This window comes from Globicephala melas, chromosome 14, assembly GCF_963455315.2.
Source record: "Globicephala melas chromosome 14, mGloMel1.2, whole genome shotgun sequence".
NCBI classification, from domain to species: domain Eukaryota; kingdom Metazoa; phylum Chordata; class Mammalia; order Artiodactyla; family Delphinidae; genus Globicephala; species Globicephala melas.
The window spans coordinates 8,072,518-8,144,606 of NC_083327.1; the positions used below are offsets into that span (position 1 = coordinate 8,072,518).

Sequence of the window (72,089 nt, forward strand, 5' to 3'; positions counted from 1 at the left end):
AACGGGCACCTTCAAGAATTCAGCAGAGTGGGGGCCAAATGTGGATAAGGGTGAAGGGAGGTGAGGCCAGGGGCTGGGGCAGAAGGAGGATGCCACGGGTCCCCAAACGCCCGGCGAAGACGTTTGGGCATCATCTCCAAACTAGGGAGGCAAGTGGCACGGCCACGCCTGCCCTTGGGAGGGGACTTCAGCTGCAAGGCTGCGGGGAAAGAAGACGAGGGAAAGGATGCCTGCAGCCAGGTGCAGGAGCGCTTGGGAGCCTAACTCAGGGGGGCAGCGGTGAGGACACGTAGCAAGCAGATCTGAGAGCTGAGAAAGAGGGCAAGAGCAGAGCTCCCAGAGGGGCTGGCTGAGTGGAGGCGGGAGTCGTGGGCCACAAGGCCCCGGGGGACAAGGCTTCTCCTCGGGGAGAGGAGGAACACGAAGCAGGTGAAGCGAGGCGTGAAGGAAAGGGCTGGGAAGCCTTCCAACCAGCGCCTTCGTGGATCTGGTCTGGGAGGTTAGGAAGCCACGTCCAAGGTCTGTTTAATTCCATCCTGACCGAAGGGATGGAGGCATTTTGAAGGTCTAACCCAGACAGGCTGTTCTTTATTCTGTGGGTTCTGCACTTTGCCGACAGACCCTCTAGCTGGCGAGGGTCCGCGCCCTCGGCAGCCTCCGGGTCACGGCCACCCCGAAGGGCTGCCCCGGCACCCCCAGCCTGGGGAGCAAGGTCCGCTCCCCTCCGACCACCCGGGGACCCTGCATAAGCCTCTACCACAGAGCTTACACTTTATCGCAAGTACTGTAGTTGCTTACCTGTCCATCTCTGGATTAAACACCATGTTTCATGCCACTTCATTAAAAAATTTCAAAACCATGTAGCCAGAGTTTGGCACGATGGGAGGTTCCCAGGAAATGTTTGGTGAATGAAGCACTGCGTGAATGTATAATGCCATGTGCCATCTGTCAATTCGTTAATACTTTGGGGATAATTATTTAGGTTTTAAGTATTTAAATAAGCATTTACCAGTTTCTGAAATTTTGTTTTGAAGCTCCCAAATGGTCCCCCGGGATTGGTTCCAGGACCCCCTCAAGTACCAAAATCTACGGGTGCTCAAGTCTCTTATAAAAATGGTGAAGTAGTCTGCCCTCTGTGTCGGCGGGTTCCACATCTGCGGATTCAACCAACAGCGGTTTGGAATCCGCGCATGGGGAACCCGCAGATACCGAGGGCCGACTGTAATTCAAGGTTAGGCTGTTTTACTTTTCCAAGGAACTCATGGCTAAGAACAGAAGTTACTGCATCACAAGCAGTCTTTCCTTAAATGACAGTGAAATCTTTTAGAAAGTTAACTTTTCAGGAGGAATGCGTGATTTACTTGTTTTTTTGTGCTGGATTCCAAATGAAGGAAAATCAGGGTACAAAATAAGTGCAGAGCAGAAGTGCATGTAAACAGTTTATAAATGGACGAGTAAGAAAGGAAATGGCCCTAATAGTTGAGTCTAGCTATTGAATAATCACTTCAGAGTTTAAAATGTTCTAACTGGAAAGAACCACACCCTGGCTAAATACAGTGATTAAAGTAATTTTAGTTACATAAAATGATGATTTTTTAGTTACATAAAATGATTTTAACCATTCAAAGACAAGTCCAAGAAGTTCCTGTTATAACATGAAATCTACTTTTTTTGTTCAAGTAGGCTTTCTGATTTAATATGCATTTTAGTTACATAAAACCAATCTCTGATAACGTAGTCATTTGCTTAAAGTGACCAAAAGTAAATATTTATTAAAAATATATGTAAGAATATAGTTATTTCAAGTGTACATTAGATCTGATGGTATTTGGCACATTTTGTATTAAAAATATTTTCATCTGTTATCTGATTAAAAAAATAAATCCTGCCATAGTACATACATCTTTTAGGATACACAGTAGCTTTCTCCAAGTCTCATTTTTAAGTTAAAATATAGCAGCTTTATAGTAGCCACGACTGACTGACTGGAGAAGAACCACCGGTACCACTTTGGAAGCTTCACGTGTCTGTTGTAGGCAGGCTTTTCTTGCCCCATCATGGGTGTTACTACTGTTTAGTCAGGCTCCAGATCTCCCGCCGTGGCTGCATCGCGAAGCTGCTACAGATTCCCTGGTGAGCGTGCCAGCTTTTCATCTTACTCTACAGGCATGTCTCCATAAGCTGCTTGCCACCCACTGCCTTCTCTCTCCTGGGCCACACATTTGCCATGTAACCCGCCATTCATTCGCTTTCATTTTGCCCATCGTGTGAGATGAACATTTAACAGGCACTGTCACACCCTTCCCCCACAGTTGAAAACAAAATCCAAACCTCCCACGATCTGACAAACATACTCTCAAAAAATAATGAGCTATATGGAAATTTCCAGAGAACAACTCTGCAAAAATCACAATGCAAATGTGACAGTACGCACTCCTTCATTTATAGGAGTAACTTGAAAGGTTCTTACCTTAGTTTGTATTTACCCCAGATCCTAAAGGAAAACTGTAAGCATAGAATGCCTCATTACAGGGTTACAATACATGGATAATCAACAACAATGTGACTTTGAAATAGATACAAGTACAGAATATGTTCACAAAATTCATGGAGATTTATCCAACTCAAACATTCCACATTTTCAAATCATTTGTTCTGAGAAGTCCACTCGCTGTTTAATTAACGTTCTTATGTTTATCCTGTGGAAATAGCTCTCCTCCTTGGCCCCAAAGTGCTGTACTTCGAATCTGGGTGATTCTGTCTCAAGTTCTCATTGTAGCTCAAATCACCTGTTTAAACCTAAAATCTAGTAAATTCCACAGTGTGAGGGGATAGCCAGAAGTTCACGTCATCTTTGCGTAGAATACTGACTAAACTCAGAGAGTTAGGAGCTCGGTCAGGGGGATGTAACCTACTCAGTCAGGCTTTCCTGACAAATTCTTTGGGCTCTTGACTCCTCTAATTTTTTTTTTTTCATTTACACTTACTATTTCATTTAAGTTATTGTGCCTGGAAGGGGAAAAAAGAGAATGTGGATGGATTAATACTTTTACTGCCTATCATTCTAATTAGTTTCTTTTTAATTATTCAAATTTCAAGGTTTTTTTAAATTAGAAAACATTGTCAAAATAAAAAAAAAAACCTTTAAAAAGTATACATGTAGATTTTCAATGAGAGTGGTAAAAAAGCTGGATTCAAACAACAAAAATTAAAGACAATTATGGGAGTCCTCTCTCCATATATTCTGTGAGCAAGGGTACAAACGACAGATCATTCTGACGATCTTGGCCTCAATAAACAATCATGGGTTCAATTAAATAACACAGAAATAAATGTTTGTTCATTTTGGGTCCAGCCATGGTGGCGGGAGTGTCACACTGACAACCGCATTCAGGCAGTGTCGCCACACTGGGACATTCGTTAGGAGACTCGATGGTGCTCCAGCCAATATTCTAGTTAAATCTTGACTATTTACTAGAGACATCTGAGATAACTTCAGAAATAACTATCAATGCTACAGAGGTTCAACTTATAATAATACTTAGTGGCACAAGTTCATATTTTGATGAGGCTGGTCCCTTCACTTTGGCCAAATACTCTCTTTTATGTACCAAACACACAAGAAAGTAACCATCTATCTCTATATTAAATATAAAGTGTGTGTGTGTGTGTGTGTGTGTGTGTGTGTGTGTGTGTGATGGTTCTGGAAAGCTACACACCAAACTGAGAGTGGTAGTTATTTCTGGGGAAAGAAGGAGGGGACTTGGGCTGGGTAGCAAAGACTTCAACCTTATCGGAAATAATTTAATTTCTTAAAAACAGAAGGTACTCATGTAATATATATACTTTTAAAATTACAATTAAAATTCTTTCTCAAAATTAGAACTAGTATTCAGTCAAAACTGAAGCTCTGGCTTCTCCAGAGACTTAATCAAGCTGGTTAACTTTGTGACCTTGGGTATTCTGCAGAATCCCCTCTATAAAATGATACAGTAATATGGTATGTACTGCATGGGTATGCCAGGTGCATTCTCAGTACCTACACATCCTCAGAAGCATTTCATAACATGTTGTTAGTCATACTATTCCCAGTTTTAGCATTAACAGTGTCTATTCATTCCACCGTAATGAGATCTCTTTCTCAAGCCCAAGGTAGAAACGTGAAGGCCGCTGGCAGCGCTTACCAGTAGGGTTTCTGGCCCAAGGACCATGCCATGGAAAGGGATGTGGGTCAGGAAGGGAAGGGCCTCTTAAGGCACATCCTAGCTGATAAAACGATTACTTAATAAAAATTCTAGACAGATCAAATCAGAAAATGTTCTTAAAGAAAAAAAAACAGTACCACCAGGTGTCACTATAACCTAAAGTTCTGCTGGTCGTTTCTCTTCATTTGGAAAGAAATGTATACATTACAAACCAACAGATACCATCTTACAAGGCTTTCCATGTCCATAATTTATATTGTCATAGTTACTAAACTACAGTTACTGAACTCTAAATAAATGGATTACCGCAAGCTTCAAGTTCTAAAAAATTATAAATAGCGACGATGAATGCTAAATGATTTAAAATGCAGTAAGTAGACCTTTGGAGGTCAAGGATTTAATATTTTCAGTTTTTCCTTTTGAGAGGCAATCTTGAAGTCATGACTGTGGTGATCTGTCATTTGACTGAGACAGATTTATTCAGGGAGCAATGAGTCCAGCTGACTGCCCAGCACTTTTTTTGTTCTCAGCTCGATATTGGATACACATCTCAAAAGTAGTAAAAACAATTGGAAATTCTCATAACTAATAAAATTAAAATGATGAATTATAATATTTATTTTAGAGACATAATTTATTTTAACGACTACCCAGGGATTTAAACATCATTGTTATATTTTTCATCTCTTCTTAAAGATATATGACCGCTTAACACAAAACTAATTACACTGTATTTTGGGTTTTAAAGTACAGGCATTTTGTTTCATTGTACTTCACTATATGGTGCTTTGCAGATACTGCTTTTATTTATTTTTTTACACTGATTGAAGGTTTGTGCACTCCTTTGTGGAGCAAGTCTATTGGTGCCATTTTTCAACAGCATTGGCTCACTTCTTGTCTCCCTGTCACATTTTGGCAATTCTCTCAATATTTCAAACTTTTTCATTATTATTATATTTGTTATGGTGATCTGTGATCAGTGATCTTTGATGTTACTATTGCAAAAAGATTACAACTCGCTGAGGGCTCAGATGATGGTTAGCACTTTTTAGCAATAAAATATTTTTAAATGAAGTTATGTGCATTGTTTTTAGACATAATGCTGTTGCACACTTAACAGACTATAGTGTAAACGTAACTTTTATATGCACTGCGAAACCAAAATATTCATCATGTGACTTGCTTTATTGCAACATTTGCTTTATTGCAGTGGTCTGGAACCGAAGCTGCAATATCTTCGAGGTGTGCCTGTTTATAGATGTAATACGTATATTGCAGTAATAGCACCAAGGTTGGAGGGAAGGTAAATGGAGCTATAGAGTTGCAAGATATCTATATCTATATCTCTATATCTAATCTCCATATATATGTCTCCAAAGTTAATCAATAATAATTTTAAGTTGATTGTGATAAATTAAAGAAGCATATGGTAATCCCTGTAGTAATCATTAGAAGAATGATGCAAAGGAATATAGCTATAAAAAGCCAACAGAATTAAAATATACTAGACTATGAAATAGTTAACACAAAGAAGGCAGAAAAGGAACATGAAATACATGAGACAAACAGAAAGCAAACAGCAAAGGGCAGACCTAAATTCGACTACATCACTAATTAGATTAAATGTAAATGGACTAAATACTCTAACCAAAGGGCAGATGTTTTGGGGCCAAGCTGTTATAAAAAAGCTAGACTCAACCATATGCTACCTGTAACACTTTAAATATAAAAATACAAATAGGTTGAAAGTAAAAGGTTGGAAAAGGTATACAATATGCATAAGCAAGCTTCAGTGGCTATATTAGGGTCAGACAAAATAAAATTTAAGGCAAGAAGTATTACCAAAGTCAAAGACATTTCAGAATGATAAAAAAGTCAATACAGCAGGGATTTGTAACAATGATAAACACATATGTGTCCAATAATAGAACTCAAAATACATGAAGCAAAAAACTGTCAGACTTCAAAGGAGAGAGAGAAAATTACAAATATAGTTAAGTTGATGACTTAAATATTCTTCTTTCAGTAACTGAATGAGTAGACAGAAGTTCAATAATGACAGAGTTGTACAACAGTCTGAACCAAATTGGTTTAATACGTATTTATAGAGCACTCCACCAAACAACAGCAGCTCTCACATTCTTTGCAAGTACACACAGAACATCAATCAAAACAGACTATATGTTGAACCACAGAACAAGTCTCAATATAGTTAAAAGGACTGAATTTATATAGGACATGTTCTCTGACGACAAATAAACTAAATTAAAAATAGTAACCAAGATATCTACAAAATTCTCAAAAATTGTATTACATTAAACAACATATGTGTAAATAACCCTCAAGTCATAAAAGTAGTGATAAGGGATATAAAGTATTTTGAACTGAATGAAAATGAAAATGCAACATCACAATTTGTGGGATGCAGTGAAGACATGCTTAGAGGGAAATTATAGCTTTAAATGCTCATATTAAAAAAGAAGTCATTTCTCTTAAACGAGCTTCCAAATTTCATAACTCCAGTTCTCTTATATTCTGCTAGATGATGATGTTGAAGGAGTTACTGCCAGTTTTCAACTGTTTTATGGTCGGTATGTATTTCGTTTACTTTTGTGAATAATAGAGGGAGATAAGAAGCAAAGAAGTATGTACTAAGTGCCTACTGAGTAACAAATCGTGAACTTAAATGAAACACCTTTTTTTCTTTTTTTTTTTTCCTTCTGAGATTCAGTGAGGTTTTGCAGAGTCACAGAGCTAGTGAGGGATGGAGAAGTTCAGACCTGGGTCTGTGTGACTTCACAGCTCACGCTCCCACTCGACAGTAGGATGCCTGAGCTCCTGATAGCTATTCAACCTGTGGTCCACGGTGGATCCTACATTTCCTCTTGAGTAAGCTTTAATCTGTTCGTTTACCTTCCATTATGACGGATTGTTTCTTATTAAGTAGAGTCTCCTACAATTTATCCATTGTCAATTTATGAAGGATACAGCGACCGTCTCTGTCTTTGTCACTGTGTTGCCTTTTAGGTTATAAAGTCTTCATGGGCAGCTCTCATATTTACTGCACTACACTCCTCCAGGTTTCACATGCACTGCACAATCACAACACGCTTTTTTTCACTTGGATTTGCTTTAGGAGACAGATCTGGTACAACATGTTTCCAGCTATAACGCTGTCAGTTACTGTTAACACTGACTACTATAAATTCCCCAAATAGGTCAAACAAGAAAATGCATTTATTAAAATTAATTCCGTTAAATTACCTGAATAAGCCACATGTTATAACGGTTCTGAGTTAACATGATTGATCAGACTTTAATAATGATAGCTAATATGTTTGAATGCTTTCCATGTTCCAAGCCCTGTGCTACATGTTAATTACATTACTGCTGTAAATAAACCCAGATGGATGAGGAAATTGAGGATTAAACTTGCTCAAAATCACACAGGAGTTCAGATTTATGCTCAGATTTACTTCTTTCAGCATCTATGTAAACATGCACAACATAAACAGAGAAAGTGTGAAAGAACGGAAGTACACTCTGGTTCTAAAAGCTTTATATGAATATCTTTTGATATTAGAAAAGTACCAGAGACTCAGATATATCTGGAGGCTTTATAGTCTCTTACAACTACATGGGGTGCTATATAACATTTCGAGTTAATTATCTGGGGATTATGCAATGTCTTTATCATTCCTTGCCTATCGGTGTTCCATTATGCAATAATGAACTTATTGATGAGCATATAACTCCCCAAAGAATAAATACAAATAATAAAATAGAGAGATCACTACTTTTTGTGATTAAAAAATTCAAGTAAATTAATTTTCTGAGTTAGCATTTTGCAACTACTAAATTAGCAACATTCAAACATACACAGTATAGGCATGGCTGCAGCAAATCTGTTACACTCACATGTAGCTAAAAAAAAAAGGGCTTTTACTTGGTGCTGTTGCTTAAGGGAATTTATCATGAGAAAATACAGTGATAGAACCAAAAAGTGTATGAGAATATTAGTTGTCAAAATGAAAACAATTCAAACAGTAATTTGCTACAATGTGATATCAACATAGTACAGTCATGTAAGTGATTAAATATCTCAGTACAATATAATATTTTTTAAAAGCCACATGATTTTCATCTGCATAAAAATGGGCAGGCAAGCAATACTTGTCTTTGTTTTTATCTATCTATCTATCTATCTATCTATCTGTCTATCCACATTGCTAGCCATTTTGTTAAGCCATTTACTGTACAAGTAATTACAAGTGGCTACCATGAACTAGGCACTGTGCTAGGTGCCAGGGCCATGGATGTAAAAAGCCAGCTCGTGATGTAAGAAGGGAAAAGACATAGAAAGATATCTTTATTGTTCTGTTTGTTAAGTATTGAGATACCAGAAAGCAAAAGGTGCTATGGTGGTTGGCTTAGAGACTCCGGAACACAGTTAGGAACAGCTGTTATTACACTACTCTGTAATAAAGCGATGCCTCATGGCTTATTGAGAAAAAAAAGAAAAAAAAAAAGGTCAGGCACTACAAGGTAATAACTAAAGGCAAAACCTAAAATATTTGGGTGTGAATAGTAGGATTATGAATCCTTTTTCTTCGAGGACTTTTTGGTTACTGTTTTCTCAATGCTTCAACAATTTTTAAGGAGACAGAGAAGGACACGAGAGCACCTTTGCCTCCCAATGGTGAAACTTGGGTAAATAATGTAATGCTCTTTTTAGGTACTTCAAATAAAAGATGTTTGTTCACCACACAATAATTGACTGTACTTTTAAAATAGTGGGCAAAATATAAGAACTTTTCGGGTGGCTGATTACATTCAGTAAAATCTGAAAAAGGGACTCCTTATATTTTAAGAAAACTTTTGAAAATTATTTCTTTTCAGCAGCACTGAGGGTGGTACCCTTGTGCAGCTTTTTGCTGCTATTGTATATTAACATGACAGAATGTTTTCTTTTGATAGAAAACAGAACCCAGTAGAATTGAGCGCAAAGGAAAATGTGCTGAAAATTTTAAGGCTAATTAGTATTAAGATATTTGGGGGCTTTGTCACAGTGAGTACTTAATCTTTATGTACTTCTAATTGTGTTTATACACAAAGATTAAATCTATCATAGCTTTTTTCCCCATTATATTAAAATTGAAAGTACGTTTCAGATAAAAAAAATAAACTTAGGATAAAAAGTCTTATGATAAAAGAATATGTTATCTTGTTACCTTTGCAAAATCAAAACTACCAACCTCGTGCACCCTATTTCCTCCCCATCAAGAAAATCTTTGAACAAAGATGAAATCCCGTTACCCGAAAATTCATCTGAGAACTGTACGTTTCCTTTCCAACTCAGCTGAAGCCTGAGGAGTTTGCAAGGGAAGCAAGAATGCGTTCAAATGCCTCAACAGAAGTCTGACTTGGCCCCAAATCTATTTGCTTAACCACCAATGCCCGAGTGTCTCTGGGGCAAGCAAGAGCCATCTGTGGGGATGAAAGGAGGCTAATTTATAAACTTGAAAGATGTGTTTCCCCACCATCTCTCCTCTCTCCAAAAGGGAGGAAAATAAAGCAACACCAGGTTAATCTTGAGGAATGAGCGGTCACTTTAGAATTGGGCAAAAGAAATGAAAAGGAAAATCGAATGGGCCATGTCTTTTTCCTCAACATTCCATGTTAAAACATCATGGAGAAAAACTGGGGCCCTTGATTGATATGCAACCTTCAGATGAACTGTCACTGATATACTGGCCTCATTCATTCTGATAAGCCGTTGCTTGTCATAAAGTTTAATGCACGGCCCTTTATGTTCATTATGCCTTCTCTATAAAGACGTACCAATAAATATTTATAAAATTAATTTACCTCTATTTGGAGGCATTTTATAGAGTCACCTGAATAAACAGAGTCAGCAGATGCGGGTGTGGATCTTGGTTCCACTTACCACTTATGCGACCTTGGGCAAGCTCTGAGCTTCAATAGCCTAAGCTTTAAAACAAAGACGATGATCACAGAAGCTCCCTCATTAAGATAAACCTCAAGGTTCTGAATTGTCAAAATAGGCACTTCATTCTCAAAACTGGAAGGGTTTTACTATGTACCAGGCAATTTTCTATACCATAGGGATGAATCATCAGTGAGTCCCTGATCTCACAGTGTGCACGAAGAGACAAATAAAACCAATTAAGAAATTAACCTGTAATTTGACAGGCGTGATAGATGCTTCAAGGGAATGCATAGCAGCTTAAGTGACCAGTTGCGCGGGATAACTATTTTTGGCGGAGGTAGGGGTCAGGTAAGGCCCTTCTTACTAAAGTGACATTTGAACAGGAAACTCAATGAAGCAAGGGAGTGAGTCACGTGTATCTCTGGCGCCACCTGTCTGCCTAATTTCATTTAGGCAAGTTTCCACATCTGCGTGTGACACACATTTGTACAGGAAGCTGCTGTACAGAGACACAGGGGTGTGAAAGAAGCCTGGGAAGTGAAGGGGCTCGCAGGAAAATATTTAAAGAAAGAGGGAAGAAAACAGCGATAGTGAGAAAAGGAAATCTTTTGCTCTTTGGCCAACTGGAAAGGTCTCGCATGCAGCTTCTGGTGTGGATCACAAACACCCTGGCCTAGAGGATCCCAGGTGGAAGGATAGCCGGGCATCTGGGTGGGCTCCTGTGAGAAGTGGACTGCAAAGGAGGAATGGATGTTGTTTTTTTCTCAGCCTTTTATAGTGAGGCTACTGAACTTTAGACCCAGGGATAAGCTGCCCTGGAAAAGGGGAAAAGGAACCGAGTTAGGGTTAAATAGGGGTCTTGGGCTGACTATCTCTTGTTTCTCCACCTACAGTCCTTTTGAGGTGGGTGCATGGGGTATGGTTAACTTAGAAGTCTGTGTAAGAGTCAGCCCAGGTGTAGTGCACACCTAAACAAAGGACGACTTTCAGAAAACGATGACACTGAGCCCTCGGGACCAACGGCGGGAGAGATGGGTATTGCATAAGTAATTCTCTGAAAACTCTCCGAAGAACATTAGACTTAGGCAATGTAGTAAAAAATTGATTCATTGTTCTGCTAGGGCTTCACCGCCCCCCTGCCCCACCCTGCCCCATGGTAAAAGAATCAAAATTCTTATATGGCAGTTTTAAGTTCAAAGACACTGGCTTCAGGTGACAGTGCCATTTGTATAGCATGTTAACCAGTGTGTGTGAGTGCCATCGCTCGTATGCACTTGAATTACCTGCATGAAAAATCTGTTAACCCCAGATGCTTTAGAAAACAAGTTGCTCCACACTTCAGCTCCTTAGGGTTTATGTGTTGCACGGTTCAACTAGTTTCCCAGTCCATCTAGATATTTTATGTTACAATATCAGTAACTTGAAAAGCTTCTGCTTCTGCACACGTTGGTGCCTGGCTCTGGTCTGTCGACCACTTACCACAGATGTTCTGCACTCCAGCTCCACCCTTCAGCCTCTCTGAGGGCAGCCGGGCAGTAATGGACATTTCTGGGGAGACAGGACGATGTCTGGCTTGTTCACAGCTGTATCCTAATCTCTTAGCACAGGGTTCGGTTCAGAGTAGCTGCTTAATAAATATTTATTAAATGAATAAACTGACATCTGAAATCCTCTGTCTTAGACAAAGTTATCTTTCATCCTCTCCGAGAAGGATCTGGGAGGGAGAGAAGGCAGGCAGGTATTTACATGAAACGGGTGTTGATTTTTATTTCCTCCCTTTTTGATAGGATTACTGGATGGGCAGACAGAGAAAACAAAACAAAACAAAAAATTGGAGGCTTGAGGTCACTTGAAAGGCATAGTCCATTGCTATTTAGAACCATGGCCCAAAGTCATCCTGAACCTGCTGCAAATAAGGTCCATTACTCTCTGTAGAGACCAAGTCATAGGAATACACCATAGAAATTGCCTTTTTTGTTTAGTTTTAAATGGGATGTAATTCACTTATCTGGAAACTTCAGTTAGGAGGATCAGCTCGCTCCTGAATGGGGTTAAATAAATCAGATACTACTGTATATAGTTAAGCGCTGAAGTACACAGGTCAATCCACGATGCTGGAGAAGAGAGGGGAATATGCACGAGAAATCAGGGAAACAACGACTCCCACCCCAAACTCTCTACGAGCCAGGCCAGATCCGTGGGCTCTGAGGACTTTGAGGTCAAGGCCTAACCAAAGACTCTGGAGTGCTCATAGGAGGAGAGGGAGAAACGGCGGCTTTTCGATAAGTCAAGCATGTAATTCACCAAAATACCCCCTACTGCACATACTCTTCACAGCGACAGCGCACCACACACCCAGTGGCGTCGCAGCGCACAATATTCTCCCTCCTTGGTGCCTACGTGTAGACTTTTCACTTAAGGCTGGAAAACGTCACACCCCCAAGCGGGTTCCTGCCTCTCCAGGGAGCGTATGGCCTCTGCTCTCAGCTGGCCCCTCAGTGGCACACAGAGCATCAGCTTTTTCTGCTCAGGAAGAGCAGCTGGTGGGTCGGGCTGAGAGGCTCTGCTCTCTACACCTCCATCCTCTGCACAAGCTCTTTACCTTTCTGGTGTGTCTGCTCCACGGGTCCACTTGCCCAGGGTCCATTTGTCCTTCAATATGTTCAATTTTCTTTGAACTGTTTCCTGATTCTCACCCTAAGCTAAATAGAACTTCTCTGTACACGCCGTCTCCTAAAACTCTCAACAGGCCTTTTACCATAGGTTCTCTCATGCAATCACTGCTTTCCATGTTTTTATCTTCTTTTAAATAGCCAACTCCTTGAAATAAGAGGCTGCATCGTTCCCTGCCATATCTCTGTGTGGGAAGGGCTCAATATACATCTATCGAGGGGATGGATAAACTTTATGTGTGCAAAGGAGGATGCCAGTAATGAGGTCCTTGACTCAGGCTGCCACTGGTAGGGATGTGGGCCAACGGACTTAATGCCCCTGCCAAGAGGAAGAGTCTGTGATGTTATGATGCTTCTGTACCAAGCAAATCTTCTTCAACTTGCTTTCTTTTAAAAGACTAGAAATTAACAGAGTCTAAATAGACCATACAATAAATTAAAAAGTACATCGGTGGTATTGTTTTGCCCTTCCTTTTCTCAGTAGACATAAACACTCCTGGGTAGGTATTGTTCTGTGTTAGGGTGGCAAGGGTCACTGGCTGATGAAGACCTAAGCCATCCTTGTATCCTAGACCTGTACACATGGCAGGTCTTTCTTCCTCAGCGGACGGCCTCTAACTTTCTACTGTGGCTGCTAACCCACCACTGGAGCTCATCTGAATCCAGCAAGCTCCCCTGGAGACTTCACGTGGTTAGAAGCAAACAGGGAACGATGACAAGAACATCTTTTCCTCTGCTTTGTGCAATTTTTATTTTTAGCATAAAGCTCTTTGTGTCTAAGGCTTTAAAAAACACCAGGTCTTGTGGCGAGTGTGTGAAAGAAAATCACTTCACAGTTTCTGGCATATCGTTGGAGACATTCAAAGAGCACTGGATGTTGAACGAAATCACAGTTTTAAACCTTCTGAGAAACTGTTATTTCCTCACTAATTCCCCTTAAGCAAAATGTTTAAGATCAGTATGGAGGTAAGAGACTACAGCTTTTTCTTCTGAGGATTACCTTTCATGGAAATGATAACATGGAAAAATTATCATTCTACAAAGTCCAATAAAAGAGCCAAATCCTCCCAGCAAATCCAGAGATACCGTTACCCTTAAATACCCTCCACTTATCAGGGGGAAAGAAAGAACACATCCTTAGATCCATTCAAATCTAAAACCGTTCTTTACTACATTGAATTTTATAAAATCCCATTGTTAAATACTTCCTCTCGGACTCCTGCCAAATGGGAGGATTACTGCTGAAACAGACAAGGAATCTGTGACCTCCCCCGCCCCCCCCATGAACATCAGGGTTCCACTCTGGCACACGTACAGATCTATTTTCTACAAAGGATGCAGCTTTTCAGAGATGTGAAGGATCTGGAATGAGAACACTGGCCCTCATCAGCCCACTTCCTCTATTGGAAGGGAGTGTCCCAGATAGGCCTCCAAAGGAAATGCTGGGCTGAAGTCACCCATGTGTAGTCAAGTAACAGTAGCCCGATGGCGGGATCGTCTCAGAAGGGATCCAGGGCGCAACAGTGGGACCCAGAGTTCACTAGGACTTTTCATAATGCAATTTTAGATAAATATTTGCACAGATGCACACACATATTTATTTGTTCTACTTCAGCGGGACTCATCCAAGTGCTGGTTTTAAAATATAAACAGTGGGAAACTGCTGTAGCAATGACTAGCAAGAGATAGCAATTATTTGCAAGAGCTGAAAAGGGTTCATCTAATAAAAAGTAGGAAGCTGTGTGGGAGAAAGAGGAGAGAAATTCTCTAGCAAGTGAGGCCGGTTGGAATTTAATAATTCACTTTGGCAATCATATTTGTTTAGTCAGCGGGCCAGCATTCTTGCTGGGCTGCACAATGCCAGGGACGGTCTTCATGTAAAACACCCAGCATGTTAAGAGAGCGACTGTTTCTAGCCAAGCTGCATAAACACTCTCACGGCAGCTGTCTTCGATATATACCATTTATTATGTATCTCTGAGACTATATGTAAATCCAGAAAGGACTCCTGTTAGTCAGAGATTAATTTGGCTGAGACGGCATCAGATTATTTGAAAGTGGGTGTGAAGCAGTATTTCAGAAGTGGCCTGTGTGTCAGCAGATAGCTATGCTCCAGTTATAGACTATAAGATAGTCTCTCCAGACTATATTTTTAACATCTCCTTAGTAATATAAACAGAGACCAGGACTTGGAAAGCCCTCTTTTTATTAAACATTGTTTTTACTCTTCAAGAATATTTTCCTCAGCACTGTTCATTGAGATTGACTTTCTTTTTCAAAGGTGAAGAGATGCAAAAGCGAAGAGGTTACAGAGTGTGTATATACTGCTATAGTACTAGGAGCAGATGAATGTAACTGGTGATCAGAATAGTATAATTAGATTACTGCAACTCCTATTATGCAAACAGCTCAAATTTATGAATAACAACTGGCCACCAGTGGAAGGTCCATAAGGGAGGAGGGGATGGAAAGAAATGGAGAGTCTAAGAACACGCAGCTACCCACGTGTCTGCGTTCATCTACCGGCACAAATATCTCTGTTTCTTTCCCGTGCTTATTTGTGAGCTCTCTCTTATGTTTGACTCTTAAACGTCATTTGATTGGTTAACACTTCACCAGGATGAACTGTGCATTCATTATCTGTGGTAACCCAGAAACCACGGACCTGGTTTTTCATGTGGCAGGTAGTCAGATACTGCCCAGATTTTTTTTTTTCCTACGGCAAATACATGATGGAAATGTTTGGAAAGAAATCCACGTATTCTTTCGGTGGAGGAGCAGAGAGGATTAGGCCTTTGGGAAGAGGGCCGTTCATGAAGAAGCACAGGTTTTCATAACTCCCTGGTCATGAGAGACTCTGGCCCTCAGTCCCAAGCTGAGTTACTTCCTCTGCACCGAAGTGCCAGGCTGTAAGCAGTCCCACCCCCGCCGGGGCAGGTCCCCGCTGAGCAGAGCCCAGGAGCGGCAGCAGTCTGCACCTCAGAGCCAGAGGGAGCCTGGCGGCCCCAGGACGAGGAGTGCCTTCCTGGTGGCACCAGGGGAGCTGGTATTTTTGGGGAGTGCACAGGAGGCAAGGGATCACCGCGGGGAAACAGCTGAGGGACACTGGCAGTGAAGGTCTGAATTTAGAGCAACAGGAGACTGAGAGATTCAAAAATCTTCCAAGTTCTACTGAACAGACCGGACCAGGGAGCTCCGGCGCTGACAGGCGTGGAGGAGGCGAGGAACTGGGTGGACGCGGCTCCCTCAGCCTTGGCCGGCTGCGGACATGCTCAACGGCCGCACCTGGAGGACTGAAAGTTAGTGTCTAGGTAGAATCGGTCGGATAATAATTTTTCTTTAATAGAAGACCCTTTTTAGAAAACGGTGGCCGGTTCTCCTCTAGCATTCCTCAGTCCTTGCTGAAGAGGGCAGCTGTGATGTAGAAAAACAGCGCCCTTCTCCGGCCCCCTGTGCCCAAGCAGCCTCTCCTCCTGCAGGCCCGCCTGACCCCAGACCTCAGAGCCTCCTGGACCAAGACCAGCTCGGGCCGCTGTGCCGTCCAAGCATCCCGGGGCCGGAGCACACACCGAGCCCCCCCGAGACAATGGCCGCACGACGGCCTCGTGGAACAGAATGTATAATTGCATTCAACAGCTGCGGAAGCTCGTTAGCCACGCCGGCAGGAATGATTCTTCCCAACGACAAAAAGAAAGAGAAACAGCAGCCTATTTAGAGATGCAGCGGGAGCCGGCCCTTGTTTTCTCGCTTTCAAGGGAAACAAAACATTTCTGCATAATAACTTCATCCTATAATTCAGCACTATTTACAAGCGGAGCTTGCCATACGCTTACAGAGATATCCTTGGTCCTCATTTCAGGACCTCCACCACGTCCCAGCGCGGCTTCTGACGGCGGGTCCCCGAGCCCCTGGGACACGTGGAGGCCGGGGAGGCGGCGGCCTGCGGCCCTGTACCCTCCTGACTCGGGGCCTGTCCCCAGACACGCAGCGCCTTACTCCTCGTCCTCGGTGTGAGCGGAACACAGCTCAGGCGCCTTCCGCAATCCTTCCAGCTTCAACCGGCTGTTCATTCTTCGGTGACGGTCAGCACTTTTTATTCTTACTTTCGGTTCCCGCCGCTTCCTGAGTGACCTTGAGCAGGTCCCTGAGCCCTGCTGTGCCTCAGTTTCCTCACCTGTAAACTTACGACAGCGCCGACCTCATGGGGCTCCTGCCAGGGTTAAACTGAGTCAGTACAAAGCACATAGAACACGCCTGGCACAAAGCACACAATAAACAAATGCCAGCCCGTAGTTCATTGTTCCTGCAGCTACTTAGGGCATCACGCACCACTGTTAATGTATTTTACATGTATGTTGTCAACTCCACCTGAATAGACATTGTTGGAGGGCACGTATTGGCATCTAGGGGCAGTTGGGTGCCTGCTTGAACCCTTTCTCTCCCTCCTCCCTCTTCTGCAGCCCTGCCCTGCCCAGACATGCAGGCAGAGGTGGCATGCTGCTGTGGCCCCGCCCAGACATGCAGGCAGAATGGGATGCTGCTGTGGCCCTGCCCAGACACACGAGCAGAGTGGGATGCTGCTGTGGCCCCGCCCAGACACACGGGCAGAGTGGGATGCTGCTGTGGCCCCGCCCAGACACACGGGCAGAGTGGGATGCTGCTGTGGCCCCGCCCAGACACACAGGTAGAGTGGGATGCTGCTGTGGCCCCGCCCAGACACACGGGCAGAGTGGGATGCTGCTGTGGCCCCGCCCAGACACACAGGTAGAGTGGGATGCTGCTGTGGCCCCGCCCAGACACACGGGCAGAGTGGGATGCTGCTGTGGCCCCGCCCAGACACACGGGCAGAGTGGGATGCTGCTGTGGCCCCGCCCAGACACACGGGCAGAGTGGGATGCTGCTGTGGCCCCGCCCAAACACACGGGCAGAGGCGGGATGGCGGGCACCGGGCTCAGCTGAAGGTGCACAAAGAAAGGGCCATAGTCTGCCCCATCGGACAAACTTTCTTCTGGATGTCCTTCCTCCCAAGAGTAAGGGGTAAGGGGTACTCTGGGAGAGGTCCCTATATTTATTTCTCTTCCATGTTGTCAGATACTGTCTTCTTCAGGATCCCTCATATATCCCACCTGGGGCTGTAGGCTGAAGGAGTGTGAAATAAATGACTCCTTAGTGCAGCCTGGCTCATTAACATTCTCTATTGGGGTTGGAGGGAACGCTCTACTTAGTGACATTATTCTGTTTGTTTTCCCTTTAATTAGCATGCACAGTTGAACAATGCGGTGGTTAGGGGCTCCATGCAGTCAAAAATCCACATGCAAGTTTGACTTCCCCCCAAAGTTAACTGCTAATAGCCTTACCTATAACGTAAACAATTAACACCCATTTTGTAGGTTACATGTATTATATACTGTATTCTTACAATAAAGTAAGCTTAGAGAAAAGAAAATGCTATTAAGAAAATCATAAAAGAAAATATATTTACAGTGCTGTACTGTATTTATCGATACTGTAAATTTACATTATCTGTTTATAAGATGAATCATCTGTCAATACCAATATTGTCTTATATGATACAAAACACTGCAGATGTTATATGTATTACTAACACCAGACAGCAAAAATGAAAAGATAATATGAAAAATAAATTCATATTTATTTACAGGTATAAAGATTCATGCATTGATAACAAAGAAGCAGCAATAAGATTGCTTTATGGTAGCCTCCTGTAATCGATATGATTGCTTCATGGTAGCTTAGCTTATACCCTAACAAATGGTTATTAAAAATTTTATGGCATACAGTATTATAGTCATATTCATAATACAGAATTGGAAACATTTTTTTTGAAAATGATACATAATTCTTCTAATTCTGAGAGAGGCACACTGTATAGTAATTCTTTGAGAGCAGAATTATAAAGCAGTGAGAAAACTAACACATTATTAATTTTATATTAAATATCACTCACCTTATCACTCGCCTATGTAAGGATAGGCTATCCACTTCCGTACAAGTCTTGCACGCGATGTGCTACACGATCGATAATGGTGATGATGACACAAAAATGTCTCTACAGTTCTTGCCATACACTTCTTAGACTTTCACACGACGGCACGCACACACATACCACAGGTAAGTTTATCAACTGTGTGGCATGATGATGATTTACTGCTCGTTAAGTGGAGGTGGGTCATCATAGAGGTCTTCATCCGTGTTGTCTTCGTGTTGAGTGGGCTGAGGAGGGGTTGGGAGAGGAGGGGCTGGTCCTGCTGTCTCAGGGGTGGCAGAGTGGGAGGAAGGGAAGGGAAGGCACGAGAGGCAGGCGCACTTGGAGTAACTTCACATAAACACATCATCATTTCTGACTCTTTTGCTTTATATTTCTCTAAAAATGTTTCTAAACAGTACCAATCCTTCCTCCACTGTCTGCTTTTCTTTCAGTGCCCGTATCATAGGAGGCCCACTTTGCAAAAGAAGCCAAAGGCAGTCTTGAATGATCAGAACCCTTCTGCCAGATCATATGATGTCAGCTTGTTTTCTGGCACCGCTTCTTCCTCATGCTCTGGCAGTGGTTGGAAGCACTCATCTCCATAGGGTCAGGTTCTGTTAATTCCTTGGGCGTGGTGTCTAAGAGCTCTTGAATTCCTCCGAGGTCCATACCTTGAAACCCTTCAACTTCCACCTTTTCACCATATCCACAATCTCTTTTATGATTTCCTTCATTGGCTCTGTCGTAAATCCTGTGAAGTCATGCTCAACATCTGGACGGTTTTCTCCAGCACGAATGTATTGTTTCAGGCTTGATGGCTTTCATGGCTTTTTCTATAATAAGGATGGCATCTTCAGTGGTGTGATCCTTCCAGACTTTCATGATGTTGCATCGGGATTCTCTTGCATAGTGTTGACAATCCTTTCCATAGAGTACCATGTGCAATGAGCCTTAAAGGTCCTTATGACCCCTTGATCTAGAGGCTGAATCAGAGATGTGTTTTGGGGGCAAGTAGACCACTTTGACACCTTCAGTGTTGAACTCATGGGGTTCTGGGTGGCCAGGGGCATTGCCCAAGATCAAAAGAACTTTAAAAGGCAGTCCCTTACTGGCAAGGTACTTCCTGACTTCACGGACAAAGCATCGATGGAACCAATCCAGAAAAAGTGTTCTCGTCTAGGCCCTCTTGATGTCCAACCAAAAGGCTAGCAGCTGGTGTTTATCTTTTCCTTTAAAGGCTCAGGAGTTAGCAGCTTTATAGATGAGGGCAGTCCTGACCATAAACCTGACTGCATTTTCACAGGACAGTAGAGTTAGGCTATCCCGTCCTGCCTTAAATCCTGGTGCTTGCTTCTCTTCCTTACTAATAAATGCCCTTATGACACTTTTCTTCCAGAATAGGGCACTTCTGTCTGCATTAAAAAACTGTCAGGCAGATGTCCTTTCTCCTCAATTACTTTCTTATGTGTCTGGGAGCTTGTCTGCTTCCTCTTGGTCGGCAGAAGCTGCTTCTCCTGTTCTCCTGACACTGTCAAAGCCAAACTTCTTTCTAAAGTTATCAAACCATCCTTTGCTGGCATTGAATTCTCTGGCTTTAGCTCCTTCACCTTCCTTTTGCTTTAAGTTGTCATATAATGACTTTGCATTTTTTGAATCTTATTAGAGTCTACAGATATGCCTTTCTTATAGCAATCCTCTACCCACATAAGAGCTGCATTTTCAATACATGATAGAAAAGGTTTTCCCCCCAAAATGCAAGGTTTTCGCACCTGCTGGTATAGCTGCATTGACAGCTTCATGAATTTCCTTTTTTTTTTCTTACACTGGTCCCTTTGCTGGATTCATTTATCTTGAAGTGGTGGCAACCACAGCTGCAGACCTCAATCTATGGTACATAGCAAGCAGTTCAACTGTTTCTCATAACGTCATGAATTTTCTCTGGGTATTGGGGGTACTTCCAGCATCATTAGTGGGTCCCATGGTGTTATTCAAGGTTTATGGTGTTGCACTAACATGATGGAAGATACGCGAGAACCACGAGAGATCACTTTTTATTTCCATACACAGTTTACTGAAGAGACAGGCTGCTCATGCAGAGATGATTAGTGTCACATGGCACTTTAAGCAGGAACTTCCCACACCTGAGCTCAGGCAATAGCAATAGGAGGTGGCCACGAAATTAATTTTATGCCATTATGATTTAATACAGCCTCTGTACATTTGTTTACACTGTTTACATTTACACGTGCGCAATGGTGCTATGTACGGTCTGCAAGTGCCTGTGTGCCTAAGTTTTGGTAAATTTTAACTTTTTATAATAAATTCATGTATATTTTATGGTAGTAAAGGTTAAAATAGACAAGTATCTACATATATTTTACAAATTCATGACATATCTAACTTTTTCTTAATTTTTATTGATATTTCTAGGCTATGTTGTTCATCTGTTTTTTCAAATTTTTGCAAATCTCCAAAAAAACTCTCTAATGTATTTGGAAAAAATCTGTGTATAAGTGGACATATGCAGTTCAAACGCGTGTTGTTCAAGGGCCACCTGTGTTTCCTACGAGACTTTGCAGGGAGGGGTGGCTGGTCTCAGGTGGGATTTGGGTAATCCTGCATCTCTGGTCCACATGACATCTCATATCCCACCCTTACTAGAAATCACAGGGAGCAAGTCTTTTTCAAGTTTGTATCCTTCAGCCCCTAACTTCACTATTCTTTACAGTAGGAGGCCTTCAATATTATTGAAATGAGCTGTTATTCATCTTAAAAAAGAGGTTACCCACATTCTGCTAGAGTCACTATGACTGAGATCTTATCATCTAATTAAACTAAATTTAAAATTCAGAGAACTTTTCATGATAACAAGTACTAATCCAATGTTCATCAGTAAAATTCAAACTTGTCACTATGATCTAATGGGCCTATATTGCCCACCCCTTTTTTACTTCTCTGACTCTGTTCTGCTTGCTCTGAACCAGAACACTTCCTAATTTTTGCCTGATCCAACTTCTGCTCATTTGCCCTTGCTGTTCCCTCTGCCTGGAATTCTTTTCCACCCAGAATTTCACATGATGGGCTGCCTCTCAAGATTTCCATCTCAGGACAAAGAAGGAGCCCACAGCATGAAGAAAAGGGAAGAATAAGCCTTCCTCTGAAGAAATGACATTAAGCATGAGACCTAAAGTAGAGTGTGAGTGTGTATGTGTGTGTGCACGGCCGTTATGTTTTTGGGGGTAGATGTGGGTAAAGTGAGAGTACTCAGTCTATGCAGAGGGAAGGGCTAAGGCCTTTAAAGGCTTCGGGGTGCAAAGGAATAGAGCAAAGTTGTTTGAAGAATTAAAAGTCAGTGTGGCTGGAGGTTAGAAAGCTGGGGGACAGCAGAAGAGGGGGCATGAACCAAACCATGAAGCCTCCTTTAGAAGAGGCTCCAAAAGGGGGTGGTACAGCACTTATGCACTGTAGCCCTTTAGTAATATCTTAATCTCAGATATAGATCATTCTTCATGAGAAAACAATCCTTCTGCACTCACTGGTATTCTCCTAGGCCTCCCTAACCTAAAAGTAATCAGCAGTGCTGGGTGTAAGTCACCTCAAGGGCTTTTATGTTTCCTTCAGGAAGAGTGAGCTACCATGTCCAGATTCAGGGGACAGGACTACTCACCAGCCCCTGGAGCTGGTTCTCCAACCCTAAGCATGACCCTAAGCCTAACTTCTGCCAGCACTCCTCCTGGTGCTATCCCAGCTGGGAAACTGAGTGAGCTGTCAAAGTCGGCTTTAATTAGCTATTAGCACATCACACACATTCAATGAGAAGCAAACTTGTACCAACAATATCAATAGATTCTTTTCTATACCAAAAAAGAGATCAGTTATATTTCAGTAAATTACATTTTGACAAATCCAATTTATACTATTAAAACAACCTTAGATTTTTAGAATTTGTAATAACTCATGACGATTTATTTTTAATTACTCAGAGATTTAGGAGCAAGTTACAAGGAATCAATCACATCAGCGCAGAAAACAGATAGCTAGTGGGAAGCAGCCACATAGCACAGGGAGATCAGCTCGGTGCTTTGTGACCACCTAGAGGGGTGGGATAGGGAGGGTGGGAGGGAGGGAGACGCAAGAGAGAGGGGATATGGGGATATATGTATACGTATAGCTGATTCACTTTGTTATAAAGCAGAAACTAACACACCACTGTAAAGCAATTACACTCCAATAAAGATGTTAAAAAAAAAAAAGAGTAGAAAGATTAGAGGATTAGGTCAAGATACTGCTGCTTTATTCTGAACAAACAGTACGCAGAGTTCCTAATTTCTTATTCAATATCTGACTGTCACAACTTATTTTAAGTGAAATATTTACTTACTTACTGTGGTAAGAGAGTAGAATGAGGACTGGAAAAAGACAACTATATATCTGACATGGCCAAGAAGACCCCTGAGAGTACATGAAAAAGAGTAACTTTCAAAATTAAATTTTCCAGATGGGCATTCCATAGTTGAAAGACTGTAGTTCCAAAGATCATTTTAATCTAACAAGATCATTAATCAGTAAGGAATTTAGCAAAATCACTTCCTTAATATGCACTTAGAAAGATCTGTTTTGTGCAAAACATGAATACTCGAAGCTGAATTTCTGAACTTGCAACTTCTAGCAATTCTCTGGCTCATCTGGCAGCATGCTTACACTCAGTGCAAATCTTCATGTCAACAGGGCCATAATGTTTCTACTCATCAACATCACACATGCTGCAAATCAATGTATTTCTACCGCGGGAATCTTGACTGCAAGTGCCACTCTTTCATGGCGTTGAGACATTTATTTACATACTTAACTGCAGGCATCTCTTTAGCTTTTACACACGTTTTCCTTCACTGGTAGAAGCATTTGCTCTTTTCAAGAGTTTAACTCTTTAGCTAAAAACACTGAATCCAAAATGCAGAAATGGTAGTTCAGTCCCTGCAAGGAAGCACACTGCCACTAACGAGCTTATGACACATTATCACACGGTATAAGCTTTAACGTTTTCCAACACACTTTCCAGTAAGGTATCGCATATCCTGAGAGCTCATGCTGTCGTTTTTGAAATGGGAGCTGGGGAGAGATTCTGATTTTACTCAGAGTTGTTAGGGTACTTGAAGGAGTTCATTAATTTCTCCAACCACGTAGGGCCCTGAATTGGGGACAGTAAGTTCACATTTAGTGTTTGTGCTGATGAATCCCCAATCTACTTGGTTTTAATTTACATTAAAAGGTCTCTACTCTCGGGTCTTCGCTGGTGGCGCAGTGGTTGAGAGTCCGCCGGCTGATGCAGGGGACACGGGTTGGTGCCCCAGTCCGGGAAGATCCCACATGCCGCGGAGTGGCTGGGCCCGTGAGCCATGGCCGCTGAGCCTGCGCGTCCGGAACCTGTGCTCCGCAACGGGAGAGGCCACAACAGTGAGGGGCCCGCGTACCGCAAAAAAAAAAAAAAAAAAAAACTCTAATAAGTCTCTACTCTCAAAGTACTGCATCATCAACTTTATATAATAATTAGATACACCAGTTAGGAAAGGCAGACTGAGTACCCCTCGGCAACATTAACTTCATCACATTCACGCTGAAGATTGAAAGTGCACATCAGTGAGAGGTATTTGTTTGCGTAAAACTGAAGAAGTCTATTAAAGAATTTTTAATTCATTGACTATTATTTTTAATAATAAGCACATCCAGAGGATGAGATTTTTTTTCATTTTATTTACTGGCTTCTTGCCATTAAGAGGAGTAAGAGAGAAAGGGAAAACCAATAATCAGAACAACCCCAGTCTCTTGACTGATTTCACAGCTTAGTTTGTGCACACAGACAACCGCAGTACACACTATCAAATTTACCTTCCTGATCTACTTAGAGTCCTCATTCTGATAAAGGACCAGATGAAGAAAGTCTTCTGCATCACTGAAGTGAGACTCTAAGACAGTTCACTAAGAACCATCTTTAAGATTTCAATAAGTCACTTCAAAAATTAAGAGAAATTATTCATTTTTGGTTACTCTTCTGATATAGAAAAACAACTGGTATGTCTGCATCATTATTTTTAAGCCAACTCAAACTGACACCACTCAAGAAAGATTTTTTTTTTCCTCCAGTGGTAATTTAGCTACAACTTTAGTGAGAGAAAAGAAGGCAATTCTGATGGCAATGTGTTTGGGCAGAACTGGGTTTCAGAGGCCGAGTGCCGATTCCCCACACGGGACGGCCTTCTGAGCAGGCTCCCTTGTCACCAGAGTCCTTGCCCCTGGTTTTATTCTTTAGCAGAGGAATGGTTCCGCATGTGTAGCATTTACAGATAGCATCACTACAAAATGGAGCGCGGGTTCAAATCAGAGTTTTAAGGTCAGGAAAAATAAGTATCATTTAAATGAGTCACCACTGCCACTTTTAGAACCTCATACACTTTCATTAGAAATCTCCCTTTCAGGGATGTTCCAACTTTTATTCTGGCAAATCATCATAAATAAAAACTAAACATAAAATAGTTGTGGTGATTGCTCAGTGTGGTGTTTTTTTGTTTTGTTTTGTTTTGTTTTTCAGCATTACAAACTTCACAGCAACACAGGTTACATTTATCTAGCACATATTTCGAGAGTGTTTTCATCTCTGTAACTGACCTACTGTGGTCCAGTTCCAGAATTTTATTTTCTAGATCATATATGATATTTTATTATGCTGTTATGAACACGGAATTAAAAAAAATTATCTTACATGCACAATAACTTTGTAGTTGTAGAAGTGTAATCCTGTAAATTATTTTTAACTGTGTACGTTTGTTTTATTAATTTTTATTGGAGTATAGTAGCTTTACAATGTTGTGTTAGTTTCTGCTGTACAGCAAAGTGAATCAGCTATACGTATACATATATCCCCTCTTTTTTGGATTTCCTTCCCATTTAGGTCACCACAGAGCACTGAGTTGGAGTTCCCTGTGCTATACAGTAGGTTCTCATTAGTTATCTATTTTACACATAGTAGTGTGTAATACTGTAAATTTTTAAAGTTGGATATTTTTGTGAAATTAAAACAAATTGTATCTAGATCTTACTCCAAATATAAATAGCACACTTTTTACACTATCTTAACATAGTATTTTAGATTGTTACTATGGAAATCGGGGGCACATGACATAATGAATAATAGGCACTAATTTCAGAGTTACCCAGAAGGTTTTCTGGAGGCCTGTAGTTGGTTTAAGAGTATGTAAGAAGGTTGTAATTTTTACATAGTAAAATATTCCAACAAGTAATTACTTAAATGAAGAAAATAACCAAATAGAAGTGGGAAATGGAAAATTTAGAGGGCAGTGAGGCAAGGGGGGGGAGGGTGGAATGTGAACTAACATGGGAGGAGAGCCTAAAGGGAGTGAAGGTCAAAGAGCCAGGGAGGGTTCACCCCTCCTCCAGACCTGCGGTCAGCTCCCTGGGGAATAGTCCCCTGAGACAGGGCTGAGGTATTTGCCCGAAGTGTTTCAAGTTTACCTATTAAAGAACAGGCCACATTCTCAATTCCACACCCCAGGGCCAGCAGACAGAAGCCCCACCCTCCTGCCCCAGCTCGGGGGCATCTAATCTTCTGACCTCTCGTGGCCAGTGTGACTGATGGGGTTTTTTCTCTTAAAGGCTTTACGTATGTGGAAAATTTAAGGCATTTCTATATAGATCTCTCTCCATCCCAGTTAATCAGAATGTTCAACTGTAGTTTGGCCACATTTTAAGTAGTGGTACAGTCCCACTGTTTCAATAACAACTCTTATCGACAACATCAGCAGGCGCTGAACAGGGAACAGAAACTATAACTTCTACATGGATGACAATACTGTGTGTGTGGAAGATACTACATTTTAGATGGCAAAGTATGCCACCTTCATCTCCGCTTAAAGTGTCTCCTTTCTACAATTTAAATGTCTCATATTAAACAAATCTGCCATAAGACAAATACAGGTTTACAAAAAGGACAAGTTAGAAATTAGGTCCTTCACAGAGATCCACAACAGGAATCTTGTAAACATCTTAGGCTGCCTTCCTATATTTAGGATAGAATTTGATTCATGTATTATTTTTAAGAGATGTATGCTATTACATAAAGCAAAGTTAACAGTTCAATTGAATGGAGACAGCATCAACAAATGCCTAAAATACTATTCTCATCAGTTAAAACAAGAACAAATAGATTTCTCAAATAAGAGTTAGTTCAGTTAATGTTAGTTTATTTTAGGCACTTGGTTAAAATGAAAACTACTTTACTGCTTAAAGGCTGAACCTATAAAATATAAAAGAGGTTTAATCCAAATAATGTGAAAGTGAATTAACGCTTCACTCTGGCCTTTACTTTTTTTCTTTTCAAGTAACTTAGATTTATTGATAGAAATATATGCAAATGTCTGTAAAAAACACTTATTTTGAAATTACAGGTACATATAAACAGCAGGACAAAGCAAATCCCTTTTGAGAATGATTTGTGGAAATACTGCCCTAGTACACTTTTTTTTCTAAGAACAAAAATACTATAATACATTCCCTCACTTCGGGAATACTTTGGCTTTTTCTTTCTATTTTTTTTCTTTTGATATTGTAAAATCTCTAGCCACACAGAGCACCTCTCCTCCTGCCCTGCTGAAAATGCAGAGATGGTTTAAAAGTTACTGAGGCAAGGGGGGGAGGGTGGAATGTGAACTAACAGGGGAGGTGCTAGGGAATGTGAACTCCCTTCTCACGCAAGCTTTGGACCATGCATCCCAGGGAGAGCAAGGTGTCCAGAGGAGTCAAGGCGGCCTCCGCGCCTAAGGCGGCCAGGCGGCCCCAGACGCAAGAGGGCAGTCAGCGGCTGCAAACATCCGACTGAAAGCCCGTCTGCAGACTCACAGCTTCCAGTCGAGGATGTTTACAGCCGCTCACTGTCACAGGGACACTCCTTCTGGCTGTCCGGTTACCTGGAGGGTTCCTAAGACGGACGGGACACAATTCTGCACATCACTAAAGTTATCACCCCAAACCAGAAACATTCTAGGGAATGTCTCCAGTTCAAAGCCCAAAAAAGCTTCATGCATGTCTGTTATTCAGCTACCAGATTCCTATAAAATCCTGTGATAATCTAGGACAACATATGTCAATGGCGTTCATCCGTCACTGTTAGAGACAAGGAACACACAGGCGATAGCAGGGTTACTTGACATGCGTGATATAATTAAAATCCTTCTTTGAGTGAAGTGACCAAACATACAAGTTAAATTATGCTAACAAGATAAAGTGCACCTTTAACATTAAATACATTTAAGTGACCTTAGACTCTCAATGAAAATATAAAAGGTTTATTTCAAACACTATAACTTCTGACCAAAAAAAAAAAAAAGACTTACACGCTGCTTTCGTAGATCACTTTTGCTCTGAAATCTGCTCCCAGAGACAACTTGTACAGTCAGCTGGTTTTTGAAAGAGTAAGCATCAGGAGAGAAATAGAAGGAATAGCAAGGTCTGTAACAGGCATATATCAGTTTGTGGGTCAAAGTTTCCCACTGGAAAAACACAGAACCTATCACTTGCCGACAGGGTGACGTACATTAACTCCAGATCTGAATGTTTTGAATTCCACTCCCATTCTCTTATGAAAATAAATGAGGAAAACTGAAGGGTAAGCTCTATCAGTCACTGCTTTCCTGAAGTAATTCAAAACCCTTCCGCGCCTAGTGAAACATTAAGTTGATACAAAGAAGTGGGTGTGCCTTTCCCCGAGATTTGTTTTTAGATGATGTTACCAGAAGGTTCTTAAGTTGCAGAAGTCTTAGTTTGTGATACCAAACCCCAAACAAAAACAAAATCCACACAAACAGTGTCATGTTTACTGAAACGAACAAACGTGAAGAGCTCCATAAACGACTACTTCAAAGCAAAGGGTAACTCTATCCCATTAAGGTTAAGAAAGTTAATCTTTGAGGCAGCAGGTGAAAACAAGCTGAATTATGTTGTGGCCTTTTGCTTTATTAACTAAGGACTTTGAACTATTAAAACTTCCTAGGGAACCACATTTTCTCAATGGGTCAAGTCACATAGGGGAACAAAGCAAACTTTATCAGTGCTGTGCGATTCTACATTCCAGAAATTCTTAGTACTTGGCATTCATATACCACTGCTGACTAGGGCTTGAGTCGGTTCAGCAAACGCAGCTACAGCTTCCAACCTTGTGAACTTCTCACCAAGACACCCCCTTCTTATGAGCTGGTCACAAATAGACAGGCAGGATACTCTTTAATTAAAACAGATGAATACCAAGCCTTACACCCTGTGAAGACATTGTAGAGCAGTAACTGTTTACAAAAAGAATATTTTTACTCCCATAAATTTTTCTCCAAGTGACAGAGCCCCTACTTGCCTTGGAATCTTACCACTTTTCAATAATGGCTGTAAATTAAAAATGACCAGCACAAACTAGGCAAACCACCTCACGTAACAATTCAGTGAATGATGAAAGAGATAGTAAACCTTCACACGGCTGGGAAAATCCAGGCTTTGCTCAGAGCTCTATGAATAAACATTAAAAAAAATCCTCCAAATAAAGCACGAAAGATCACAAGATCTTAGTTACAAGGAGTTGTAAATGGAAGGGCATTTAACAGGCATTGATAGAGCACTTCATTGCCTGTATATACAGGCTTCCTTTTTAGCAAGGTACCAGCTCAAGGAAATCTATGTGAAAGGTAAAGCAGATTTATCCCAACAAAATGCTGAACAATTTTGCCAGTTTAAGTGAGACTCAAAGTTATTTAGTTTAAACTATTTCCTTGTTTTCTGGTATTAAGCAACATCGGTTCCACTTGGAACAGCAGTTCTTAAAATGAGAGGGTGGTAACAGGCTTATCAGGACAGATTCTTCTAACCCCATGTACCGGGCCTGCTTCTTGCCCCAAACACTCTGCAGTTCTCATTCAGGTGGGGAGGTCACTGAGTGCATTTGGCAAAAGCTATAAAGTGATTCTGCTGTACCTTCCTGGCAGAGAACCACTAATCTAGAAGGATGGAACTAAGTAAATTTACTCAAGACTAAAATATCTTGCCACTACCTGAGAACTGTGACCGATAAATCCACCCAAAAATCATGAATTAATAACAAATATGGTGGAGTAAGATTCAATTGCGTCTAGTACAACAGACCCTCATTTGTCTTCTATAACCTGGAAATACTCACAGAAAACTACTTAATTCAAAACCATTGGAATCAGGAAGACAAAGCTCCTAAAAGTTTCCCCACCCAAATGTGCAGCTCTGGATGTCTATACCTTGGTCACATTTTATAATCTCTTCACATTCGTTTTAACTACTTGAAGCATTAATTTCTTCTGATGGTGGACAGTACAGCACTGGCCCCAGATAAAATTTACAGTTTTTTCTTAGCTACCCTATACCATTCAGTCTTAAATCCTCTTCTTGACTCTACAATCATGATTTTCTTAAGCTATGCATAAATAAGAACAGCTTAAAATGGTACAGCCACTCAAGCTCCCTCACCTCCTAACCCTAATTCTCTGGATTTTGAATCAGAGTATTTATTTATTTATTTACATCTTTATTGGAGTATAATTGTTTTACAATGGTGTGTTCCTTTCTGCTTTATAACAAAGTGAGTCAGCTCTACATATACATATATCCCAAAGAGTATTTAAATTAAACGGCCCAACCTCGATGGTGAGATTTCAGGCACTTATCAGCAGGTGGCAGATGTTATCATTGCTTTATTTGTTGACTGACTGATTGATACTAGGACTCTCCTTTGGCCATGGAAATGCAGAGGTGCAATGTGGGTGGCCTACTCCATTGTAGAATGATGCTTCTCCCCTGGCTTCCCCTTTCTCCCCAGGTCCGTCCACCTCCACCACTCTGGTCCCTGAGCGTTTGCAGTGGTACTTGCGGAAAAGGGAGCATTCCATGTCAGCACAGGACCCAGCGTCCAGGCTCTGCACTGCATCCTTTCACCCATCATCTCTCTGGGGGCCAGGGGCCCAGACAACAGCATCAACAGTACTGGCATTGGCCCCAGCCCTTCCTTCAGAAAACCCATCTAAAGACAAGAAACACAAGTGGTCTCCGCTTCATTTTGTAGAAAGCATACATAGAACTAATCTGAAATGGAAGTAAAATAAATGTACCAACAAAATTCTGCCCTTTAAAATTCATCTTCATCTTCTATTTATACTTTATATTTAGTAGTCCACACTGTTTCTAGGCTAATTCAAAGGCTTCTAATGCTCATTATATTTCTTGCTAATAACTGCAATGATGAATTTTCCCTTGCTATTTTCTTTTTGTAATTAATAGGAACACAGACCTGCCAGGTTCTTGCCTCTTGAAAATGGCTGAAGGCTGTAGGAATCGACTGGGAACAATTTCCCATGGATTGTACCCACGTGGAAAATTAAGAAACTCAAATTCTAGGAAGAAAAGCATTGCCTGGAATAGTAGAGAGCTTACAGAGTTAAAAAGAGTAAAGTCTCTTCTACTCCAGAAATTAATATAAATATTTTTTGTTCAGTTAGCATTCTCTAAGAATTAAGCTAGATAAACCACGCGTTCTCAAGTTTATAGCCTTAATTTTTTTTTTGGCTGCATGGCTTGCAGGACCTTAGTTCCCTGACCAGGGATCGAATCTGGACCCTCAGCAGTGAAAGCATGGAGTCCTAACCACTGGACCACCAGGGAATTCCCACACCCTTAACTTTAACACAACCTTTTTGTTGTATTGCGAGCAATGTCTACGCACAACCTCGTTTTAACCCTGCCCTGGTATGATGAAGCATTTACTGTCATCATCATTACACATGCAGGGACATCAGGCTTGGAGAGCTGGAATCATATCTATCACTCACTCTCCCATTCTGATGTTTTGCTTATTGTAAGCTTTTCTGAATCATTTGTGGAGTCGGGGAGGGTGTGGGCTGGAATAAATATGAGTTAGTTAATTATTATTCAATAAAAATTGTTTTCATTGTAAATTGGGTGCAAAAAATTAATAAATGAAGAAAACGTCTAAGAGTAGAAACAAATATCTAGATCCTTTAGGAGAAAACAATTCGTTTAGTCACTAATTTGTTCATCATATATTTATGCATTTGCCAGAATCGCTTTTATTTATTCATTTTTTTATGAATCCATGTTTAGTTTAATATCAATACAGGTGGAGATACACACACATATTATTAGGTCGATAGATAGATAATGCGTACACTCATGGGTCGATATATACACATATGTATATATTTTTTCTGTCAGTTAAGAGGGCCTAAAATCTATGGCCCCAGTAATAATGAGCACATCTATTTTCCAGATATTTTTTCTTTTAAAAATTAAAAAAAATTTTCTTTAATTTTTTATTGAAGTATAGTTGATTTACAATGTTGTTTTTTTTTTCAAAAGGCGCTTCTTTCTTTCTTTTTAATTTTTATTGGAGTATAGTTGACTTAAAATGTGTTGCCAAACTCTCCTTTAAAAATGATAGTGATTTACAGTCCAGGCCAGGGTTCCCCAGACAGGGGCTCTCCAGGCTTATCAGAGAGTTTTGGGTTGTTCTTCCCCTGCACCCCGCTGCCCCCCATCTGCCTGAGCCCCTCCTCTCCTACTTGGGCTGCGTCCTCACTAGGGAGGGGGATTCCAGAGACCCAGGGAATCCCAGCCTCCAGGCTCATCAGGGACTTTCCGTCCCACTCCTCCCATCCCTGGTCACTGTCAGCAGTTCCCAGGCCGCAGCCCACAGGCTGCCTGCTGGCCCAGCTGCACCCCCTTCAGGGGCCCCAGCTCCTTAGACACCCCACAAAGAGCAACTCTCACCTGGGAACACCGGCCCATTCCTGTTGAAACAGAAGATCTATTTCTAAAGGGTCATTAGGTGAATTTAAGATGAATTTCACTGTAATAACCACATGGCAGAATTCAGAATTCCAACCAGTCCTTGTTTTTTTTTAAAAAAATCAAACCTATTAGATTACATAATCATTAAAACTTATTTATAAAGCTATGCAATGATATAGAACATTAGCTATCCCGGCAAGGTAAGGAAAAGCCAAGAAAGAACTATATGTATGATATAAACGTTATCATGTTAAAAATTCAGAATACACACATACGATTTGTTCCTTCTGCTTTTCTGTATTTTACAAGTTTTCTTTAATGTGAATACTTTTAATACAAATATTTAGAAAATATTGATCCATTTCAGACATAGGAATTAGTATCTCCTGCATCTCAAGAGTAATGTAGACAGTACCAGACGCTTTTCAAAAACGGTTTTCTGTCTAGATAAATCTTTGAAGGGAGAGAAGATTGCGTACATCTCTGCCCTGAAGGCTGTGATTCTCTGTCAGTCACTGCTAAGGCTACTGGAGTGGCCCGTGGGTGCCTTACACACGGTAGGTGATCAATATATTCTGGCTAAATGTTTGAAATGTTGATTAGGAGATTCTCAAAACACACCTTATTCATAATTATCCAGGATCTTTCTTTTGAAAAGTTTATGAGCTCCCAGCTCTTTAAAATGTGTCTTTTCCACCTTTAAAAGTGATGAAATAGACAAAAGTTAATGACTGATCCAAGTTTAGCGCCCGAGCAATAAAATGAAGATGGGATCCCCTGTCCTGTGGTCTAGGGGACCTGTCTTGAGACCAGCTGATGCTTTTGCCGAGGTGGGAAGACGGGGATCCCTGGGCCCTTTTGGTGGATGACTGCCCTGGACAGGCCTCTGCCCATCACACAGCCTATTTTCTCTGTGGATGGAGACTAATGGTAGTTTAGCTCTCCACCTTGCAGAGCTCTTCTGAGAAGTGACTGAGAGCTGTATGAGAGAGTACCAGCCACATGTTAGTTGGTTTCCTTCTTACTGCCTTCTGATTGTGAACATGTTAGGGCAGATTCATCAGAACAGTGGTTATTAACGGAGGTAAACCTCTAATGTCACCTGGGCCTTTAAACTAGTTGCGCGATGGTGTTTTACCTCACTGGATATTCATTTTCTCAACTGTAATGAGAGGGTAAGTCAGACCCTAAAACTCTTCTAGCTCTAACACCCTATGCCTCTAATTCCTTCATTGCTTGAATTTATGAGGTAGGGGTGGGGACTGGAGTTGGAGAGGCTCGGAAGGATGTTTTAAAAACTGAACATACACAAATCATGGAAGCCGACCTCCCTTAACTAGTGTGAGTTTTCTTAGTACAAATGAGCACCAATAACCCTGACTTCACCCACCATCACTTCCCACACCCCCACATGCTAAAATAGCAGACTACAAAATGGACGAGAGTACACTGACAGACACAGCAGTTAGCAGCTGACTTAGGAAGCTTTCTACGGAAGGTCTTAATTGTCTCCAATACTATCTGGCCTGGGAACTGGGCTGTAAGCCACAAAAGAAAAGAGGTTCATATACCTTATACCTGTGGCACACAGTGACAAAAAATGTCTATTCAGGGTCCAGCCTCCTCACCATTCCATATGGAGAACGGGCAGCTTCACCTGACATAGCTCACTGCATCTCAGAATCAAAGACACTTTCATCAGGGTTTTACTGCAAGTTAATGTTTGACTTACACTGTTCTGGGCTAACAGCGGCTTAGCTGCTCATGGAAGGATTTTCTAGATTTTCAACAAAATAGCTGTAAACTCCTAAGATAAAAACCACACTTGAATTCAAAGAAGAAGAGTTATTAAAAAGCTCATGTTATAATTTCATCCTATTACATTCACCTAATTAATATGTACTCACAGCAGGTTTGTGCTAAATTTGAACCACAAGGGATAGCAGATGATGGAAACACAGTGCGACTGGCCCTAATTCCATTTGTGGGTGTAAGTATTAAGTATGGAGGTGCAAATGCTTAGGTCAACCAAACAGCCACAGAAGCAACAGTGACTAACCACCAACTACTGCTTTGCCCCTCTTGCTTCTAGGGAGGAGAGAGAGTCTGAGAAAGCGTGCGACGGTTTCCATTACCTTCCGGAGACTCAGGTTCCTAATTTTAAGAAAACCTGGTGTGGCCGTAATCTAGGACATACAAATGGAGAACATTTGATGAACTGTGGAGAAAGATAAAAATTTCCATGATTATAGGAAAGATGGACAAGTGGGGGAAAAATGGATAAATGAAAAAAGAAAAGATGAGAGAGAAAAGCTCCCTTCTCCCCCTTCTACTTCCTAAGGGTAATTCATTAGTGATTCTTGCAATGTTTGTTATTTCAAGAATTTATGCTACTGCCATGCAATGATCAAAAACAAAAATTAGTTTGTTTTACTGAGAGGGATCTAATTAAACCTGTTAAGACCAGGACCCTCTATCCGGGAAATGAATAACTATTTAAAAATAATTTCTTCAAATCAATACTTTTATCATTTAGATTAGCTCAACATTTTTTATTTAAACCAGGTGTTTTTCATAAATGCTACTGAATAGTGTACCTTTCTACAAGGAGCAGGATAAAGAGAGACTTCAGGGGACGTATCAGAAACGAAGCATCAGAAAGTTTAAGGGTAAAATTAACCATATACTTTGGATTTTCTGGAAGCGTCACAATTACAATGATTCTGTCCCAATACAATCAGAAATCCATAGGAAATACCTTCAGACCTATGATCTGACCAAGTAAAGTCATTAGAGATGATTTAAACAGCATCCAAAAAATCCTAGATTCCCAAAAGAATTAACCTCGGTTTTACATACTATGGAACAAAAGAGCCACACTTTGATTTTACCTAAACTATTAAGAGGATTTATATACAAGAAGAGTACTTTACAGCCACTTAAAGAAAAATAACTGATGAATCTGATTTAGTCTTTGAAAACATGAATTTTTTTAAAAAACTACCACATTGGTTGGCATTCCAGAGCCTGAAAGTCCTAACTTTTCTTACTTTTTCTTTCTAAAGCACTTCTTAAAATTGCCTCTGGTATTTTAAAAATATGCTCGGAACTCTTAGGGCTCCAGCAGTTTTTTAACTAATAAAATAAACACAGCAATTGAGTACCTGCAGTTCTGCTAACAGTATTGTTTGTATTCTAAGCCCCATCCACAGAGGCTACAGAAAAAAATATCCAGTATAAACAAATATTACTTAGATCCCAGTGGCATCTCAAAGCAGCACACCCAAGTCTCAAAATGCAAAAGGAGAAATTTTCCACTCCCACTGTGATTAACTCCCTGGCAAAACTCAGGTCAGGCAAAAGGGAGTGAAATTGCCTCTGTTTTGGTGAAGGTGGGGAGGGGATGTGGGTATGAAGCAAAGCAGTGATTCTTTTTCTTCGTTTCTTCGCCCTCTTTTTTCCCCTCAATGCATCTGTTCTTTTCCCTGTCTCTCTCCTGCCTCTGCATTCCCCACTTTTAGCTGTTCTCTCCTCTTCTTCCATCCCCAGTTCCTACAGAAAAGACAGGTTTGTCCTGCAGTTTCCTTGCTCATCCCAGTCCCTGGACGTCATATGACCACTCCCCGCACACATCACGGAATAACGTTTTCAAAGTACTACACACAGTAGGGCAAAGAGCGAGAACGAAGTGGGCCGGGGTTAAGACTGGGGAAAAAACGTCTCCACCAGTATCTGTAACACCCAAACTTCCAGCTGAGAAAGTGGCTGAGGCCTCTGGGGGAGAAGAAGCTGGAGGCCCAGAAATGCTAGGAGGAGTGGGGCAGAGAGGTGCTACAGCGTGAGAGCATCCCCAGGAGCTAGCCCGGCCTCCCCCAGGCTGAGGGCGGGCTGAGGCCCGTGGCGAGCACGGTTTGGACAGGACTCCCCCTTCCCAGGCCTGGGGTGGCTTCTCTCTCTGCCTGGCCTTTGTGTCCACAGCCCAAGGCAGACACGGACGTCGAGGAAGGAAGCCGTGCTCCTCGGTGAGGCCGGGCCCAGCTGAGTGCCCGATCTTTCCACGGACACTCATCTTCCCCCAACTCTGCCACAGCTTTCTGCTGATTCTTAGCACTGCTGTCAAGTTATCCACTCTGCCTACACTTACGAGTCACCCTCAACTCAAGGCCTGGCCCTACAACAAAACTCTGTGCCTTGGCTTTCTCAAGGGTAAAAGGATAATGACTGTAACTGCACATAATAAGCGCAGGGTTAAGAGGCCTCCACACAAACTCATACTTGTAAAGTGTTTAGAAGAGTGTTTGGCACATCAAAGTATGACATAAGAATTGGTTAAATAAAATGAAAATAAAATAAATTATCTGTGAACACATATATCTGGATTCAAAGGACAGAAAGCTCTTCACGATGACAAAACGGACTTCAAACAGAAAAGAAGAGCAAATATATTGATTTTGTCACCATGGGTCACCAGGCCAGGAGGATTACCAGGAGGGATGGCCCAAGGAACCAGGCTTTATCTTCATGTTCTGTGTAAAACCACTGCCAGCCTGGTCCTGAGACACTCCGATAGCGAGGAAGGAATTGAATCTGTTGAAACCACACATTCCAAAATGGAAGTGTGAGAGTTCACACTTAGCCTGGGATATCCCGTATCTGACCACTCGGCACTGCAGTCATTTGCACTCTTTATGTATTATTTAGATAATATTGTTTAAGAGGCTTCATTGTATATTCTTGAAAATGACAGAGTTTGAAGTTAAATGCTTCCGGGAAAAGGACTTTTTTCTTTTGGAGGTGGGGCTATAATGATATGAAAAGGACAGCTGCAGGTTGTAAAACTAAGGACAGAAAAGGGCAGAAAAAAAAAAAGATAGGGCAACATGGAAGGAAGGGGAGACAGTGATGAGAAATAAGGTCAGCTTCATGGAACAGGAGTATCTCCCATGCTCGTAATGTGTGACTGAATAAATGTTATAATGACTCCAAAGCTTATTATAAACAGGGAACAAAATGCATTCCAAATATGGAGCTCCATATTTGAAAAGTATATAATTACCTCATGAACATAAAAGCTCTGGTTTTAATTTGATCTTCCCTATTTAAAAATTGCTTTTAAGAGAGAAATATTTGAAAAAAATGTCTGCAGTCTCAAAGGTAAGTTACCCCAAATTGGCAATTCCATGATTTAATTTTTCTATCAACACTTAGCAAAAAGTGTAGCTACCTTTCCAGGATCATTAGAAATATTAATTTAGAAACCTGTAAGACAGCTAACAATATTAAAAATTTCCATAGATTGATTTCATAAATTTAATACTCAGAAATGTTTAAACATTTCAGCTGACGTTCTCTTGGTGATAGTAATAAAACATTAAGCTTTAGCAAAGAAATATATTTGACTTTTTTTAAACAAATACATCATCTATAATAAAACAAAATACTACTCAGAGCAATTCAAGGAATATAATTAGAGTTTGCTATAAAAATAAATCCTTTGAATCCTTGTTTAATAAAAAGTATTAGCACTGATAGTTTTAATCTACAGAAATGGACTTGAAAGATTTTCAAAGTTTATTATGTTAAAAATATGTAGTGTAGCAGTGTTAAGCATCTCTAAATTTTAGCATTATACCTCGAAGAGTTCTAACTTCTGCCAGAAGGAAAAGTATGCCTCGACTAAGCAAGAAATTTCCATTACTCCTATCTTAAGAAGTCACACCCCATACAACCAATGACAGGAAAACATTTCAATTCAAACCTCTGACACTCTCAAGCCTGAAGCAAAATTTTAAAAAAATACAAAAATAAAACACAACTCACATTTTCAGGGAAGAAAGGAAACTCTTGCTAAATAAGTGGCAATTATGCTGAAGAATTTATATGCTAAGCACGACTGAATGTAAAAACACCAGAGCAGTCAACCATAGCTTTAGCACTTTGAGTATGATTAACAGAATGAACTTTCAAAGGTCAATTAAATGTCAACACACTTTAAAAAGATACTCTAAGATTAAGTCTGGTCAGTGTATAACAGTACCTCACAACTTAGGGGTACCCTTCTTAATTTAAGGGTAATGTGCATGTGAGTATATGCACATAAATGCAGACTTACACGTCACCAGCCAGATTACTACAGAAAGTCATCCAGCATCTATCCTAGAGTTTGACTATGTTAATGTTTTTCAAGTTACGAAACGATTAAAAAGAAAACCGAACTCTGTTTGTTATACAGCATTATCCGATGAAGATGAAACGCAAAGTAAATCATAAATGTTAAGACTAAGGCATATCCAACAGCTTATCCTATCTATTCCATCAGAGGAAGTCATTCACGAGCTCACCCTTTATTGTCCCTAATATACCATCCTGCGAATTCTTCGCCCACTAACCTTCCCTGAGTGCTTGTGGTTAAAAAGCTTACCCCAAAAGCTACCTGGCATTCAAAAATTGCCCACTTCAGCATCTGTGGGACACAACAAGGCCTGAAGGCATCCAGCGCCCATTCCTGACATTTTCATCCAGGAACTCAGTAAGAGTCCCCATCCCACGCCCGTAAGGAAGGCCAAGTTGTCACAGAACCTCAGAATGAGCAGGGATCGTCAACATCATCTGGCCCAAACCTCTCCACATTCACAGCTCAGGAAACGTGCAGCCATAAAGCTCCCAGGGTACCCTACCAGACTGCAAGTCCAGTCTTACTTTTAGTCCAGTGTTTCTTGTCTGTATCAGATCTATCATAGACTTGTTCTCCATTAGGACTTTGAGACCAGGTTATAACTGACCAAATAGCTGTGGCTACCATCGGAATTCAGAGGAAGACGGAATGTTTAAGATGTTAATGATCTGGGAAGGCTCCCAGGGGAGCTGGGAACTGAAGATGGGTAGGATGCAGAGGGTTGGAGAGGAGGCATCACTAAGGAGGGAAGCAGGGTGAGCTAAGGCACCCTGGTGAGCGAGGCCACTATGTACAGTAGGATGGAGACCCTTGTTTTAGGAACAGGCGGAGGAGGGACAGACAAAGTGATGAAAGGATTTCGACGTTAGAAAACTGACACGAAGACAGCAAAGGCTAACCTAGCAACAGGTTTGCAAGAGGGAATGGAGGTGGGGAGACAGAAAGATCTGAAGTGCCTCTTAGGGGTCTAGTAATATTCATAATATTTTACAGGGCTGTTGTTAGGAACTAGTGAGCTGATGTGAGAAAAAGCACTTTGAAAAGTCGAAAAGCTCTAGAAAGTAAAGATGTTTTGAAAAGTCAGGGGACAAGAGCCTCTCTAATCACGGCCCCGTGGCTTGACAGCATACGCTTCTCTGCAAAGGCAAACTTGGAGCTGTGTTCTGGATCTTCTCCTATGGGATCAGAGATAGAAATCTTTTCCTTCAATAATTCCAAAAGCTGGATCCCAAGGTGGGGGGACAGCCTCCACCCTGACGTCCCTGTAGGCTGAGGATCCCTGATACTAAAATCCGAGGCCAGGGTTACAATTTTGAGGCAGACCGCCGCGTGATCCATGTTTTCCCTCACTGAGTCAAAGCAGCATATAAAGTGCCCAGTAAAGTGGTACAAAAAGGGGGCAGGAGAAGAGACAGCACCGGAGCAGCCAGGCTGTGAGCGGGCGTCAGGGCCTGCACATCACCCTCCCTGGTCCCACCCTGGGTCCCACTCTGACTACTCAGCAGGTGACCTTCCGTGTCCACTTCTCTGTGCCGACTTCCTCTCTCGTCTACAGCGACGCCCCAGGGCTAAAAAAAGGAGTTCTGAAAAGTTACCATAATAAATTAAAAGGTGCGCATGTGGCGTAGATACTGAGTGACAGTTATTACTGTCACTAATTTGCGCCTTACATAATTTATAATCTTACCTAATTCCCCAAACAACTCCCAGGAGGCAAGTACCATTATCCTCATTTTTCAAGTAAGGAAACCGAAGCTCACGGGGTCACCTAGGTCGCAAACGGCAAAGCCAGGATTTGAATCGGGAGTGCCGGACTCCGCCTACGCTTTGAACCTTCCTCCTAAACTCTTCCCCTTTTCCTTCAACAAACGTGAAAATCCTGGCCTCCGTGCCAGGGATTTTAGGGATACAGAAGTTACAGGAGCCATGATACAGGCTTGTAGACAAAAGTTTTGACAACAGAGGGCAAAGGACCCGGGCTCAGGCACACCCGTGCCTGCCGGGTGTCAGCCTCCGGACTAAAGTCTCCCCAGTGAGTGCGGCATTGTGTCCAGGGGACCGCTTTCCACTCGGCATTCTTGCTCTGATCTCTCCCAGGCCTCCTGTCCCTTGGGGTCCTTTCCCAATTATCTGCTTGAAACCTTAGCTGGACAGTTGAAGAAGAGGCAGCTGGGACTGGGACCCCCGCAGATCTCACACAGGCTGGAGGAGCGGGAGGTCCCATAGCGGGAGGGGTGTCTAGGGCCTTGTGTCCCAAGGCACCCTTACGTCCGCTTGCAGTGCGTTTGCTCACAGGAGCAGTTCCTGGGGGCTCTGTGGCCCCGGGGCCCCACTGAGAGATGAAGCCAACATGCCTAGGGCCGGAGGGGAAGTGATGAGCAGGGAGCAAGCCGGGAGGCTGGTTCAATGTTCCTGGGGAAAAGCAACAGTTGCCACTAAACACTGACAAGAAAACTAACACTAATCCTCAAATTTAGTGTGATAAACTCTCTCTGGGAGGTTCCAGTTGAGAATACAGATTCCAGGTTCTGCTCACAGACATTCTGGCTCTTCAAGGGTTGAAAGGTGCCTGGGAGTCTGAAGTTTTGCAAGAACTACAGAAGGTCCTGATACGGGAGTCTAAGGATCTCAATCTCTGATATACAGCCCTGACCCCCTACAGAGCTGCCCAACCAACAGACCTGCTCTCAGGAGGACACACGTTCTACAAAGACAGCTTGTTCACATAGCAGTGCGAGGTTCTGGGTGGAGTGGTCACTTTTAAATAAGGCCACTAGGCTTTCCAGAAGTTTCCACACTCACAAATGTTGGGGACTTATTTTCCTAATGTCACCAAATAAACTATGACACAGGCCCTTTAGGAAAAACAGAGTATCTCACACACAATTCAGTCCCCAAAGGACCTCAACACACACACACGGCACCTGTCTGGAGTGAAGACCCTCTCAGCAAGATGCTATTGCCAGTGCTTACTTTCTATTTGGTGTAAGACTGGAGATGACTTTCTCACTGCAGATTTAGGTGATTTCAAAAGGTACACTTTTCTTCATGCAACTGAACTGCCCTGAAAGGTTTACTTCATGCTATTTAAAAAATGAGTTTAAAAAGCAAACAGCACTCAAGTGAAATATTAAGGACACGATTAGGGCATTTAGACATTCAGTCACAAGGCAAACAGCTACTGATTATTTAAGAAACATACTTTTTCACAGGTTTGTGTTCTTCAAAGACAGCTACGTCATAAAATGTATTATGTTACAACAATATTGCTATCTTTCTCCTAGAAACCCTATCGATGTTCTTTGTCTCTTTCCAAATCTGTATCCTTGTTTTAAGCTCTACACTTTCGGGCTACATACTGGAATTAAGCTCAGTCTTTCTGCCAGATCTTTCTCTGATACCTTCTTTCTTTCCCCTAAAGCACGGTAATACTTCTCTTTAAGGATGGGCAAGAAGAATTTTTAATTGTTTTTATCTGAGTGCCTGGCATTTTATTCAGCAAATATTTGCTGAGTATCGGCATTTATGCATTCACATTTTTAAAAAAATCAACTTTTGTTATTATAAACTCCATGAGCAGAAAAATGCCCAGCAGAGCACCTGGCCTCTAGAAGGCACTGCTTGAATGGTAAGAAAACTGGGGGGATTTATCACTGAGAGAACAAAATAATTTCTCCTGTATTCAGTACTGATAAGTCTACATTTCATAGTGGAAAGAATTCTGGTTAGGGAAAATGTTTGATTTCACTTTGTACGGAAAAAATGCAGGTTATCAAGATAACCGAAAGTTCACACTGCACTGTATTGCAACACAACCGGTCAAGACGTTATTTCAATACCATTGCCAGACCAAACCTTTAACATTAATCATTTATCAAAATTATACATGCCACTAACACATCCCAACAAAGACGATTATGTAAGTGAGCCGTTTTGGCGTCAGTGATACTGAACACAGCAGCTATTTTCAATCCTTCATTAAAATTAGATCAAGATGTACTTGCATTGTGTGTTACTGTTCCTGTAAGGAAGATTTACATTAGTTTAAGATTTACTTTGGTTGTAAGTGACAATTTCTTTTCCTTCTATGTCAGAAACTAGAATTCGCTCCCCCTGGGACCCCACAAGGAAGTTTTCAGCAGAAAGAAGAAGCAATACACGAAAACAACAAAAAGCAGCTGTCCTGTTTACTCTCTCCCATGTATAACCGAAGCCCTGGTTTCCCCCTAAACTGAGTCCGGAGGGCATGAAGGGGCTGCTGGGGCACCTGCCACTTCATCTTGAGCCTGGCTCTGTACCCAGCCTGGCCCTACAACTTCTAGTGGTGCCGCCAAGCTGGCCAGTCGTAAGGCGCTTTAAATAGAAGTGATGGGTAATGGATTTTTCACTGAGAGCGACCTTCACATATGGACGTCTGAAAACATGAGGCTGACAAGTTCCTTTTCGGGGGGCTGAAGGGTGGCTCCGGGCGCACCTCAAGGTCCCCGCCCGGCGCTTCGTGATCTGGCCCCGCGCGCTGAGGCCCAGGCAGACTCGCGAACCGAGCCCGGTTCGTAATCGGGAGGGCGCGATGGTCGCGCAGCTGCAGCCCCTGCAGGGGATGCGGGTGCGAAGTCGCTCGTCCCGGGTCGGGCCTGTCCTTCCCGGGCGGGGGCGCCACCTTCCACTCCGTCCGGGCCCCGGACCCCCGCCCCGCGATCCCCCGGGCGCGGCCCCCGTCCCTCACCCCCTCCTCGCCCCCTCCCGGCCCCGGCGGCCCGAAGCCAACTCACCGCGCTCCCGCCGACGACGCGCCCCAGAGTCCCCGCTGGTCGGGGCCCCGCGGACGCGCCGCAAACTTTTCCCGGCCCCGCGGCCGCGGACGATGAGCTCCCGGGCAGGCGCGGGGCCGCGGGGCCGTCGAGTCGGGACCGGTTGGCGGGCGGGCGCGGCTGCGAGGCGCAGTCGTCCCGCAACGGCCGCCCGCGCGCTCTTTGTGTCCCGCGCAGCCCGCCGCCCCCTGACAGCTGACGGGCCGCGGCGCCGGGTGCGCGGCCCCGCCGAGGAGGACGAGGAGCGCTGACAGACGCCGTCCCGGAGTGGCCGCCCCGGGGGAGCCGGCACTGCCCGGGAACGGCCGCCCCCCCCGCCGCCGGCACGGCCCCGCTCAGGCCCCGCGGCGCTCGGCCCTCTGCCGCCCGCGCCGCCCGCGCCGGCAGCAGCCCGGGTCGGGCGCCCGATCCGCTCGGCTCCGCCGCCGGCGCGCTCCGTCAGGACCCTGGCCCGCCCCGCCCCTACTCCTCCCCTACCCCGCCCCCAGCCCGCTCCCTCCAATGAGCGCGGCCTGCAGTGGGCGGTTTTGCCCAATCGGGTGCCGGGAAGCGCGGCCCGTCCCTGGAGGGGAGCCAATAGAAGGCGACTCCGGCAACACACCCGCCCTGATCCCCAGGAGCCTAGCGCTCCGAGCGCAGCTGCGGGATCGGACCGCGTACGGAGCGAGTGGGTCTGGCCAGGCGGAGCAGCCGAGCGTGGATCTGTTGGGGGACTACAGGACTGTACTGTAATATAAGGTGTAGACGAAAGTGGGGACACTAGACGCCCCTCCTTGTAGGTCATCTGACTCCCCACCCCGAACTTACACTCATTTTCTGGCGAAAGTTTACGCAGGAGAGAAAGCTGCACAAGCACGCTGCAGCCGGTGACTGTCCAAGTTCAGGCCTTTCCTTCCCTTTAGGGCTTTGCTCTAAGGGGCCCTCCGGGCAGCGCTCGAGGTGCTGCATCGCAGTCCTGAGCTCTTGTTTGTGTCCTTAACCGCCTGGAGGGGTGGGATAGGGAGGGTGGGAGGGAGGAAGACGCAAGAGGGAAGAGATATGGGAATATATGTATATGTATAACTGATTCACTTTGTTATAAAGCAGAAACTAACACACCATTGTAAAGCAATTATACCCCAATAAAGATGTTAAAAAAATTAAAAAATGAAAATATAAAATCGCCAGGACGCCAGGGATCTGCAGCGGGGCGTCAGTTTCCATCCTGCTCCAAAACGCAGGCGCTCATGGCACTGCCAGCTCTTTTTCCTTTCTAAAAGAAAATTGCAATGAAAAATAATATAGGAGTTTTGTATACAAGTCGTCTTTACTGTGAGCTTTATTTCTGTACGAAAGTCACACACTATCTTCAATGGAGGTTAAATGATATGGCTGAGTAGAATATTATATGTGTGTATATATATAATATTAACACAGAGAAAGAGGAGAGACCTGAGTAAACCACGGGTTACAAAAGACTGGAGCTGGTAATCATAAAACCTTGCAAATAATAGGCACTGTACTGTTGTTTATTTGCTATGAATAAGATTGCCCATTTGTTGTTGGTCATATAATGTTTGTAAACTTTATTGAGCTCTTTACTGAAAGTGTACTACACATGATGAAAACAGTGCTGGTAACACATATTTGCAAATGTTAAAATCTAATCGCATTTATTTGTACTTCAAATAGCTGTCATGTTCAGTTTATTTCTTCTGGCAATAAACTTTGCATCTAAACATTTTTGTACAGATGTGACCTGTTCCTTCTGCATAAATTATTTTGGTGACAAGATTTCTTTTTTTAATGATGATCTGTGCGATGAACCAAAAGAAGAAAGAGATAGTTGACGAGAGAGAGAGAGAGAGAGAGAGAGAGACAGAGAGAGGGAGAGACAGGGATCAAACCGGTAAAGAATGGCTTATGTTACCATCTTGCTTTTATGATTGCATCTTACCACACCTTATTAGCTTCGAGGGATAGCATGGACCCAAGGCTAAGATTTGTCAGATGATTCAGCTTCTGGATTGACCCTGAGCAAATCTCTTAATGACTAACTCTGTTATGAAAGGTCAATATTCTGGACTCTGCCTGCCTCATAGAGAGGCTGCAAGATCCAACCAAGGTAGCATTTTGTCAACAGTGTGTTTTCTGTAGGATGTTGTACCAAGTGCATGGCAGCCTTAAATGTGCTAGTCTCCTTCTCTACTTTTCTACAAGCAAGTGTCAAGGTACTTGCCCAATAACAGTCTATTAATATTTCCTCTGACACATTTTTTCAATCCGAAATACTTTTTGATCCCAACAGGTTGTTTTTTAACTTTTTATTTTATATTAGGGTGTAGTTGATTAACAATGTTGTGCTAGTTTCAGGTGTACAACAAAGTGATTCTGTTAGTTATACATATATCTATTCTTTTAAACCCATCAGTTTTCCTTCAAACTGGATGTGAATGAAATTCCTGCCTCTTGATTGTAGAGCAAAGTAGTACTTCCAGAGTTTTTCCTCCCTCCTTTCCTTCCTTCCTTCCTTCCTTCCTTCCTTCCTTCCTTCCTTCCTTCCTTTCTTACTTTCTTTCTTTCTTTCTTTCTTCTCTCTGTTTTCATGGAGAAGGTGTTAGGAGAAAATTTTAATGTATCCTATGACTGCCAGTGTGCATAATTTTATTCAATACATGGAAGTTGTTAATGGCTGGGTCAAATTTATACCCATATAATCAAATAACTTTTCAGGCATTTATTAGGGATTCACTTAAGGCATTTTTGCTAAATTTTCAAAGAGGAAATCAAATGCGTATTTTTAGAGATATTTCCATGTGTCATAATGTAATTTGTTTACTTTGTTCCAAAATATGCAGTCTAGTACAGAAGTTTAATTATTACTTCAAACAAATGTACATATGGTAACACTACAATGTGAAATTTGCTAAATTTAATTGAACCAGCAGTTGTTATTTTCAATTAATTAGATTTAATTTTCTGATTTAATTTTCTGATTGAAAATCATGGAAGAATTGATGAATATGAATCCAATAGGCTTGACATAGTAAGTGTAACTCAAAACCAGTATTTGGTAATAGCAATCTATTACAGGGGATGAGTATTTTATCAATTCTCTACATAATATTCATGACTCTACCATGGTATTATTTCATTCACTAATGTTTAGAAGATTTTCCTCAGTCAGTTGTCCAATATAGAACAGGAGAGCTGTCACTGATTTAGACAGCTATCTGTTTTAAAACATATTTAAATGTTTACTAGAGAAGCTGTGACTTTGGGGGGTCATGTAACATTTGTAAAGATAATTTTTTTAATACACAGACATTAGGTCTTTAAGTTGCATCACATGATCAGTGGTAATATGACCAATGACAATATTATTTTCTCTGGATTTTCACATTTAAGATACTGTCATCTTAATATCGTTCCATCAATGAGTATAACAAATAACCAGATTCCCATCTTCTGGACCCTGATCGTTGATTTGCCTCTGAATTTCTGTGTGTCTTGGACAAATCAGATTCCCACGTGACTTCTCTTCAATGCACTGAATCCCATTAACTGGTTTGAAAATGTTGTTATTAGGAATGGTGAAATAACATCTATAGAGAGAGAACAGAAAAATAATTTGCTCATTTTTCTTTCTATTTTGGACATGGATGGGGGGACCACCATCATTTTGTGAACCACAGCATCAGATGCCTTTAACTCCCTTTTTACAAAACTTCCATTTTTCTTATTTCTTGAACCTGACCCTGGTGAGTTTCCTTGTTGTGGGATACATTTACGGCAAGAATCTTTTATAAACATATGGAGGAACAGAGAGAAAATTCCAGAAAACACTGGTGATGGGCACACTAGACTTCCTTCCCCATTTTATCTTGGGCCGCAGTCCCTAAGGAAATTTTTTTTAGAGTTTAGTATTAGGAGAGATTTTTTTTCCTCTGAATTAAATCTTTTTAACTTCTCCTTATTTGAGCCATCAGGATGCTCTGAACTAAATTTACAGCTCAATTTAGGAAAGTATTATGGCCTACTTCATTGTGGTTTTTCTTTTATAAACATAATATTTACCTTGTCTTGGTTTATTATTTTTCACCCTATACATTAATAGCTTATATTTATATGTATGTGTTTTATTTAAGCTATCTAAACTACTTTCTGAAATGAGGTGAAGTATAAATGCATTATAACATGTTTTGAGCCACACCTAAACCCTGGGTCTCATGAGCTGACCTCACTTAAGCAGAATGTGTGATGAGGACAAGAAAGAGGTTCTGTGGTCCCTTCACAGAGGAAGCAGAATCTGATTCACCAGGTATCACATCTCAAAACCTTTTTCAGAGAGGCAGAAAAATATAGCGGGACAAGACGGGAAAAATTTGTTATACTTAATTTTAAAAGTTATAGGATGCACACATTTATGGATGTTTTCTGCAAAATCAGGGGTTTACTTAAAAAATAGAATATTTGACTTAAATATAAACTGAAACGCATATTATAAATTATGCTCAAATCATGGTCACTTCCCGTGTTACCCATAAGTAGCCTTTATGCTTAAGACAATAACCCTTAGAATACGTTTCAAATGCAATAAACTTTTCCACTAGGATTAGTATACACCTATTTCCTTCAATTTTTGTAGTCTCTTTTAGAAAATAAACAAGACATCCCCTTGTTTTCCAATAATATTCAACCATTGCAGAACTTCATCTTATCACTTTGTTTTGTTTCATGAGCTATATTTTAATTAACTCTAACTCGCAGGTTAAAGGACACACATCCTTTTGAAATCGACTGATTTACACAAAGTTGATGGTAGCACCCTCTTTCCTGGCCAGCAGGTTGACACGTAGGAGGCGCTCAGTGAAGAAAACTCAACTCAGCCTGACTTAAATATAAAAACACTTTTATTAACTCGCATAATTAAGTGTACTTTACAACCGTGACAAAATAAACGTACAGCTCGCTGACAGGAGGTGGAAGATGAGAGAAGGGAAGAAAAGTGGGGAGACGGGGAGATGGGGAGATGTTTTAACAGCTTATTTTCCCCAGATGGGTATCAAGAAACTGACTAAAATTTACTGGACGAGAAACAGCAGTGTCAGTAGATATTTCTAAATTACAAGAAACAAAACTTAAAATAAGAATGGAATTATCCAGGAAGTATTGAGGAAAGGACTAGAGTAAAGGAACTAAAATCTCATTTTACACAACCAAGGGTCAAGCACATAGAAAGACATAAAAGACAAATAATACATATATTATTTCATTCTTTAAATTTCATATTTTTTTCAAATAAGGTTATTATTCCATTTACCAAAAACAGACATGCTTGAAAGACTTTTTCTTTTGGGCGGTGTTGCCGTTGGGTGTGAGGAGGAATATTGTCTTATTTGATCTTTTTTTTTAAAGTGTGAATAGTGTTTCTTTTTAAAAAAAATAATTTTTATTCGAGTAGAGTTGATTTACACTATTGTGTTAGTTCCAGGTGTACAACAAAATGAATCAGTTATACATACACATATATCCCCTCTTTTTAGATTCGTTTCCTATATAGGTCATTACAGAGTATTGAGTAGAGTTCCCTGTGCTGAACAGCAGGCCCTGGTTGATTATTTTATACATAGTAGTGTGTATATGTTTATCCCAAACTCCTAATTTATCCCTCCCTTTCCCTTTTGGTACCCATAAGTTTGTTTTCTACATCTGTGACTCTATTTCTGTTTCCTAAATAAGTTCATTTGTACCATTTCTTTTGATAAAAATTTTCAACGTTGCAGAAAAAGCTTAGCATGAAATTTATTAAAAAATAAATGGAGGGAATCAATATATGTTGGGAAACCACAGTTGTAAAGTACTTAGGGTAGGATAAATACCGGGTTTAGGACCCCAGGGTGCTTAAATACAAGCATTAATCAGGAATGTATTAATATATGGTAGTTTTAAGAAAGCAAATATAATGGATACATCATGAAAACATACTACGTTTTCTTCAAAAACGATTCATAATGTAGCAGATTATCTTTTTTTGTATTTGAGAACAACTGTGCCTCTAGAGCCCACAGACTGGGTACTGGAGGGAGTTTGTTAAATGCCTGTTTGTTTTTTGATGAAGTAATTGCATCGTTTGAAACCATTTGACTCAGCACACAGGAAGACTCAATAGAAAATGTGTTCAATTGTGAGCTCCGTAGCTTGAGAAATGAATGAAAATTATGCAGAAGATTCCGTGGAAAGTTACAGAAGGAATTCGAAATCTGGAACATAGAATAATTGAGGAATTGACTTTTCTGAGTTTGGGGGGGTTCCAGAGTTTTCAGATATAATTCATTGCTAATTTTGTGTGCCAGTGAAGGAGGATATCAGAGCCATTGTGAGATGCTCCAGGGGGGTCTCTTAGAATCAGTTCATCTTGGATAAGAGGAAATCAATCTGCTGGACTGGCAGTCTGCATTGTAAATCATATTCAAAGGCAAGAAAAAAAGTCATTACCAGAAACCATAGAGGAAGAAAATATGTGTGTGTGTGTGTGTGTGTGTGTGTGTGTGTGTGAGGGACTAAGCTGAATGTTTGGATCACCAAATATTTGGATCATCTGCCAGTTGGTAAAGAGCCGGATAAATCTAAAAAGCAAGTTCAGAAAACATTAAAGAATCAAGATGGGAGTAAAAATTACTGTCAGAGTGTAATGCTTTTTAATTCTAATATGTAAACTTTTATTTTATAATGTGCTGTGCCATTTGGAGAGAATATTTGTGGAAACTACCTGAACTCTAACCAAAGCATTGTCTTGTCAGTGGCATCTTTCCAAAGTTGTCTGAAAAGACATACAAAATTGCCTGAAAGTAGAGGTTGAATTTTCTTTTTTTTTTTCCATTTGGAAAGAAGCTTCACATATGTAATGTCATTAAATCCTCATAACTTTCCCTCCAGATGAGGAGAAGACAGCTTGGTGTAGTACTTGGGTTCAAAGACATTTTTTTGAGCTCTGCTATTTCCATGGGTCTCAACGAGGCCACTAATTCCTCTGGACCTATACAGAGGATGATAATAATAATAGATGCTTTATCTCTCTCCCTGTATTGTTTTGAGAGTGGAAGAGGCCAATTTGTTTGAACATGCTATGCAGCCCATTATGTGGGTCACCAATGTTCTTTTATTTTTAATTCAAAAGAATTTTAATGTGAGGGACCATGAAAGAGCGAATCCTTAAGGGTCCAATACCATCAGAGTCAGAGTAATGTTCTTCTTGGCATCTCCCACTTTATGTAGAATGGAGAGGAGAGACAGATACGGTTGGGTCCATGGCCCTAGTGCCCAGGCCTCCTAATTAATCACAAGCACTCACAAGACCTGGAGGGTCACAGGAAGCCAGGGCTGTGGGTAAAGAGCCCTGTGTAGAAAACAGGGGAATTTTCCTTGCTCCTGGGAGAAAAGAAAGGGTGCAGAGAACCAGGGAGATGGTGTGAACTGGGGACCACAAAAGATGAAAGAGTTCCTGAAGATTTCAAGAGTGGGGGACCCAGGTCCCTTCTGTCCTCCAGGGACAGGATTTCTAAGGTTAAAGGGCAAATGTTCTGTGACATCTTCTAAACACATAAACAGCTTTGTTACTGTTGTTGTAACTTGTTTGTTTTGTTTCAATGGATCCCGGTAGAGCAAAGGAAAATAAGAGGTGACCATGAAAATGGAAGACCCTCTTTTTCTTCCCCCAGAATTTTCAGAAAAATTGGCAGGGCTTTGGACATCTGTATCTTGATGACACATAGAATAGAATGAAAAAGAAAGAGACAAGCTCTAATTGTATTTGAGGGCCCACTTCTGACTTACTACTGCTAAAGCCTATGGGGTCGAGAAACAGAAAGGAAAATTGTAGCATGTCGAGATTATTGCTGAAAGTAGGTAATCCAGCGTTGTGTGCTTTGAAAGCCGAGTATATTTATCATTGCAAATTTTGCCCTTATCATCAAGTAAACATCGTGTTTAATTTACAGAGGGGGATATAAATGGCAAGCTGTTAAGGATACAGTATAGGATATATTTATATGCATAAAATACAATCTAGAATGATCAACACTTACGTGATCCTGTTATGTAGGCTTATAGTGATATACATACTTTTCTGTATTTTCTGAAAACTTTCCAATAAACACGTTTCAATTAAAATCCTAAAAATCTCTTTCAAAGGTATGTCACTGATACAGAAACTCACTTCACTGCTACATTAGTTATAAAGTTTATGAATAAAAAAGTATGGATTATATGAATTCTCTTAAATTATCATCTTCTTATTGAACAATCTCTTTATTTGGACTTTTGAAACAAGCGTTTGAATATTCATTATTTAGATGACTTTTGTGACCAAGTCAAAACAAGGAAATCATATAAAGAGAAGTGAAATGAATTTTCAGTGCGACAGTTACCTCTAAAATCTAAATTTCAGTTTTTTGCTCAGCTGCTTTGCTTTGAAGGATATGGAAAATCTTACTTACTTATTCACTTTAGGTAGAATATTTAAGGATAACAAAATACAGAGTAGCAAGTAGTCCCAACATTTGAAAGACAGGAATTTTCACTTTTTGAAGATTTTGTGGTATATAAAGAAGACAGGTAATACAGCTCTCTGCGGGGGATATAATTTAGAGCAGAATTCTCAACCAGGGAAGACTTTGCCCCCCAAGGGACTTTGGCAATGTCTGCAGACGTTTATAGTGGTTACAACTCGGGGAGGTGTTACTGCCATCTACTGGTTAAAGGTCCGGGATGCTGCTCAACTTGCTACAGTGTACCCACGGGACACCCCCCTCTCCCCCCCATAAAAGATCAGCCCAAAATGTCACCAGTGCACAGGCTGAGAAATCCTGCTTTGGACACCTTTTTATTTACATAGGAACAAAATGGCATCATCAACTTGAAAAGGTTAAAAAAGAAAACAATCCTTGTTTATATGTTTTCTTTCAAGCAATGGAAAATAGAAGTGATATTTTCCTTCCGCAAAAGTCAAAAGTAGAAATATTTCCAGTACATTTTTGTGTTATAATATAATATTTAAAAATTAAGGATCCTAAGGTAGCTTGTTACAGGGTTTGAGAAGGCAGAACTGAAATGATCTAGCTCAGGGAAAACAAATGTGTTCCAGCAAGTTAGCTGAGAAAGGCTTTTTTTTTTTCTTTTTTTTAAAACATTCCTCAAAAGAATATTTTAGGTAGTAATTCAAAACAGTTGGGAATGGGAATCCAATGATATGTCAAGAACATACATTAATAATGATTGCTCTTCTCCCAAGAAATAAATGAAAACACAAAATGCACTTCTGACGATGTTTTATGTGCCCTTCAGAACCATGAGTTATTAGGAAGGCAGTTCTGGGACCAGATCCGTGGATGCAGGGCAGAAGCCTTCCTCCCCGCCATCCCAACGTGAGATTTGTGTTTTCCTAGGAAGATTCTTGGGTTAAGAAAACAACAACAATAACAGGAAATGTGGCCACACTTTGTACTGTGTTAACCCCACAACCCTGAAACATTTTTTTTTAGGGCATTTAAAAATATGCTTTTAGCTGGTTAGAGCATGACGTCCAGTGAAGGTCACTGTGTGCTTTTTATTTTTCTCCCTAGAGAGGGCATTAACTTGGTTCCCTGTAAATGAGAATGAAGAGTGTTAGCTAAAGTATACCCATCTGTTCTTTACTACTTACAACTTTCCTCAAAGAACAGGGTATGTTTTCACACAGGGTGAAGTGATATGTCATGATTATATTTTGGTTTAGTTTTTAATTAAATGTTTATGCTTCAAAAGCCACAAAATTGTCTTTGGCAGGTTAGATGAAGACATGTTGAAGATCAAGTTACTTCATGCTGTCAGAGGCTCTCTTTCTAGTACGGGATAGAATTGATTCTAGGAGGTTAATTAGAAAGGCATAAATCCTGTTCTGTAAATATGCGTTATACATTTTAATTGGTGTAGGGATCCGGAGGGAAAGAGGATTACAGGATTACTTTGTAAACGTACTTCTTTATTTTACAATATTGTTTGTTAACAATAATTTCTTCCTGCTCATAAAAATAATACCTGCTCACTATTTCAAATTTGGAGGATTCAGGAAAGTGTAAAAAGAAAAGATATCCCAGAAGGCACCACTTCTAACACAGGACAACTTCCTTCTGGTTCTTCTGTGAAACGGAGGTCACTGTGCCCAAGGCTGCCTCTGCTTCCAACATAGACTGACCAGTTGCACACCTCACCAAACTTCTTCCAGACAAGGTTATGGTGTCTCTACCGTGTACTTTATTTTTTAAATTAAGTTATTTTTTAAAAATAAATTTAATTAAATAATTAATTTTTGGCTGCGTTGGGTCTTTGTTGCTGTGCGCGGGCTTTCTCTAGTTGCAGCAAGCGGGGGCTACTCTTCGTTGCGGTGCGTGGGCTTCTCATTGCGGTGGCTTCTCTTGTTGTGGCGCACGGGCTCTAGGTGTGTGGGCTTCAGTAGCTGTGGTACGTGGGCTCAGTAGTTGTGCCTCGTGAGCTCTAGAGCGCAGGCTCAGTAGTTGTGGCTCGCAGGCTTCTGTAGTTGCGGCATGCGGGCTCTAGAGTGCAGGCTCAGTAGTTGTGGCGCACGGGCTTAGTTGCTCCGCGGCATGTGGGATCTTCCCGGACAGGGCTCGAACTTGTGCCCCCTGCATTGGCAGGAGGATTCTTAACCACTGCGCCATCGGGGAAGCCCTCTATTGTGTATTTTAAATGGCCACACCTAACACAATTCTGTAAGTGGTTCTGCTTTTTTCTCCTCCGTGAGAGTTCTGATGAGTTCTGATGTGAGTTGAGTGAGTTCTGATGTGCCCATAACTAAGAAAGGCTCTGGTTTATACCAATTTCCCAGGCATTTGGCATTGCTCTGTCTTTAATTCCCACTCATACAGTGTATTGTGATACCAGCAAGAGTAACATTGCAGAGATAATGACTGGACTAATTCATCAGTTACTGTTTACATTTTGGTACTTCCAATACTAGTAGTAACAAATTGTGACACACTTCACAGCTGATGTTGGATATTTTATGACATCTCACGTGATTAACACTAAATTCAACTAAAGACAAGTTAATTCAGCAATGAAGGTCCTCAAAAGTTCCCTAATTAATTAGTTATTTATTTTCCTTTTTTTGCCGTACGTGGGCTTCTCACTGCTGTGGCCTCTCCCGTTGCGGAGAACAGGCTCCGGACGCGCAGGCTTAGCGACCATGGCTCACGGGTCCAGCCGCTCCGCGGCATGTGGGATCTTCCCGGACCGGGGCACGAACCCGCATCCCCTGCATCGGCAGGCGGACTCTCAACCACTGCACCACCAGGGAAGTCCCCTAATTATTTTTGTAACACAAATGGCTAAAAGTAGAGCTATTAAATCTAAGGACATTATTTCTTGATTTAGATCATCAAAATTACTTTCCAGAAAAGTTGTTCCAATGTCTATTCTCACATTCAACAATACTGGACTTTACAATTAACCTTCACTTATTTGATAACTAAAAAATAGCCTTTAAAATAAAAGTAGCTGAAATTGAGTAATCTTTTCACTCATGTTTAACTTTTCCTTTTTTCCTTCCTGCTTTTTCTTCCCCTCTCCCTCTCTTCCTTCTTTGTTTTCCTTCCTGGAATAGATACTTTACAGTCTTTGCCAATTTTTTTAAGTTTTTAAGGTTAACATGAGCTCTTTCTATATTAACTATATTAAACTTCTGGATATATATTTGTGTCAAGTATTTTTCCCAGTTGTGTGCTTTTAAAATTATGTTTATTTTTTTCATGATGATGGAGGTTTCATTTCAGTTTTTGACGATCTTTCTTATTGTAGGGAAATTTCTAATTTTATTTTCCATAATCAAATGTATACTACTTTTTATATGATTTTTTTCAGTGCTTTTACTAGTTAGAAAACACTTTCCCATCCTGAGATCTGGTAAGTGCTCACATTTTCTTCTAGATTTGTGTGTGTCTTCAGTTTTTAACATTAAAATATTTAATCAGTCTACAGTTTATTTTGTTTTATGGTTCAAAGTGAGAACCTAACTTTATTTCAGTTTGTTAAATAATTGTCGCACTCAGTGAATCCTCTTCACGAACTTATGATGTCACCCTTATCTCACACAGGATTTTTTTATTCTGGTCATTATTTTATTTTTTTAATCTACTAGAGTTGGCTGGTTGTCTGTCTATTGATATTTAATTCCATTGTTATACTTATTTTCACATCCCACTACAATCTAGTGGGACAAACTTTCTCCATTAAACTTTTTTTTTAGTTTCTCCCTCTTATTTCTGATAAACTTTGGAACTATCTTGAAAAGATACTCTTTCTAACTGGTACTCCAAGAATGTTTATTGGAATTTTGATGGATTACATTAAACCTATTTTCTCCCCATTCAGTCACAAGGTGTGCTCTTCTATTATGAAAGTCTTTTTATTCTTTTTATACCCTCTTGTAATTTTCACTATACAGGTCCTATACAATTCTTTTTTTAAGATTATTTTTTGTAATTGTGTATTATGATATTTGGTTATTATTGTGAACAAGATATTTTTCTTTATATTTTGATTGTATATTATTAACACGAGAAATATGATTGATTTTGTACATTTATTTTGCATTTAATCACTTTACTGAAGTATGTTATTAGATCCAATACTTTTTTCAGCTGATTCCCTTAGATTACTTAGGTAATCATATTACCTGTAAATAAATGTATCTGTTCTCCAGTTTTTTAAAATTGACAAATACGCCTTATGTTTATGCTTTTTGTTTGTTTTGGCTATCATTTCTAGAACAGTTGGAAAGATGGTGGTAATAATAGATATTCTTGACTTGTTTATGATTCCACCTGTATGTTGTTATAAAATATGGTGTTGGCTGTATGTTAAAGATAATTATTCTTTATTATGTCCATGAATTATCACTTTATTCTGACCTTATTAAGCAAGTTTCAAAACCCAAAGGAGTTCATTAAATTTTATCAAATTATTTTCCAGATCTATTGCGATGTTTATTTTGCAACCTATTGATGTGATCTATTCATTCAGAATTATATTCATGAATTCCTAGGACAATCCTCAAATATTCAGGGTTTTTAAGTATAATCTGAATTAAGTATGCTAATCTTTTATCAAACTTTTGCATCTATACTAAGCATTTTAGGTTTTGCTATAAAGGTCATCTTGGCTTTGTAAAATGAGTTAGAACATTTTTCCTACTTTTTTTTTTTAGTATGGACAAGAAGAGTATACATCGCAGGAGTACTTTATTTCTAATGTTGAAAAGTAACCATTGATAAAACTCTTGACTCTGCAGCTGCCTTGAAGGTAGTTGCTGAACACGTTTTCAATTTCAATTCTTTAATAGATAGTGATATTTTTAGGTCCAGCTCACAACCATTTTCCTTCATTACCTTTGAATTCTCATCATTAAGATTTTTAGCTTTACTAAGCTAATTCATTTATGCTAATACTTTTAAAATCATGTTTTAAAATTATCCTTGGATCTGTTATAAGTTCTTTAAATATTATATATTCTTCCTTCTGATTTTATTTATTTGTACATTCTTTTATTCTTGATTAGATTTGTTAGCACTTTCAGATTGTTGTTCGTTCTTGTTCTTTAGGAGTTCAGTACTGTAGTTTATATGACAGATATACTGTTTTTCTGCTTGCTCATGCATTAATTTATACATTTGTTTAATCTCTTACACCATTTTGTTTTAATTTCTTGAATTGAAGTTACATTCAAGTTTATTAATTTTTTTTTTTGCTTTAGTTAGAACGTAAAGTACTTCAGGCCACATATTTGCCTTTGGACACTTTCTATAATGTTTGATAAGGCATAGTTATATTTTCACTATTTTAAACAGTTTGTAAATTTACCTTTAGTTTTTCTTTCCTAAATAGCACTTTAGGAAGGCATTTGAAACTTGCAAAGTGTTTGAGTTTTTGATTGTTTATATTTTAAAAAATATATTGTTTTATTGCATTGTGGTTGGAGAATGTAGCCTCCATAATTTCTGATCTGTCTGGCTATGGAACATTTTCTTTGTGGCAGTATTTCTTGTATTTTTATTAAAGTTATATTAGTCTTGAAAATAATATACATGTATATTTATATTTTTCTCTTCTTAGGATTCTCTAAAAAACAACTTAACTTTACACCTCAAAAAACTAGGAAAAGAAGAACAAACAAAACCCAAAGTCAGGAGAAGGAAGGAAATAACAAGTATTAAAGCAGAAATAAATGACATGTGACTAAAAAGACAATAGAAAAGATCAATGAAACTAAAGCTGGTTCTTTGAAAGATAAATAAAATTGACAAATCTTTATCTAGACTCACCGAGAAAATAAGAGAGAAAACTGAAATTAATACAATCAAAAATCAAAGAGGAGGTATTACAACTGATACCACAGAAACACAAAGGATCAAAAGAGACTAATATGAACAATTATATTAACAAATTGGACAATCTACTTATGTTTCTAGGATAAATTTCTAGAATCATACAACCTACCAAGACTGAATCATGATGAAATAGAAAATATGAACAGAGCAGTTACTACTAAGGAGATTGAATCAGTTATCAAACACCTCCCAACAAACAAAAATCCAGGGCCAGATGGCTTTACTGGTGAATTCTATCAACATTCCAAGAAGAATTAATACCAGTCCTTCTCATATTCTTCCAAAAAATAGAAAAGGAGAGATCTCTTCCAAACTCATTTTACAAGGCCAGCATTACCCTGATACCAATATAGACAAGGAAGACACAAGAAAAGAAAGTTGCAGGCCAACATACCTGATGAACATAGATGCAAAAATCCTCAACAAAATATTAATAAATGGAATTCAACAATACCTTAACAGTATTATACACTGTGATAAACACCATAATCAAGTGGGATTTATCCCAGGGATGCAAGGATGGTTCAACATCTGAAAATCAGTCAGTGTGATGATACAACAATTAACAAAACGAAGGATAAAAATAATATGATCATCTCAGTAGATGCAGAAGAACATTTGACAAAAGCCAACATCCATTTATGATAAAATCTCTCAACAAAGCGTATATAAGAGGAATGTACTTCTATGTAATAAAGACCATAGTTGAGAAACCCACAGCTAACCTTATATTCAACAGTGAAAAAGTGAAAGATTTTTCCACTAAGATCAGGAACAAGAGAAGGATGTCCACTCTTGCCACTTTTATTCACCATAGTATTGTAAGTCTTAGCCAGAGCAATTAGGCACAAAAAAGAAATAAAAGAATCCAAATTAGAAAGGAGGAAGTAAAACTGTCACTATCTGCAGATGACATGAAAACCTTAAAGACTACATTAAAAAACTGTTAGAACTAGTATGAATTCAGCAAAGTTGCAGGATACATAATCGATATGCAAAAATCTCTTGCATTATTACACATGAATAATGAACTATCACAAAGGGAAATTAAGTAAACAGTCCCATTTAGAATTTCATCAAAAAGAAGAAAATAGGAATAAATTTAACCAAGGAGATGAAAGACATGTACATTGAAAACTACAAGACATTAATGAAAGAAACTGAAGAAGACGTAAAGAAATGGAAAGATTTTTTTGTGTTCATGGGTAAGAAGAATTAATATTTTAAAAATGTCTATACTATCCAAGCAATCTACAGATTCAGTGAAATCCCTGTCAAAATACCAATGGCATTTTTTACAGAAATAGAACAAGCAAATCTAATATTTGTATGGAATCATAAAAGACCCCAAATAGCCAAACCAATCTTGAGGAAGAAGAAAAAGCTGGAGGCATTATGTGCCTTGATTTCAAATTATATTACAAAGCTATAGTAATTAAGTCAGTATGGTATTGGCATAAAACAGACACATAGATCAATGGAACTGAACAAATAACCCAGAAATAAACCCACATATATAGTCGATTAATTTATTACAAAGCAGTCAGGAATATAAAATGGGGAAAGGAGAGTCTCTCTCTCTCTCTCTCTCTTTTTTTTTTTTAGCAAGAAATAAACCTGATTGTTAAAAAATGGACAGAAGATCTGAATGACAGTTTTCTGAGGAATACATGCAGATGGCCACAGGTGCATGAAAAGATGCTCAACATCACTAATCATCAGGGAAATGCACATAGAAACCACTATGAGATATCAGCACACACCTGTTACAATGGCTATTATCAAAAAGACTAGAAATAAGAATGTAGGTGAGGATGTGGAGGAAAAAGAACCCTCCTTCACTGTTGGTGGGAACGTAAATTTGTGTAGCCACTATGGAAAACCGTATGGAGTTTCCTCAAAAAATGAAAAATAGAACTACCATATGATCCAAATGATCCAGCAATTCCACTTCTGGGTATTTATCTGAAGGAAATGAAAACATTAACTTGAAAAGATATATACACCCCTATGTACATTGCAGCATTATTTACAATAGCCAAGATATGGAAACAACCTAAGTGTCCGTCAGTAGATAAATGAATAAAGAAATTGTAGGATAAGGTCTGCCCTCAATTCCATTAGTTTGGCATCTTGGATTCAACCAATTTCAATCCATGGTTGGTTGGGTCTGAGGGGAATCCAACGATATGGAGGGCCAACTGTATTCATTGTACTTGCCACTTTACATGCGACTTGAGCATCCAGGGGATTTTGGTGTGGGGTGTCCTGGAACCAGTCCCCTGGTAATACTGAAGGACAACTATATATACATTGTACAATGAAATATTATTCAGTCATAAAAAAAGAATGAAATCTTGCCTTTTGCTACAGCATGATGGAACTCGAGGGCATTATGCTAAGTGAAATGTGTCAGACAGAGAAAGACAAATACCAGTTGATTTATCCTACATGTGGATGTGGAATCTAAAAATATATATATGTTAAAATAAAACCAGGCTCATAGATACAAAGAACAGATTGGTGGTTGCCAGAGGTGAGGGGTGGGAGGTGGGAGAAATGGGTGAACTATTTTTGTTTCTGTTTTCAGTTTAAACAAGTAGATTTTTTTTTTTTTTTTTTGCGGAACGCGGGCCTCTCACTGCTGTGGCCTCTCCTGTTGTGGAGCACAGGTTCCGGACGCGCAGGCTCAGCGGCCATGGCTCACGGGCCTAGCCACTCCATGGCATGTGAGATCTTCCCGGACTGGGACGTGAACCCGTGTCCCCTGCATCGGCAGGCGGACTCTCAACCACTGCGCCACCAGGGAAGCCCCGAGATTTTTTTTCTTTTAAAGGAGATTATCCTGAGTGGACCTGACTTAATCAGGTGAGTCTTTAAAAGAGGGTCTAGAGATCAGAGATGAATGAAGTTGAGATTGATAGCAACAGCACACTTTTGTTGTCCTGAAAAAAGCAAGCTGCCATGAGTTCTACAGTTGCAAGATAATGAATTCTGCCAACAAAGACATGAGCTGGGGAGAGGACCCTGAGCCCCCAGTGAGACCCCAGCCCCAGTAATAACACCTTGGATGTAGCCTTGTGAGACCCTGAGCAGAGGACCCAGCTAAGATGGCCCTGAAATCCTGACCCACAAAAGCGTGAGATAATAAATCTGAGATAGTAAAAGTGTTCTGTTTATACATACACACATACATATACATATATATACATGGCATATTTATTTCTTTACCAAGGGCTAAGACAGATATGTTGAAGTCTCCCATAAATAAGGACATGGTTTCCTTTCCACATTTCAAATACTTGCTCTCTCTGTAGAGATATTATCTCATTCCACTTATAAAATTGAATGATTATTGTTTTCTTGAGATACGTATCTCTATTAATATGTGATGACCCTTTGGTCACCATTAATATCATTTGCCTTTTCTGAAATTATTGTCTCCTGTTTTCTTTTGTGAAAGCCTGATGTATACTTGCACATTCTTTTTACTTGTCTGTACCGGTTTGTTTCAGAGTTTCTCTCATAAGTATCATGTGATTCATGGTTTTGAAACTAGATCTGAATTGTTTTTGCCTTCTATTATAGAGTTCTCAGTTACTCCAATTATTATGGTAAGTGATATGTTTACTCATTTCTTTTATCTTGATTGGTGACTTTTCTCATGTTGTCTTAGTAATATCGCTATGTCCTAAGCTTTAACACTATCTAGTATTTGTTCTGTATAAAGATTACCTTTGGATTTTTCAAAATTGTACTTTTACTCATATTTTTAATTATCAGGATAATAAAAGACAAGATAGATTTTGACTACCTTCATACACAATGAGGAATTTCACTCATTTTCCTTCTCAGCTTTGACCTTTCCTCACTTTTGTGTTTCCCTTACAATAATGTGTAATTATAGACCTAGATAATTACACTAAATACTTGATAAGTTTGCCTTCTGTTCTGTAACAATATTAGCAACAGTTCTTGAGATTACCTTTCTGTTGAATGGGTCTGATGAATGCCGTAACTTCCTTTGTTTGAGGTCTTTGTTAGGATTTATCTCTTGGTTGATAGAAGTACAACTTTAACCTTTTCACATGGATAATTCAGTTTCTGAGCTCTGTTTCCTTCCTACCTGAAGGTCAAGTTCTCTGGGAACACAATTTTTGAAACTTTTACTCTCACAATTTTTCCCTTAAGAGATGTTGCTGCATTGATTTCCATAATTTTGTTTGTGGAAAATAAAGTCTTATAAGTAGCATGTGGTTCAATTTTATTAGAAGTCATTAATTCTTTTCCTTCCTGAATGCTTAAAATAAACTTTCTTAATCACTGAATTCAAAGTTCTTTTTTTTCCAGAACATAATTTAGTGTGGTTCTATTTCTTGTTTTTCATGAATTTTTGCCTTGAATATGGTGAACACTTTTGATCTTAATACTCAGATCATTTAGTGCTGTTATTCATTGATTTTTTCCCCTCTGGAATATTTTTATGATCACATCTATTCCAGTAGTTTTCTTTTTCTTGAGATTACCTATAACTCTTGGGTTGCATTTTGGTTCTCTGTCTTCCATGACTACAGACCTATTTCTTAGAATTTTCATCTTTTCTTCATTTTCCTCCGCTTTCTGAGAAAACTACTCAAGTTTGTCCTTAAGATCTCTGATTTGATTTAACAAGGTGCAAATTCTGGGGCTTATTGCTTTTGTTGTGGATTTAATTCAACTATTAAATATTTAAAAATTATTTATTTATTCTTTATTTTCCTGATGGACATTAGGGTTTTTGTCAGATTTTGCTATGATAAATTACCACGTGATAAACATCCCTATTTACAACCCCTCACACACCTGTGTAAGAAGGTTTCCAGGTTTAGGTGCCCACCCAGGAGTGGAATTTCTGAGTTACAACTGCATTTTTAGTTTTCTTGTATGTCTTTTTGTTATCACTCATGTCTCATAATCTTATCTGACTTTCTTTTCTTTCATTCTCTTCATAACCTTCTCTCCTATTTCATACAGGAACTATTTTCTCACATCCTTTAGAGGATGACAAACATCATTCTAAAGTAGTTTAAGTAATGTCAAGGGGTCTGTTTTTAATACAGGAGTTAAGAATTATGTTCCTTTCCCCCTTTCCTTTAATTGCACCATTTTCGATTTATTGTAGGTTTTGAAGTTTTTGTCGCTACCCTCACTTAAATAAATAGCCTACTTTTTCTATGCAAATGGTATGTCAGTAGACCTTAGCACCACTATTTTTCTACTGTTAGACAAGCTAATTACCACCTTTTAGCCCCATTATTACTGTTATGTTCTACCTGACAATTCCATTGGCTTATGATGGAGTCTTTTTTTCCTGAATCTCCATTCCTGACTTTCTGCTCATCTGGAAAGTTGTCTGTGAGCAACTAAAACACCGAGCACACCCTGATCTCAGGGCTCTTCTCTCTGCCCAGTAGTTTGACGTTCCTGGAAATCCCTCTCAGATTCTGGCACAGGTTTGCCCAAGAGTCTTAATTTCCTTGCATTGTATTTTCAACTGTTTCTTTAATTTTAAACAAATTTGGGTGAGAAGCTGTGAAAAGCTTCCTTATGTCCTCCTAGCCAGATTCCCCTTTAAAACAGAGCCCTTTGTATATTTCAGACAGACTCTTTCAAGCTGGAAAGACTTGCTATATCTTGAGTTCCAGAGGGTGCTTTGGAGTTTTGTAACCTATACGACTCAATTAAGCAATCAGTGATGAAAATGAATAATTCAAAGAATTGTTCATTGCACACATGCTAGTATTTTTTGCTGTTCTTGTTGGTGTTTGTGGTTTTTTTTTTTTTTTTTGTAGCTTGGTGCTTCCTGCTGACCTACTTCCTCATAAAACAACAATTAGCTGGTCCTGAATATCTTACTGAAACTAACAGAGTGCCATCTGTCCATATGGGTGATACTCTCTAGTATCTGTCCTTGATTGCTTTGTGGAACTCAAAGCACTTCACAGTTTTATTTTGCTTTTCATCTGGTTAAATGTCTCAGAGTCACAGTAAGGAAAACGTAACATCTTACAGATGACCACCTTGAAGCAAAAAGCAAGGGAATTGTGCTGTAGTTGAACAGAAGGGCACTCCCCAAATCAATAGTGCAATCCAAGTCACATGATTTCTGGATAGATGGTTTCTCCCATTTCTCAGCATCTGTGTGAACTTCCTATCTTTAATGGGTGTTTATAACTGTAAAGTCCGTCCCTAACCATTGCTGCTCCCTCTGGGAAGGTTCTGTCTGCAAAGCACATCTTTGCTAGCACACTTTGAGGAGTGGTGAGGAGGAAAGGTTTACTTGTTCAGCCAGATGACACACCCTCACAATTACTCTTTTACGAATAATCAATAATATCGATTAAACATCTTCATCCAGTAAGCTAGCAGGTATTTTAATGATCTTATCTTTGACTAGTTGTTTTCATTCAGAGAACCCTGGCTTGTCCAGATAATTAGAAAGAGGGCTTTATAGAGACCTACCATTTCAGAGGAAAATGTATGCAAAAACCTCTGAATTTCTATTACATTTCTAAAAGTTTTAGTATTTCTTTTAGTGATTTGTGGTTTGGAGAGATACATGCATCTTTAGGAGTTTGTGGTAATAGATAGCTAGGCTTCATTAACAAAGGGGTGGCTATACTTTCTTACTGTGGAATAGAAAGACACATAGGAAAACACAGAATATTAATACTTATAATAGAAACAACTCACATTTTGTGTGTGTACTATATGTCGAGTTCTTTTCTACACATATTATATATAACTCATCTAATCTTCAGTACTCCACACGAGGCAGTTAACATCATCATCTTCATTTTACAGATGAGAAAAATGACAGTAAGAAACCCTCCCAAGACCTTAGAGCAGGCGTATTGTGTAGCCCAAAGTCACACCCAAAGGAGTCTCAGACCAGTGGTCACACTTGTCCCTCCCATGCCGTCCTTCCTGCAGAGAGATCCAAGAGATTTTCAACCCTGTTTTATAAACCAAGCTGATGCGCTTAGGCAACTAATCCTTGGTGGACGAAACAGCGCTCAGTTCATATGGGAAGAATTAGCAAACCATTTCCCAAAAGGACACATTCAAGAAAAAATAAGAGTGCTAAAGGGGACATGCTTATGGAGGTTAATTCAAAAGAAGTGTCTCTTTGAGATCTCTCTCCCCATTCCTTTGCTTGTTTCACTCCACTGGGACTGGCCCAGCCCCCAGCTTAACCTTTGCTTCCTTGGCTTACTTAGTAGATTCAAAAGTGGGAAACATTGTGAAAAGGAGAACAAGTGTCAGAGCGGCAAGCTGGCTGAGGGACATTCCAGTTGCTTTGTGCATCCGTTTGTGCTGTTTTCATTCCAGTTATTCTTTGGCACACACAAGTCAAAGACTCAGCTGGCTGTTGGCTTCTCCAGGGATGACAACTCTGCAATATTCCAAATGTCCAAACACAGCTCACCAGATCTGCTCTGTGTGGACTTCGAGCAAGCTGTAGTGAGTGGAAAAATTCTAAGGTCATGGGTTGTTGAGAAATAAAGTCACAAGAATAGGAAAGAACAATCCTCTTTATTCTGTGGTTTTGGGTCTCCAGTAGGCTAAAGGGCTGAGAAACAGGCCCTAAACATAGCCCTGTTGTAGCTTAAGCGCGGGCAGGGCTGCTCTGTGCCTCCATGGGGCTTAGAGAAAAAGTCAAGCCATGTCACTTGGCATCCGAGGCGTTCCCTGCTCTGGCCACAGCCTCCTGTCCAGTCGCATCCCTCAGACACGTCAGGCAGCTATTCAGGGGCTACCCAACTGGTCAGCCATGCCCTCGTCTGCACCTGAAATGCATCCTAATTGACCAGTGTTCATACCTTCCTAGGTGTTAAACCTTTTCAATATCACCCCTTTTTCACATATGTTTCATATACCGTACTTTTCAAAATGAAATCCTATTTCTTCTCTTAGACTTTATGCGTCTTAAGATCATTGATTCTGTCTTATTCCATTTTATATTTACCATAATGCCTAGCATTTTCTGGGCCCGTAGTAAGTGCTAAGTAAATTTGTGATATGAATAAGAGAGTTATAAATACTGGGAGAATATACATTTACGCTTCTTGTCTTGCCGTGAGATTGGAAAACAGCTGTGGGTAGGCTGTCCTAAGAAGGAAGAACGTGTAGACCTCCTAATTCTGCTGGCACAGAATCTCCCAACGCCTATGAGAATGCAGGGAGAAATTGTGAAACCATTGGGTGGGGAGCAGAGAGAACCTCCTTAGAAGCTCAGTTTCTGTGGAAAGGAAAAAAGTTCGGCCAATACACAGGAGCCAAGGAAAGAAAAATAAAAAGTTCCTATGACTAGGAAATATCCCAGAGTTTCACTCAAGGTAGATGCCCTGGACTCTAATTGTCTAACCCCCATTGTCTCCCCAGGTGCCAAGAAACGAGGGCAACTAATCATTATTCAATATCTATTAATGTTTACTAGATGTATTTTAAAAAGTCCATCTCAGGGCTTCCCTGGTGGCGCAGTGGTTGAGAGTCCACCTGCCGATGCAGGGGACATGGGTTCGTGCCCCGGTCTGGGAAGATCCCATATGCCGCGGAGCGGCTGGGCCCGTGAGCCATGGCCGCTGAGCCTGTGCGTCCGGAGGCTGTGCTCAGCAACGGGAGAGGCCACGACAGTGAGAGGCCCGCGTACCGCAAAAAAAACAAAAAACAAAAACAAAAAAACAAAACAAAACAAAACAAAAAGTCCATCTCAGACTTCAGGGCCAGGCTGCCTGAATCCAAGTTCTGACTTTCCAGAATCTTGCGCTATCTTAATTCCTCAGAAGTTAAATTGGAATAATAATAGTAGCAACCTCAAAAGATGGTCAAGAGCATCATAAAATAAATAAATAACTTATACGGTACTGAGAACATGGGCTAGTGTGTAGCAAATAACAAGTAAGCATTAGTAGATTGAAAATGTAAACATATTGTTTCCCGAGAAACATTGCTTTATGCGGTAGCTCACTGTGGTTTTTACAGCACTAGAGTGTTCATAGTAGTACTTATCCTAGTAGCTCCAAAATGAAAAGCACTCAAATGGCCTTAACGTTAGAATGGAAAAACAAACTGTGGTACATTCGCCTAATATCATGCCATTTGGCAATGAAAGCAAAAGACCTACCCCTACTTGCCGTGGTATGGTTGAACCTCACAAATGTTATATCAAGTGAAAAAAGTCAGACACACAAAAGAATACACACCGTGTGACTGCATTTCTATAAAGTGTAAAAAGTGGCAAAACTAATATGGGCTGTTAGAAGTCAGGAAAACTGTTACCCGCCTCTACAGAAGGCTTCTGAGGGTGCTGGCAATGTTCTGAATCTTTGTCGGGGCTCTACTTACCCAGCTGTGTTCGTTGTGTGAAAATCCGTCAAGGAGTACCTTTAGGATACACGTGCTTTTTGTATGAGTATTGCACTTAAATAAAAAGTCCCCCGAATGATGTGATAGTCAAATAAAAGTAGAACCTATTGTAATCATGGATTAGTAAATGATCAATGATTAATCTATCAACTAGGAAAGCAGTTAGAACGATAATCTGTGAAATTTTTGGAGTAGGCAGATGGAGACCTGTTGGTGGTGAGAGCCAACCAAAGAAAGATTTGCAAGGATTTCGTCTGCTGAATTATAACAAAACCTACAGTTGACCCAATAGGTGAGTTTTCTTTCACTCCTTTGTGGCCATCTCAAATCTGTATCACTTTTATTTCCTTCGAATATTTTAATTTTACTTAACACGAGTTCAAGTGATTTCATGGCACAGAAGAAGGAGTCATCCCATCACAGTTTCCTTCTAGGTCATCCCGTTATCCCCGCGAAGCACCGTCACGCACACCCCCCACCACCACCAGGGCTCACAGCTAAATCTCCCTGCTCTCCTGAAACTCTCTCCCCTAACTTGTGCTTGTTCTTAAAAGCAAGCGACCCCAGTGTCCAACCCATAGTCATTCTATATTCTTATAATAACTATTGCCTTCAACGGGAAAAGAAATACAGCTAAGGAGTTAGTATTTATGATCACAAAGGAACTAGGTAACTTTTGTGTGACAGGCTTGTTTATCTTACAAGGTGCAAGTTAATCAGTAATCTCTTTCCTTTCTAAAAATACCATTGATATCAGTGCAAATAACACAGATACCTAGAAATTACTGAATGAGTTGGTGAGTTATACTGGCCATCGCACAACTTATTAATGTGTCTGTGAAGGAGGGACTTCGGGGATTCCCGAGGGTTGTGTGACTAAATACAGGAGTGTCAAGGAGAGTGTGCAGGTTTGCATGAAGTTTGATTTCTGGGAGGAATTGGTAATTCTGAAGAGGCTTAAATGGAAGAAGTTAGCTGGGTGATGAACAGCTATGGAGATGGAAGATCCTGGAGTGTGAGCTACTTGTTTCTCTAGGGGCCAAATAGAAGAGTAATTACAATCTGGTTGGCTCTTGGTAATTACTTCTTGATTGAATAAATCAATAAATAACTGAATGAATGGAAGAAATGGGGTCGTCTAAAGCAAAGGCTTTCAATCTATTGCTGAAGATCTTACAGTCTAATCTATTGTGCGTGGATTTTAGATTAAGCCTTCTGAAATTAAAACTAAGAACCTTTTATTTTCTGGATTCTAGATTTTCAATCAAGAACATGCTCAATATTTCACAAGACTCAGAAGATCCCTGTGAAGTGCAATAGTATGTTCTAGTTGATAGATGTGGCTATATCTAGGTAGAAATTCATATAAACAGCCTTTAAACCAGTTTAAAAGATTTGGTAAATTTTAATTGTGATAAGCACAAACTTTAAGTGTAACAAGAACAAAATAATTAATTATATTTTAAGGAATTTTCTTTCATGTGGTTAATACCTAATTGTAGACGTATTTCAGTACCTTCAGAAAATAGCATTTCCCCAAAGATTTAAAAGGCTGGTAAGAATACTGAGGAAATGGCAGTCCATCATCAGTTTGCCCCACCAGCAGAGAAGACAATTTTTTATTGTGTTATGTTATTGTTATACTTTATGCATTTAAGCAATCCTTTCTTTTAACTAATGTCTGGTAGGTATTATAATTTCTATTTTACAGGTAAGAAAACTGAGATTCACTAAGTAACTTGTCCAGGTCACAATACGTACTTGGAGGAAGTAGGATTCAACCTAGGATCATCTGATTCCAAAATCTGCTTGATTTCTACTGTGAATCCTGTCTGTAGAGACAGCCAGATGAACGAACACACACACACACACACACACACACACACACACACACACAAATAGCAAATTTCTCCCCTTCTATCCTAATCCAAAATCTTGTCATGGCATCAAAAGCATACAGGTGCTATAGTAATTATATAGGCAATCAAAAATGCAACAAAAGCATATTCTGAATTGGACAGAACATGGTTTATTCTTCTAATCACTTAACTGAATGTAGTCACTCCATTGACTCGAGTTGTAATTGAAGCACAGTGGAAGGTGAGAAATTTTATGGTTAATGATTCTTTTCATTTACCTCTTTCCTTGTAAATGTCACTGGATGCTGTGACTCTCTTCACTCAGGGATTCCCTTGTCTCCATGTCCTTGTTTCTCTGACACCGTGTTTCTTCCTGCGGTGACCGGTGGGAGGCGCTGGAACTGCCCCCTTTTACACCGGTGTGTCTGCAGAATTTAATAGAACAACTTAATTCAGCTTTCTTTAAATGCTGTCTCTCCATTTCAAACTGCTACCAAGTATGTCACTACTAAATCGAAATTTCTGGGGAGAGAAATAAACCATCTGCTGCTTTTCCCTTCAGCATATTTCAACCATATGGTACTAGGAATGGGAGGGTAACAGTGCTAGTAATTTAGACTTCCCAAGCTCCCAACACCACCATTCTCCAGCCGATTAAAAAAATCCTTACTACTGGCCTGGAAAAATTGTCTATGCCAAATAATTAAGGAGCAGGGTTAGGAAAGAAAATGTAACTGGAAGGTACATTTTGGATGAAGCGGACCTCAGCTGAGACTGTAGTTCACAGAACACACACTGAACTCCCGTGAGGATTCTGTTTGACTTGATTCTGTGTGGAACAGAGCTCCTGCACTGTCACTGATGCACTGACACCATAAAAGCTAAGCCCTGGCATTTCATCTGATTTACATTTGTTGCGTATTTCAGAAGTGACAGGAGTTACTCCAGGTAATGCTATATAAACATTTTCAAAGGTGGAAGCATGACCACAAATACCTTTGACATAAAACTAATTAGAATTTTAAGTTTTTTCAATGTTTATTAGAGCTTAGAAATTAGAAAATTAGTCATGCAGAGATGCAATGTCCACTGGTCAAATACAGCTATTCATTTAAATAAAGAGAGATCATTGAGTGTCATTTAAGAAATTCTCCCTTTCCTCAAGCTCATAGTTTTTTTTTTTTTACATTTTTTCTTCTTAAAGTTTTAATTTTCACTTTTAGGTATTTACTGAACTTGAAATTTATTTCTGTGTATAGTAGGGGTAGATACCTTTTGTCTCCCACATAAGGAAAACCAACCGTCCCTGTACCATTTGTTGGATAATCCGTGGTTTCTGACTAATTTGTAAGGACACTTGTATTACACAATACTTTTTGATGTATGTCTGGGTCTGTTTCCGATCTTTGTATTCTGTATGCTTTGTCAATTTGCCTATCCTTGGCCTAATACATCACTGTTTTAATTACAATAATATAGGAAGTTCTATCTCATAGGACAAGTCCCTGTTTAATGCTCATTTTCAGAATTGTCTAGACTATTCCTGGCCTTTTAATTTTCCAAGTAAATTTTAGGATAACTATGTCAAATTCCTTAAAAATGTGTTAGAGTTTTTACTGTAATCACGTTGAATTTATAGATGAATTTTGGGGAAATTGAAACTTCATATTTTTGAGTCTCCCCATCCATGTTTGGTTGGGTAGAACCGTAACATCTACAGGTTTTGAAGCTATTTTGAATGGAATCTTGTTTTCTTTTATATTTTCTAAGTGGTTACTGTTAGAGTATTGAACTGCTATTGATTCTGTGCACTGATATCACAACCACTGAATTTTCTTGACTTGCCAATATTTTAAATAATTTGTATATTTCTATGGATTTTCCATGCAATTGGGTCATCTGTAAATAAAGATAGTTGCGTCTTTTTAATGCTTGTATCTTTTATTTTTTGCTTACCTTAGTGCGGTAGCTAGAATTTCCAGTAAAATGTTCAATAAAATGGTAATGATCGTCATCTTTATCTTATTTTTGATTTAAAATAATGTGTTTAAGTCTTTACAATTAAAGATAATGCTTGCTTTAGGTTTTTCACAGATATTCTTCATTGACTAAGGAAATAACCGTCTTTTCCAAGTTTACTAAAAATTTTAAATTCTAAGCATAATTTTAAACATAATTTATTATATGTTCAGCACCTACTTTGACGATTGTATCATTTTTCTCCTTCACTCGTTACTATGGTGTGTAAATAATAGATTTTCTGATGTTGAACCATCTTGACACCTGAGATAAATTTTTCTTGTTCATGATATATTGATTTTTAATAGCTTACTTATACTTGCTTGCATTTTATTGTGTGTTTCAGCATCTATGTTTATATGTGAGATTGGTCTATACTTTTCTTATATATTCCTTGGTGGTGTTGACTGTTGCTTTGTTGTTATTGTTCCTGTGGTTTTCTGTAACAGTTTATATAAAACAATAATTTTTTCCTTGGAGTCAAGATTACCTTGAAAGCCAGCTGGGCCTTGGATCATTTGTGGAATTTAACAAATAATCTAACTATTAATAATCCAATTTCTGTAAGGTTCATTGCTTTATTGTGGTTTTCCATTTTATCTTGAGTTTTAGTGATTTATATTTTTCTAAATATTGTTCATTTCATCAAAATTATAAATTTTTTTTATTGCCAAAAATTGTCCTAGTACGTCCTATG

The 72,089-nt window shown here is 40.1% G+C and overlaps 1 long non-coding RNA gene across 1 annotated transcript; it reads right to left on the bottom strand.

Annotated features, from left to right (window-relative positions):
• Nucleotides 1–18,551: 18,551 nt before the first annotated feature.
• LOC132593366 (uncharacterized) lies at nucleotides 18,552–43,984 on the bottom strand. Its single transcript, XR_009558757.2, has 3 exons — nucleotides 43,645–43,984; nucleotides 28,221–28,283; nucleotides 18,552–24,240 (listed from the first exon to the last, which is right to left on the bottom strand). It is a non-coding gene; the product is annotated as an uncharacterized lncRNA (long non-coding RNA).
• Between the last annotated feature and the right edge of the window lie 28,105 nt (nucleotides 43,985–72,089).